This window comes from Colossoma macropomum, unplaced genomic scaffold (genome assembly GCF_904425465.1).
Source record: "Colossoma macropomum unplaced genomic scaffold, Colossoma_macropomum, whole genome shotgun sequence".
NCBI lineage: Eukaryota > Metazoa > Chordata > Actinopteri > Characiformes > Serrasalmidae > Colossoma > Colossoma macropomum.
Window position 1 is genome coordinate 19335712 of NW_023494807.1, and position 72089 is coordinate 19407800.

A 72089-nucleotide genomic window follows, 5' to 3' on the forward strand; every position below is an offset into this window, starting at 1 on the left:
ATGGGTTTTCAATGCTGAGATATGTTCAGTTCAGTGACGTCAATACTGACTGAGGTCTATACAGCATTCCAATTTTTCTGTGAACCTTAAAAATAAAGGTGCCAAAAAAGGTTCTTTGGAGTGATGCCAAATTGCAGAGGTATTGAACTGGGTTCCTTTTGGGCCACAGCACTGCTGACTTTAGTGTTCCAGCTAATTAGCAACACCTTTGTGAGTTGAATTCAGTGTTAAAGTGGGAAAAAGCTAATCTCTGCTGAGCTGTTGCCTGGAAGGAACCCAGTTTGACACCCCCGCCAGAGTAGAGCTTCATATTCATTCATCGTTCATTGTTGTCCAAATATTTGTCATTCTTTAGTCAGGTTCAACTTTCACATTCGGGTTCTTGTAGCCCATCTCCCACTTTTTAGTTTTAGATTTGGGGTTTGACCCTGAATTTCCCCCTGCTTTCATTTTTCTCCTTTTTTATTCTTCACTTCGTACTGTCATTATTTCAAAACCGTTTATAACCTGACATGCTGGAGTCCGTTGACAGAATTTAACACTGAGGTTTGACCAACACTGAGGTCCACTGAGCCCTGCGCCAATGAGAAACATGGGTAATGAACAGTTAATTGATGCAGGAGAGTATAGTTTAGTGCAGCCAAAAGGCCGTTTGTTTGGCCAAAAGCATTTTTATGTAAAGAAGTTGATTTCTATGTAAAGAAATACAGCTTTAGGAATAGACAGGTGAAGGCTAACATATCGCTATCTGTTCACTTCACATTGTGAGAACAGCACAGTAAGGAAAAATCGTTAAAGCGAGAGTTAACTTAATTTTGGACAGCTGATTGTTTTCCTATAGCATATTATTTTGTATTTTTTATTTGATATTTATTTGTGATATAATAAAGCTACTATTGCCTCTACACAGCAAGTGGTGCTGTCCTGTAAGGTTTTTATGGGCACTTAAGGTGATGATGGACCTGTTTGGGACAGTTTCACACAGAATTTCATTGTACTCGGGTCAGTTTCTGACTCAAAACTTGTGGCTCTAGTCAGGTTGTGTTTGGGCAAAATGTTTTCACACTTGGGTTGGGTTAGGACTCAAAACACAATGCTGTGTGACAGCATGGATTTTTCTGCCTGTATTTGGGTTTGGAATATAAGAATGGAATAAAAATTTGTAAATTCTGGATGTTGAATCCAGCTCTGGAATTTGTAATCACTGTTAGCTAATTTAGCTTTTAACACAACTGATTGGTCAACGAGTGTCATACCTACCAATAATTACAAAAATCCAGGAACAGCTTCCAGATTCATGGTGTGGAATTGAACACCTCAGTTCTGGCATCACTCCAAAGAGCCCTTTGTTTTTAAGATTTTTCCTTCGAATATCCGATAATCTCGACACATTTGACTTGACTTAAGTGGCTTTTCTCAAAAATGATTTGGATAAACAGTATCACACCGATAGATCCCTCAGGAAGCCTTTTGCCAGTGTGCTCAGTACTCAGTGATATGCACAACCCACAAGCTTACTCTCTCTTCTGCCCTGTTTACTCTCTTTATAGAACATTTGATAGAAAAACTTCTTCAGCTCTGATAAATGAAATGACATTGATAAATACAGTAATTATTTAAATGAAAAAAAAATAAATAACATTAAAGTACAAAAAGGAAACTGACTATCTGACTTCTTGTTCAGACACTTGAAACATTTCTTTTACCAGCTCCTCCCAAGATTGATATCGGAGTCAACTCGATATCATACAAACAAGGACACTTGAAAAATGAGATGAAGAGTATTAATCAAAGGGAGCATTAAAGTCGACTCCCTTGATCAAAAGTGCAGTTTTCTTTTCCTTCCTCCTCATTTTCAATGTACGCTATTGACATTTAGATGAGGCAGCTCTTCACAAGCGTGACATGCTGTGTTAACATCAACAAAGCGAAAGCGATGGTTGACAAGGGGCTTTAGCAGTGGTCTATTAGCTCAAAAATTAGACTCATAAAACATCGAGCTAAGTGTCAAATGGGGAATTATGTCATGGGTGGATTGCTTCAATCTTAGACATGGATGAGAAAAGAGGATTATGATTTTTCTTTTTTTTTTCAGCACTGTTCCCGGAAACTCACTGATAGAACGGGAGTGTTGAGACCAAATTGGAGTAGAGTTCCCAAAATAGCATAGAGTGGATCTGGAGACTCATTAAATCATAATTAATTTACTGAGAGACTACTTCTTTTGGGAGAAGTATCACTTATACCCCACTTTTTATTTTGAGAGGGAACCAAGGTTCTGTCCTGATTCCTTACCATTCATAGCAATAACTGAAGGCGCAGCATGATTTCTGTGATTATTTCTCACTGCAGAATTACTCGTTGAATTGCCCCGTAGTCATATGTTTCCCAAAGCACCCTACTTTACCTTGTTTCACAGTGCAATTTGCAAGAAGTGATACCATTGACCTCTTCAAGAAAACAATTATTTTGTCACCTTTCCAACGTGGTTGTCTGTAGATACTGTACTTTTTTACTACGTTTTCTGACCTTTCGCCAGTTTGAGGTTGCTGCACACACAATGACCCCTGCATAAGGGACCAGAGCGGCCATCAATACAACACACATGCATTATTTATCTGAGGACGGCTGAGATTATGGTAGAGTCAAATAAGCTTGCCTTTACACGTCAAGCGTACAAGCTTGTGGAATTTATCTCTCCCATACTCTGAGATGTCCTGCTGATGTAGACCATCTATTCCTGTCCCTTCTCGGTCGGAGTGCCGCTGTTGTTCATGCTGTTAGTCCTGGAGGTCTGGGGAGGTGCGGGTCACAGCCACCATGCACTCCTGGCTGGCCTGAGTCCTCCTTAGGCTGGTGTACAGCCGCTCATCCAGGTTGCTCACCAGTTTATCTGACGGGCTGTCCACTACACTGTGCATGTAGCCTTTGTCCATAGGGTCCTGGTCCATGTGATGTACGTTTTTCTGAATGCGGATGACTGTGTCCGTATGTGTATGTTGTTTCCCGTTACTCGTTTTTGATGGACTGGTGTCTGTGACTGCCATCTGTGACCATCTGTGTGTCTCCGCAGGATGCCTAGCACTCCCGCGGTCCTCTAGTATCCCAGAATCTTCCACAGAGCTGTCCTGCGAGGGGCTGGAAAAGAACAAAGTTGGACGACCCTCTGTTGCTGACTTTATTAAAGGACTACTGTTGTTACTGCTGTTGTTGGCATTGTCTTCAGGTGCTGGGCCACCGCCATGGGCCTTGGGTGATTCGGTGGTACTGCCAGTACCTTCGCTGGCCGCTCCCTCGCTGGTCCCTCCTTCGCTAGCCTCCTCATCTGCAGCACTAGCGATACGTGGCAGAGTGCTGTGGTACCGCGTATCCAGTGGGTAGTTGGCACTGTCGCCCCTCCGCAGGGCATAGCTACGCTGTCTCTCCAGGGACGGCGAATAGCGTGCTCCTCCTGGGTCGCTGTACTGCTTGGCACGCTGCCACTGCTTGCGCAAGTGGATCCTTGAGCGGTGCCGATGCCGGAGCGAAGGTGACCCCTGCTGGTCGAACTGAGGATCGTGACGTAGGAATTCGTTAAACAGTGCCTCCGTCTTTTCGTCAATGCTGTAGTCTCGGCGACGGAAACGTGGCCTGGGCTTGGTTTGTGACTGTTCAGGTGTGTCTCTGGGCGAAACACTGGGTCTGCTCTGGGGTTCGGTAACAAGACCATCTGACTCTATACTAACGCTGCTTTCTGAAGCCTCATCTTCCAGCTCCTCTTTGAACAGCCGGGTCTCAAAGCTCTCACACACAGTTCCCTTCCGGCCAGCGTTAGTGAAGAAGCGCCGCCGCTCTGATGCCGTCTTGCCAGATGCACTTCCAAACAGTCGCAGCTCTTCCGGTGCTTTGCATGGAGCCTCGATGGAGGCATAGCCGCTGTCCATCTGCAGAAGCTTCCGGCTCCCTGCCTCGCTGTCGCTACCTCTCTCAGAATCTACACTGTCCCTGCCATTCCTCCTTCCACCCACTTCCCTCCCAATGTCATCATATGGCAGCTCGCTATCCCCGTCAATCTCGTCATCGATATCCTGAGATTGGTAAGTGGGCACACCAGTTCTGGAAGCCCCAGCTCCCCCTAGTGAACAGACACTGTCGGCATCACTGCGTGTGGAGTCTCTGTCATTGCTGCTCAAGTCAGAGGAGGCATATTGTTCTAGAGATGCACGTAGGCTCCAGATATCCCGGTACAGGTTGGGCTGCTCCAGGCTCTCCTGCCTGCTCCCCAAGCCAAACTCGGCATGTCCTTCAGTACTAGTGCCCTCTCCTCCTGTTGCTCCTAATATGAGCTCTCCATCCCCATCCTCTTCTTCCCCATGAAGCCCAACGGATTCTGTGAATTTGTTTGGGGTTTGAGTCCTACTTTCCTCGGCACCTTGACTCACCTCCAAAACAGCTTTAACCTCTAACCTATAGGAGATCAAAGTTAGAGTGAATGATTGCTACAGTGGGAGTTGATTCACAACACAGTCATCTATGATGAGGCATCTATATTAAGGCATTAGTCAGCCGCAGCACCAGTGGCCTTTTAAACTGGACAATGAAAGGGGACGCAATAACTATCGATTGATTTCAGGAATGCATTCTGCTCAGACCTTTCGGTGCATTATTGTTGTGAGTAACTTTTCACTTGATCAATGGAAGATGAATGGAATTGCACCCAAAAATAACTTGCAGGAACCAAACCAATTAATTGCTGAGTTCACACAAGGACAGGAAAAGCATTCCAGTATTCAATCTTCAACATATGGTGGGAATCTGGTGATGTGATTAAGGCTGTATGGTATTTGTCCTTGTGTGAACTCAAAAAACAATTAAAGAAAATAGTTTTTTTTACTGCCATGACTTCTACTGAAGTAAAGGATGCACTGGGGTTCAAGGCACTGAGAACTGTCAGAGTGGATAAAGGATTCGGAGTAGGGCTGTACCTGCTGAGGGGGACTGGTGGTGGAGGCGGACAGCCTGCAGTGGACGGCTCCAAGGAGCCAGCAGACAGTCGCCTAGGGGGGTCAGACTGTGACTGAGAGGGAAGAGCACACAACAGGAAGTCACTGCCCCCACTTGCTCCAGGTTGCTGGGAGTCCTCCTCCCCCTGATCCAGAGTTTCACTCGCTGCTCTCTGCCTCTGAAACGTCCGCCTTCGTGGAGAACCTACAAGACAGAGCAGAAGAGAATGTTAAGAGACAGAAAGTTTATTGACATTGATTGCTTGTTACTTACTTTATTGACACTGTTTCAAGTGAAATGGGCTTTAGAGGGAAAGAAAGACGAACTGAAACAAAGAAACAGGAGTATGTATACAAGGAATCGAAAAAACGCAGAGAGGTCACTGCGTCCGGGCTGCGGGTTGTCCAGTGCTCCCGTGCTGCAGTAATAACAGGATGTAATGGGATCTAGGGCTCATTAGGAGGAAATGAACATGCCACACTCGCTGACCTTTCACGTCAGGTGAAGGATAATGCAATTATTACATCATTAATTTAGCAGGCAGGATCTCTCCATCTTCCCCTCTCTGTCTGCAGCCCCTTCTGAGTCATTCCCAGCTCACAGTCAGCTTTCACTCACTGTTATCGGCAGAGCTACTCTACCGACGCTCTTATTGATCCAGTATTGATTGGTCTCCAAAGGCCTGTTCATTGAGCCCTACACAGTGCTTAAGGCCGGCTTTCCTGTGGATGTCATGTGTCGCTCTAAAGTAATCACTGGTGAGCAGCATTTTCCAAAATAGATCAAAAATGGCTCTTAAGACAAATATACTTAAAGTATGTCACAATCAAATATAACTGTTTCAAAGATGATCCTGAAGTACTGCTTGTTTTAACATGCTTTAAAAAGGCTGTGTTTTACCCAAAAAGCGTTTATTGTGTGCCTAGCAAATTATATTACATCAGGGATAACACTTACTGTGCAGTGCAATAGTACTACAGACACAAATACAAAAAACTGAGAGAACAAAACAAACCACACAGGCTCATCTTGTCAAAGAATGATTTGATTACCATGGAATGTAACCAAAAAATGATAGCATCTGTTTGAGGAATTACATGATACCCATCAAACACAATCAAAAATACTGAAACTTATTATTGGTAATAAAATTAAGAAAAAGCTGCTTTGTGAGAAACTACGCTCCATTGCTTCATATGCCAAGCCTGAAGTACAAAATCATTTTTATCCTGCTTTTACGCAGTCGCCCAAGTAGCTTTTTATCATTTGAGAATTTTTGCTGAAGCTTTTCTATCTCAGAGCAATGCAGAGAAACTTCTCCATGCATTTGTTGCAAGCAGAGTTGATTACTGCAGTGATCTTTCGCCTGGAATTCCTAAGAAAACAATATATCCTCTACAATTTGTACAAAATATAGTAGCACAGATCCTGACAAACGAGAGTCTTAGAAGAACTTTAGCGACTGCCTGTATGTTAGGATACATTTTAGGATACATTTGAAGGTTCTTTAACTAGTTTTTAAAGCTCTAAATGGCTTTAAAGCTTTTGGGTACCTCACTGAATGTCTGTCTGTTTTCAACATGTGATCTTGGATCTGCAAGTACTGGCCTTCTGCAAATATCTTCTGTAAAATACAAAAATCATGGAGAGGCCTCTTTCTGTTATTAAACTTCTAAACTATGGAACTCAACTGCACTTTTTATTAGGCAGTCAACTCACCACCCACTTTTACGAAACATCTGAATCTCTTTCATTTTGCTTTTAATTACATTTCTACCACGTATTTTATATTTTCATTTTATGTTCATCTGTCAAGTTAATGCTCATAATTTTCATTTATTGAACTGTTTTCCTTATATTGCTGTTACAGTAACTATAATAATCAAATAAAATCAAACTTCATAACCTTTCTGTAAAGCACTTTAAGCTGCCACTGGTTAAAAAGTGCTCTATAAATAAACGTCTTATCTCTATTATCTCTATTATTCTTATAAAATTTCTTGCACTTTTTAAAGAATGGTTTGATCTCCATTAAAAATAACCAAAAATGCTTTCTGTTTGAAGAATTATGTCTCTTTACCTCTCATATCCAGACTGGCTGCTCTGTGGCTGCTGTCGAACTTCCATTTTTTGATGGTGAAATAGGGGCTGGCTCCCTCCAGGCTGGCATGGCGTCTGAGCCGGGACAGGAAGTGAAGCATGGTGCCCTGTCCTGAGAGTGAGCCTCCACCTCCTCCTCCAGCTGCTCCACCTACTCCTATTGCTGGCGAGGAACCAGGGTCACCTTCTATCCTCATACCAGCTCCTCCTATCACCTCCATCTGGGAGAAAGAGAGGGAGCAAGATGAGAAATTGCATGAAGATCTCACAACTGAAAGTCCATGAAAAGAAAAACTCCAAGGTACTGGCCGACGGGCCACTTATAACACCCTTAAACAGAAGCCACGGGCCACATTTAGCCCTCAGACCCGACTTTGGACACCAGTGATACAGACCGTTAATTCTTTTTTGAAATCGGAAGAAAGTAGTTTGATTGTAGCATAGCTAGCTAGATAATTTGTTTGTTGACAACATTTGAAAAACCAACAAAAAAATCTATGATGATAATTCCAATATTTGGGGAATATAAACATTATGCCATTAAAACGAGGCCCCATCCGCATGTATCCGGATATTTTGGAAAACGTATGTGTTTTGGCTTCCCATCCACACATAAGACAACTCATATGCAAGGTTACAGTTAGAACACAGTACAGAGTATAAAATCTTGCTTGTTGTATGTTCTAAAAATTCTTTATCTCATATCCACGCCTGGAGTCTCTCTCAGACTGGACTGGAAAGACACAGATGGAAATGACAGTCGAAAATCTGTGCTACTGCTTTATTGTGTTGACAGGTTGACAGGGAGTGGTGACGTGGGCCCTGAGGCAGTGATGGCCTATGGATAGTGTAGTTTGTGTGTGTTCTGAGTTTGGTCTTAAGAGGTTCCTGACTACCCTTTATTTGCGCAGATATTCAGCACCACTTTGTGAACACATCAATATATTCAAGCATAGCAGAGCTGATGATTCAGAGCTGTACCCACAACTGTGGAACACTGTGTTCTACTACTGCAGGACATCATGGTGCTCTCCCCTATCTTACCTGACATGTCGGCAGCGATACGTTCAGAGGCTTTGGTTTTGTCCCCGTTACCTCTTTAAAAACGGCCGCAAGAGCAGTAGCTGTGCCTGCATGTCCACGCTGGTCGCAGTAAAGTGGATCAGCATGTATAACTGGAGGTTTTCACGTGTTGATTTGTTTTCTATCACTGTATAAAAGTAGCACGATGTTGGCTTTTGTTGAATGCACTGTGATAGTTTCTGAGGTCAGAGTTTTAGACCGCTAAGGTCTTATAATTGATTTTTCACAGTAATGGCAAAGTCAACATAAAACTAGGTGAGCAAAGCCACCTGCTGTATAGGTTAACATTAAAACACAAAAACAATCATTAACAGGATTAATAGTGTCATATTTTTTTCTGCTATATATTCAATATAGAGATTCTGTTTAATGCCTGTTACAATGGCAGTTTTTTCTTCTTTCCAGTGTGTCACTGAAATTCTTGCATGTTGCTATATGCAGCTGCAGCCCTGTTCAAATTAAAGTTTATTGATTTTTATAAATTATGGTGCATTTTATATTTTATTTGTTCCAATATGTCAAGCTCAGCATACAAACAGAAATTGTGCACTAAAATTTACAGAAAAATTCCATATTTAGCTTTGTTCCCTGTTTACAAGCCCCCCCCTCTGTCCCACACTGATTTGCACCAGTAGTGAAAAGTAGATAAAAGACAGAAAAGACAGACACTTTTCTACCTTGGCATTAAAGGTTTAAAGACATTTTGCTAAGATACAGCATGTATCACCATATTTAGCTTTCACACTCTCACACTGACCAGCAATGTTCAGATATTCTCTTCTTCAGATGTGTGTGTGTGTGTGTGTGTGTGTGTGTGTAACTCACAGTCCTGGATCGAGGTGGTTCGGAGCTGTGCTCAGCACTGCTGGGAGTGAAGCTGCTGTCCAATATGGAGTTGAATGTGTCTCCAGGGAGGGCACAGCTGGGGCTCTGGCTGCTCCAGGACACTGGTGAATCAGGCAGGCCGCTCTCACTGGGCTACACACACATGAAAGAGAGAGAGAGTATGACTGATCACATGCCTGACTGTTATACATCCATAACAGACTTGTGTATTAGCACTGTGGCTATATGGAGAGGAATTTGTGCCAAATTGAAAAGCAATCACTATGGTGAAAAAACATGAAATGCATTGACATTACTTTTCCATAGTGACATGCAGAGTATGCCAAAATGAAAAACGAAACCTCTATTAGATTGTTTTCACCTTTCACGCTTGACATCTTTACTGAAAAACAATACATGAGGATTTGCATTTTAAAAATGAATTAGTGTCAGAATTGAATACTATCCATTTTAAACTGTAATAAAGGCACAACTATATTTCTTTCCACTGTTCAGCACTTAAATCAATGTTAAATCAATGTAATATAGATCTTTTTCTTTTCATTTTGGCATATTTTCCACATATTACTGGTTAAACGTCATTGCATTGTACTGTTTTGGGTGCATATAATTAAAGCACAAAAAAGAGGTCAAGCGATGTGAAAACAATGTTATAGAGGTTTTGCTTTTCATTTTGGCATGTATTCTGCATGTTACCTGTGGAAAAGTACTGTTGTGTGCATTGTATTTCACTGTTTTCACTGTTATGCTTGCATTTCAATCAGGAAAATCCGTTCAAAGTATTGCATGGTGGAAAGCAATATAGCCGTGCCTTCCTTACACTTTGAAGTCTTCAATTCTGATACAAATTACGCATTTAATTTTTTACATGCAAATCCTCATATGTTGTTTTTCAGTAAGGATGTCAAGCCACACAAAGACAATTTAATAGAGGTTTTGTTTTTCATTTTGGCATATCCTGCATCTTGTTATGGAAAAGTAAGGACATGTGTGCACTGCATTTCACGTTTTTCCACTGTGGTGATTGCAATTTGGCATGAATTCCTCTCCATACGGTTTTCACTAGTCATTCATTCATTCATTATCTAACCTGCTTATCCTCCTGGGTCACAGGGTGTCACTGTTATATTATTTAAAAAAAAAAGCCAAATAATAAAAACAGACTGAACCAAACAATAAAAAACAATGCATATCTTTTCACAGATCCCACAAACTTTCAGTCTTATGCAAAAGTTCCCCTGGTTAAAACTCCCCTGGTTAAATGACATGTTAAAACACATCCTCTACAGAGAGCACACCTAAATATTGCATTTGTCTGCTATGTAGCATAGCATGTAAACTGATTGGGGTGCCCAAACTTGTGCATATGACTATAAGTAAAAAAAAGGCAAAAAAGAAAAATTGAATTAAAAATATAAAAATATAATTGTGTGTGTTCATGAGCCTCTGTTTCTTACTAAAAGAGCAGAATTTAAAATATGTATTATCGTCATACGAACAGCTGATTTACTGAGAAGTCTAGATACTACAGTTACATAGCCACAATAGAACTGGCTTTCTGGCATAACATTAGCTATCTGCCTTCCTTCTGCCTTCATCAGCTGACAAAATTATATAAATAAACAGGTAAAATCAGCCCGCCCCCCAAAAATCCACCACAAAGCAGTTGTAGTTTTTCAAAAGTTCCTCCCACTTTCAAGATGCATCATCAGAACGGGGGTTTCCTAGCTTTTAAACCATAAATCCCCATCCTAGAGATCGCAGCACTGCTGTAAGATGTGAGTAAGCATGTTTACAACAGACGCAGCGATGGCTACATTTCTCATTTTGGCCATAGTGTGCCTTTAAGTAAAAAGTCCAGCTAAATTAATTCTCAATACTCAGTGAACCTTACAGGCTTGGCTGATGGCTAATTAGAATCACATGGACAGAGCTAGTTTAACATTAGCAGGCCTAATTCCACAGCGCAAAACAAACATAAAACATCTGTAACAGAATCAAAGTCTTGAGCCAAATCTGTCTGCTCTAGTCGGTTATGAGGTCTCACACTGGTCACTACTGACCCGGTACAATGTAGTAATCTACCTTTATCAAACATAAAACAGGGCTGCATAATATGGATAAAGTAAGATGTTGTGGTTATATTGTATTATAAAACGAACAATTCCGGTGTTAAAATCTGATTGGCTGAGTCATATTTGAAGGCACTGTAAAATCCATGATATTCGCACACCTATGACCGCCTCACAACAACTGAATTATATATTACTATGCCACTGCAGGAAAAAACACTTTTGCTGTTAATGGAATAATCTTTTTCATTTTTTGTTCAAACTGAAGGGGCTGGCAACTTACGATCTTAACTAGAACTAGGCTGGTCAGCTAGCTAACAGGCTAAAAGATAGCCAACAGTCTAAACTGCTCCATCATTAATATCACAGACTTGAGTTGAAGCACTTATGTATGACTGTATGACTGACTGTAAAACAGCAGTAAAATGTCATGGCTTACACGCTTCAAATGTTCGTGTTTCAGTCAGAAGTAGCATCAAACCCAGGCTGAAGCCCAAACGTCTCTGTACACCCTAAATAGTGTGCTAGCTATGAAGGTTTGAAATTCTTGCCTCTACAGCCAAATAGTGCATCATTTATTGAGTGTGGATGTGGCTGAATCCCAAATGGCTATTTTTTGTAGATATTTTGCACCGTTGGGGTGCAGGATACAGTATTTAAATTTCTACGTAGTGCACTATGTAGGGAACAGGGAGCCATTTGAGATTCAGCCCCAGCATAAGAAGAGGGGCACCACTGGATTGGTGCTAAATAAGACTCATGGTGGTAATTTGGTGGCCAAAAAGAACTTATAAAGTGAACATTTTTGTATAAAACAGTGCTACGTTATCATATGTTGATTGCTATATGACAAAAAGTAAAAAAAAATTCTTGAAATAACTGCAAAATTCAGAGACGAGCGACCGAAAGCTCTCTTCATTCAACAGTCCATGGTTGCTTGGCAACGATACCATACTCTAAAGGAACTACATTTCTTGGTGGAGTACTTGTTCATGTCAATTATTTATTACATAGTGATATGCTATGCAATATATCAAAACACACTGGTGAAGCCTTGATGTGATATGATTAAAAACTGATTTTGAACAACGTGTGTTGGATTATGTGAACACCTTGATTCATCCACACACTAAAGGAAACTCATCAGGAATACGTGAGGTTTTTGGTCAGGACACAAAAAATTTGTTAGATGAGTGTGTTATCACTATAGCAATGGCCAATATCACAATAGTGATGAACAAATGCACTACTGTGTAGCCCTAATTGTCACTGCAATAACTTGTATCTCCAAAATAGTAACTTTACGAGAGAAGGAAAAAAACTTGTAACAAGTAGTTTTGGACCATTTCTATTGGTCCATTTATCATACAATGTTTACAAAATGACAACTGCTTTTTTAAATGGAGTAAAATGTAAAAAAAGAAGACTTACAATGAAATGTCTTATAATAGCTACTGATCACTGTGCATTTCAACACTTCAAGACTACCAGATGGTCCACCACACTAATGCCATGCTATTTTAGGAGTGGTATATTAGCCAGCTTTACTTTGGCCGTACTCTAACATGGCTTTGGAAAAGATGTACTGGTGTTACCTGAAATATAGACAGGGATGGTTTGTGCTGCGTCTGTTCTCTCAGGGTGATGCTGTTCTCAGGTGAGTCACACTCCATAATGGTCAGGATGTTCATAGCTGGAGGGGCGATGTGCAGGTGGGTCAGACGAGCCTTCTTCAGGTGGTGGAAGTCGCCCTCCGTAAGAGTGTACCTGAGAGACAAACAGAGAGAGAATGACTGATCCAGTGGATGACATCTGATTTGACAGTGAGAGACGACTGTCTACTTGAATCATAGTTCCACTATTCATTCTTGTCTAGTTTTGTTAATTTAAGCAGAGGCCATCTGAACTTTACGTGAACTCAGCTCAGCTCTTGTTCTAAACTTGGGTTTTAGCGTAAGATGCCAATTAAAAAATCATCAAAAACTATTTAATCTTTCCGTTCTGCAGTCCCTTATTTGCCATTCTACCCGTGGGATATATTAATATAATCAAATAAAATCTTTCTCAGAGTAAGTCAGATAAACTGGACACTGTTGGCTCTTTTTGTGTGACACGTTGTGACTGTGTTGAGCTGCGATTGAGCAATAAGGGATAAAGGGGAGAGGTGAGAACCCCTTGATGTGAAAACAACTCACACCTCTCCACAAAGACGGTCATGCTGAGATAAAACAGACAGCACAACTGCAGTTTCTAGACAACAAACAGTTGTGTAATACTGCTAATATAATAACAAGCATTTAAACACAATAAATCACTTTTGTAAAAGTTGGCTTGCTTGCTCAATAACGAACAACTCCTAGGTTTATTATTCAGTTACTAAGGTTAAGGCTTATTATCCAATAACTATGAATTATGCAGTAAGTACCATGAAACTAATATGCTTCAGCATCTGCCCATTTGATTAAATTATGAGTGTCAGCACTTAATAATCCGATCATAATCAGATTTTTGCAGTTACTCGATTATTCAAATGGTCATGTGAACACCATTCTCTGATCTAGAAATCCGATTAAGAAATCCAATAAAGAGAGCTGGATTTTAGCTCAGTAATCAGATTTCTCTGTGCATGTAAACTCTTACTCGGATTTCTTTCGGATTTCTCAGTCTGCGCATGTGCGGAACAGACTACCGGAAATAAGCAAGCAGCGTTGCTGCGAAATGGCAGCAAAACACTTTTGGAGCGATGCTGAAACCAACTACATTTTCAATAAAATAAAGGATTTAAATATTCTTCATTATGTTTAGATTTTTTAGGTAAAGTGGCAATGTTTTTCAAAAAAGCTTAAGTATGAAGTTTGAGTTTTACATAACCTTTACGTAACGTCACCTTCTGTGAGTTTATTGGCTGGTTGCAAAGCAGAAATGTGATTACTGCCTGAATCATTTAGACCCAGAGTTTTCCCATTATCTGATTACTCAAGTGCATATAAACGTGTTGATCGGATTACTGACAAAATCTGATCCCTGTACTATTGGATGTGAGTGCATGTAAACGCACTCACTATGTATTATGTTCTTTTACTAAGTACAGGGAATCAACTGTACATGCAGCAGATATTAGATATTAGTCTCTTTTGATATAATTGGAGAAAGCTGGGCAAGTTAGCATAATTACCCTATAAACAGTAACAGATAACCAGAAGCAACCCTTTAAAAGAGGTAAACATGACGAGTAATGAGTCATGGCTTATTCACACATGGCGATGATGTCTTTGGTGTGGAGAATCCTTGACAGTTTCTTATTCACACCATGGCCCATCTCCATTTTAGTGTATTGGAAAACGATCAGCCAAGATTTAACACATATATTTAACACAGACTGTAATCCACAATATTTATGTGACCTGCAATACTGGCAAATACTGACAACAGTCTAGTTCTTGGAGTAGCAGTAAGCTAGTGGCCCTGTGTTGTTACTGTCTCTTTTTCTTTTCAAACCAAATCAAAGCCCTTAAAATCACTGGACTCCTCCATCATGACCTTTCCAACAAGCGTTTTTCACTGGAATTTCCAAATAGGAAGAAAAGCTTTGCTAGACTAGATTTGTGGAAATGGCACAGGTCAGCCATGAGGTTTCTGACAATAAATCCTATTTTTAGAGTGATTACAGTACACTGCCTTTGGGACACTTTCTGGGTCTTTGACTTTTGCTCAGCTTTCAAAAAAAGGCCAAAAATCTAATTTATACAATTATGGCCACTGATTAGTACTGTGCAAACTGCAGGCTTAAATCATTAAACTGTATTAACATGGTAAGCAATCTTAATTTGACTTGCTTATGTGGTTTCTGACACTGTATGACCAAAAACGGACAAAAGTACAGCCAAAATTCAGGTTTCGTGATGACTACTGCTTCTGTCGTTTTTAGTTCTGCAAAGTATTTGTCCAATTTTATAGATAACAGTATGTCATACAGAACATATGTTAAACACAAGGCCTGCAGGTCAGATCAGGATCACAGCGTAATCCTCTCCACCCCATGGAATGATTTCAATTTTATTATTAGCCCATTTCACAATGGGCTGCACTACAATCCCCAGGATGCACTGCAGCGTAATGTGCACTCCTACCCTCCTAACCCCGTTATAATCAATGGGACAGTGATTACAGCAGAGATGTTATAAATGATATATGGACTTTGATTACACCACAATCCTAGCACACCCGTCAAAGTTTCATCTGTAGGTCAACCAACTTTATATTAATGAACTTGCAGCAAAGAAAAGATGTAAGGTGAGTAGTTTGAGGTTTTTTTTTATTAAATATTTCAAGTATTCATGTAATATTTGCACGTGTACTACAAGTGCTTATATTTTGCTGTAGACATTCTGCCATATTTTGAATAAAGAGTGGCCAGTTCAGGTCATAGCAAAATGTTAATTAAAAATGAAATAAAAACATATGTGTTCTCGGACCCGCATATTTATCGAGATTTATTAATATTGCCTTTTAATAGTTTACTTTGACACCCCTGTCATACAGTGTCAGAAACCACATAAGCCAGCCTATTTGAGATTACTTAACAACTCAACACAGTTTGAGGCAAGCACGTGATGATTCAGGTATTCAGTTTGCACAGTGCTAATTGATGGGGTATAAGCATCCGTTACTAGCTACACTGGCCATGTGCAAAGGCGCCAGTGCAAAACTAAAGAACTTCAGACACTAACAGGGCCAGTGAGTCCATACAGGCGAAGGGTAGCACAATACTATGACTAGTTGAGACTGACTTAAGACTTATGAAAGCAAGATAATGTCAAGACCGAAACCCAAAAAAAACAGGCTTTAAGGTCTTTAAATGAAAAACCAAATTTCCCTTCTTCCCTCCTTTGGAGTAAGAGAAAAATAGCATAAATCACATTTTTGGCCAAACCATGGCTTTAACAGAGCTCAGGCAGCCACAACCAGTCAACCCCGTTCATCACATTCTCTCACCTTCGTCCTTTCTCCTGGCTCTTCTTGCTCTGCTCGTAGATGGCTGTCTCATTGAAGGAGACGCGCCGGCCTGTGTACGCAGAGGACTGGAAGCGTTCCGTGTCCACGTCGCCGTGGCAGCTGGAGGTGGACAGTGTGTCTGTGCTCTCCAGCCTGATGGTGATATCTGTCAGAGCAACAGGAATGAGCCTTCAGGAAAGTGGATCAAAGCACCTTTCAGCAGTGGACACAAGGCTTTTGTGGGCTACACACCTTCCTGTGCTGTATGTATGAAGTAATAAGAACAGTGCTCTAGAAACAGTTCTTTAGCTGTGATATATAACAGTTATCATATAGCTATAATAATCATACTCAGGAGTATGTGAAAAGCTTAAAGGTTCTGGACTAGCACTGAGGCTGATGGACTCAAGAGCCAGCTTAAAGTGATCAAATTTACTCAATATTCCTCTTAACCCAAATGTAGTTGATCAGCCAAGACATGTTTGGTGTTTAAAATTAGCTTCTCTAGTTTTGCACTGCAGCTGTGAGGCTAAGTAATCTCAAATGGACTTTCTTATGTGGTTTCTAACACTTTTTATGTTGTTTATAAAAATAGACAAAAATATGGATTTTGGCCTTCTAAGCAGCTCCTACAGCTGCTCTGCAACATATTTCTGTCCATTTGTACAGATTACAGTTTGTCATGCAGTGTCAGAAACCACATAAGCAAGTCTGTTTAAGATTACTTCACACTTCAACATGGTTTGCGGCAAGTGTGTGATGATTTAGGCATGCAGCTGGCATTATGCTAATTGGTGAGGTATGACCTTCCATTACTTGTTAGCTACATTAGCTTCATAGCTCTAGTGCAAAAGTAAAGGAGCAAACTTCAGACACCAATGTGTCTGGGCTGACTGAGTACATTTGGGGTAAGAGATCACTATTACTAAAGCTTTTAAGTCTAGATGTTACCTTGTGTAGGTTGGCTCTCTTCCACATATGTGGTGTTGGTTTTCTCCAGGTCATCGCTGGCCCTAAGTAATTACACCCAACAGTTAAAATGAACCTCTGGGAATTGGAATCCATTTGCAAGTCAAAGACTCAAAAGAAGTGGAGAAACATGCTCTACAGCCACAAGAAGACTGGTTTAATAACAGAATGCTAAACGTGCTGCTGAAGTAGAGCCAGCATGATACCACTTTCCAATACTGATAGCGAAACCTTGAGAATTGGCTCATACCGATTTTCCACGATTTTTTTCCTTTAAAAACTACTAAGCTTTAAAATGAGCCATTTTTAACTGAAGCACTTGACTTTAGATGATCAGGCTCAAACTACTCAAACACTCTACTACCCCACAGGAGGAAATACACATCACATCATGCAGTGGCCCTTAATCAAGTTACATAACAGAAGACTGCCTTTAATGACGTACAAACTACTCTGCTTCTAATTTATGAATGCACTGCTCCCCCACTGACCAAATGGTATAGAGTTAAAATGCCGAATAAAACGTGAAATAAATAAAACGTCTTGGTTTTTTTAAGATGCTAGAATAATGTGATTGTGTGGCGTGATTATTTTCCTGTAATAACATATTTAAACACTGTATTATTGCAGTGTATGAGATGATTCTGCAATAGCTGTGTTTTATATTGTTTATTTTTTGGGTGGTGTCAGTAGTACAAAACAAAAGCACAGTGTAATATGTCTTTAAATGGAAGATGGAATAGTTGCAGCATTTGTTTATGTCAATGTGCATGTAAAATAAGTGCATCCACTTTTGTACTGGATTGCCATGTGCACAAATTATTAGTATGATTGTTATTTTCAATTATTATTATTATTATTATTATTATTGTTGTTATTATAGATGATATTGATCATTGTTTTGGATAGTTTAAGTATTTTTGTCAGGTTGCTAATTCACACACACTCCAGACATGAGTTTAATCATGCTGATACACCAAAGATGAATAGGGTGAATAACAAAACTATTGGTGAAATTTGCATGCGCTTATTTTCCAAACAGATCTGACAAGACTTTGATGAATCGGGCGACTGTGAGTGTGTACTATTTTTCCCTTCAATATCCAATCCAGGATTTTCTGCTCATATCAGCCCCATACTGATTCCAATGATCAGATTCATGCCTCTATATTGCATTAGTGTTTTTAGTTTTAATTTTTTAGTTTAAATTAGTGGTATACTTGTAGCTGATTTTTGGCACATCTTCTTTCACAACCAAAAAAATAGCCTTTTAGTTACATTCATTCCTATTTGGGTCTGTAGCCTCTTTCTGCAAGTCCCCTTGTGGCTGTTTGCTGGTGAAATGGAAGACTCAGATATTTTTTTAATTATACAAGCTAAAAATTCCCCATAACTCTGTTATGAGCTTAACGAGGACACTGTTAACTCTTTGTGTGTGAAGTGTTGTGTGTTGAGCTGCTAGCGAGCAATGAGCGGTGAAAACAATTCACACCTCTCCACAAAGACGGCTGTGCCGAGACAAAACGGACAGCACAACTGTAGCGTTCTTTATAATAAAACATTCTGTACAATCACCACTAAAAAAATTAACCTTTTAAAAGGCCCAAAAGTTTTATAACACACTTCTATAACCTTGAAGTCCCCTGAAGTGCATTGAAGTCCCTGTAGCTACTGAATAATAAGCCTTAGTATGTAAACAGTCTGGGACCTTACAGGGTTAAACATGATAAAAATAGGTTTTTGTAAATTCTAGACTTGCTTGCTCTTCTACAAAGACAAAAACCAAGATTTCAGTTTTGTAAGTCATCTGCATTTCCATCAAAAACATTCCAGCAACATTACTGAAGATGGAATAGTGCAAAAAGTGAGGCACCACCACAAAACAGGTACTCAGGCTACGTTTACACAGCAGGTAAAAGTGGCCCAAATGCTATCTTTTTCTCCGTATGTGACACAGGCGTGTCATCTGTGTGGCAGTGTGAACAGCAAAAAACGCACTGAATCTGACATTTTCAATTCCGATTGCGGCAAAGCGACTCTGTCTGAACAGCCAGATCGGAATTCATGCGACTTTTACGTCAATCCGACTCGACATTCGTCATAATTTGCGCTGCTGAGACTCATAAACATTTAGTCTGATGTTTCTGTACAAAAACATTAGAAGAGACTCATCAAACCGCTCCGTCATCAAACGGCCCGAAGCTGCAGCGTCAGAGAACAGTTTAAAGAATCCGAGGACTCGAACCAAAGAAGTGGCCGAATAACGAGCCCTTTTACGGCGAACTTAAACACACTGTGGGTGATGAGTCCAGCTGTCAAGCACTGGACCTTCATAATCGCTCCTGTGATGCTGGCGAAGGCGAACCTGAAGCTCCGGTAGCGACTGGCGTTGGCTGGCCGTCATGACTGTTTACCCTTGGACGAGCCGCCACGTGAAGCATTGTTCTTTTGCGCATGCGGGTCGGTTTAGGAGCTCATCTGTTCAGACTGATGTCGCATACAGATCACATTTAAAAGATAATGTGAACAGCCAAATAAAAAAATCGGATTTAGTGAGAAAATCAGATTGGGGCCACTTTTACCTGCTGTGTAAACGTAGCCTTAGTGTTCATATTTCATAGTATTTCTGTAGATGTAAATGAACTGCAATGGAGGATGCAGCCTGCACACATATTCTAAATCTCTTTTTTATTATTTCATAGAGAACAATCCACATGATCATAATGACTTTGACATGAGTGTGATAATCCTTCAGCTTAAAATATCTGCCATTTCTGCTCTCTGGGTCAGGGAGGCTGTCCTTGGCTCAGAAAAACCGTGTCACGTTGGGTTCACCCGTATAAGAGCCAAAAATCAGACTGATTTTCCAATGCATGTAGAACAATGAAGGCACACAGGGCCACTAACCTGTGACTCAATTGAGCTAATGACTTCTTTTAGCTAGGCTTTGATTTTTTCCCTTGGTATGCAAGTTAGCTTTATTTTCACCATGTGGGCTGGACGGGTCTTTTCTGAACATCAAAAGAGCTTTACAAGGTTAGCATATTAACACGCCTACTTGGGGACACCTACATGCGTAGGTTCTGCTGCATGGGAAGTTACGGAGGCTATTTGCAGATCTCGCATAATCAGTTTCCGTGTTCTGCGAGATGGAAAAAAAGCTCACTTTGTTACGAAATTAACTGACAAATTTCTCTGCTTAGAGTTTAAGACCATAAAACATGTTTTCTGAGAATTTTTGGCTGAAATGCATAAAAAGGTTTCCAAAATGGCTCTTGGACATACAGTTCTAACAAAAAGGTTTTGATATAGAACCTTAACATTATTGGAAGTTCTTTAAATTTCAAAAAGTGTTCTGTAAAGAACAATGCAATGAATGGCATTGCTCTGAAGAACAACTTATTTTTGAGGACAGTGGCCGTTTAACTTTTGTAGGACCCTCATAAATTACACGCCTATATACGCTTCTTCTTACATTCTGTTTAATTATATCTCACTCGTAACTCATTAAAACAAGAGGAGAAAAACTGTTAAATGTGCAGATTCTAAAGTCAATACTACATTTTTATTTAGAGTTAGAGGAGGAGATAGTTTATTAAGTTGCTTACTGTTCTTTGTTTTATTATTCTACATTTTTTTGTAGCGTTTTCAAAAGTTGAGGTTTTTGAAGCTAAACCACGAATCTTTGCAGGATTGTAGAACCTATACAGAAAAAAATGCGCTTGTGCTTTTGGGACTGATTGCATGTACAGTTTTCTTACAGCATTTGCTCAAATATGATTTTTTCCCCATAGGAAATGAATGGTGGAATGTTGAGAAAATTCCAGTTAACTGCCTGAAATGAAGTCACAAAGGATGTCTCTCACACTGCCCCTCATAGACCCCGTTTACACCCAGTCACTTCATGTGACAAGTATCTGAACTGTATCCTGATAAGATTTTAGCCACATGCATTTACAGCCTCTTCGTCTGCAGTTTGTTTTGCACTGTAGTGTCTGTCCATATTGCTATTAAGCATTTTGTTTCATCTGGTCCCCAACCATGTGCGTCCTCCATGATTATCTTTCTTTTAGACACGGATCATGTCCCCAGTGACGTACTGCATGGGGAGGAGTCTCAGTTGTACTGGGAGGGGTTTTGGTTGACAAATGTGTTTTTGAGAGATGGTTTGTTTACATTCTATAAAATGTGTTTCAAACTTGGCTCAGACCACCTCCTGAAGTGGTTGGCATGAAAATGCGACACCTTAGCAATCACCTGGGATACCACAGAAACAGCTTAGTAACACCTTAGCAACCACCTGGGATATCATAGCAACAAACCTAGCAACAACTTAATAACCGATTATATAGCAGTGGCCCAGCAACATCTTAGCAACCACCTGGGATTTCATAGCAACGGCCCTGTCAAGAAAAATTAAAGCTAGTTCATGAACTTTCCCATTCAACTTGATTTGAATTTCATGTAAAGGTTCTGTTGTGTTCTTTTCATTGTTTGAAACTGCAGCAGTTGGAGGTTCAGATTTGAACCTTTTAGTACAGAATAGGAATCAAATATCGCCTAACGTTAAAAATTATGGAATGTTAATGGAACGTATAGCAATAAAAAGGTCTAGACTTGTTACAGTAAATATCGAGAGCAGGGCACGTGAGGTCACCTGGAATAGCGGCGTCCACTCTGACAGCAGCGATGGCAAAAGATGAGCAGAACGGAGAGCAGGACCAGCGTTCCTCCAGCAAACACACACAGCATCACCAGCAGCAGCACATAGTTCTCCTGCCTTCCCGACGCCACCGGCACATCCTGCACACACACACAGGAAAACACAATCTGCACTGTAAAAATAATATTTTTACTTAAAAAATTCATTGACTTCTTAGTGAATGTGAGTTCACTGATCTTCTAATAATAAGTTAACAGAACAATAATCTGGGTTTTACATTCTGTTAACTTATTATTTTAAGTTCAAAACAGTCCTATAGGAAACAAATGACAATATATGCTCTCCATATATTGTTGCTGATGCTGACATAATAAAACTGAGAACTTATGTAACAAGATTTGATTCCCAGCAATTTTCATCTGAAGCAAGAATGGAGCTTGATTTTCTCTTCTCTCTCAAAGATGATGGGGACAGTTTTGATGGTCTACCAGGTCTTGCATGGTTGTTAGGAGTCCCACTTTCTCCAGTTTTGGAAACTGCTTTTTTCCCAACTTTTCCTGTGTTTTCTCTTTCCTCATGCAAGTGGATTATCTTATCTAATCCCTTCAGAAATATCCTAAAAAATGAATAACCTGTATATAATGGCTATTTTGATTGAAATTAATATAAATGGAAAGTAGGAACACCCTGGTCTAATGACATGTGTTGTTGGTTTTATAAGTGAAAATAGGTTTTTTGTGCACTTTTTGGTGCACAATTTCTATTCATTTTAAAATAAAAAAGCTACACTATGTATGTTTTGGGGATTTGGAGACCTCTCTGGTGGAAATGTGGAACTGCACACAATGTGCAGAAGAACATTTTGTAACTTCAGCTGTGCTTCAGGCCCCTTTCCCAAGTGGATGAATCTGATGATTGCCAGCACATTGAAAGAGAACTCAAAGAGAATTTAGTCAAAAAGAAGGATATGTCATCTGAGGATGTAAGTGAATAATCCACTATTGTTGTTATATCTTCAGTATAATGTTGAATTTGAAATAGAGTATTAAACATCGAGCTGGACCTTCTTTTTGAACCCGTGTGTGTGATGTAATACATAAAGACGTATGATATGGTCTGAAAAACTCCCACGAAATCTGACACAACACCTCTGACTATTAAAAGATTATTTCAGGCTTTACAGGGGGAATCACAGCTGAGCACGGACACCATATTTTAGTGGGTTGTTCTTTCAACTTCTTTCTATTGTAACCCAAAAAAATTCATATATCCAATATGTTCAAACTATGTAAGAAATATATAGATATATATATTTCTTTTTTTGACATGGTGCATCATTTTGGATTTGATTTAATTAATATGATGAGTTTTATGAGTTTTAAAATGTATAATGTATATGTAATGCAGCATTAAGTTGAAATCACAGGATAAAGATGATACAAACACACTGAGGATTAAATGTTCACACAGTTTCCTCTGTTGTCCTCGATCTGGAAGAACAGAAGATCATGCAGTGCCAGTCTATCAGTATGTTTACCCAACTCTTATCCTGTGACTGCACATACCAGGCTGTGTGTGGAAACACATTCCAGGTTCAGACTGTGTATGTGTGTGTGTGTGTGTGAGTTGGGGGGGCGGTGGGGTGTTAAGAGGATGAGAGAAGCTGGGGGGGGAAACACATGCATCTGTGTGGTGTAAAGGTGGCAGCCCACATGTGGACCTGGCAGCAGCAGCAGTGTTAGCGGCAGCATCAGCGCAGATTGAGGCTGGAGGGGGAAGCAGGCATGAGCCCAAGACCACAAAGCTGCAGCCTGCACACACTACAGTCAGACCTGCTGCTTACAGTCAGTCACTGTAAGAAACTAGTGGTGTGAATCTTTTGGCTGACAGAGCATCAGATTCACAATTCATTAGTTATCAATTCAATTCAAAAATTAAAAATGATTCAATTAGATACACTAAACAGCAATTGCTTCAAGAACGTTTACTACCTAGAACTATTATAATTACTTGAAAAAAAGAAATTTTCATTGAAAAATTTTAAGCAGTGATGTTTAATAATGTAGTTGCTTTTGATGACTGATAATGTCAATCCAAACTCTGACCCGGACCTGAATTGCCTGCTGACCCCTCTGGAATTTTGTACTAAGATAGGTCATGGTTTTGTACATTTGAATGTCTTTAGTTTAGTGCCAAACTTAGTAAATCTGGGCAAAGACAACCAAGGCAGCCATCTTGGTTTTTTCTGAGACCTGGCTTAAAACATCAATTTCAGATATGATATTTCAATCTATGGATATAATGTATGTCATACAGATTGAAAAAAAAGGTGGCATAGCAATTTACATAAGTCAAAATTTCACACGGCTGTTATAAAATCATTGTCTATTTCCAAACAATTTGAGTTTTTAGCTATTAACTTAGAATATGGATTGCCCTTTTAATCTTGTTGGTTGCTGCACACCACCCACAGCTGGTAAAGAGGCTCTGTTGCCTCCTAAAGAGCTCATTTTGATGCATGACCTTAATTGGGACTGGATGACTCCAGTTTCAAGTAAATTCAAAACATTCTGTGATTTGGTGAAATTGTCAATGCTCCTACATGGCCAAATTTTAAAAAACGAAGTAAATCTACTTTGATCTTATTTTAACAAATGAGCCTCATGCATTTACAAACGTAGGAATTTTTCCAGATGGCGTCAGCGACCATTGTGCGGTAACAGCTGTCAGGAATTGTAAAGTAACAAAATCAAAACCTTGGATTATTAGAAAGAGAAGTTTTCCAAAATTTGATACCCAGGGGTTTTTGCATGGTCTGAAAAAAAACTACATGAAATTCCTATTTTCAAACTATATTTTTGAAAAACTTACAAAATATGAGGAAGTCTGCAGGGCCTGATGAGCTTGAACCCATATTTTTGAAACTTGCTGCAGTTATTGTTGACCCACTTACTTATATTTTAAATTTGTCACTGGAGGAGAATATTGTACATGAGGTCTAGAAATCTGCTCTCGTTCTCTGTGTGATTTGGACAATTATCGGCCAATTTCTAAGCAGTCAGAACCGGCTAAAATTCTGGAATCTCTGATTAGTGATCAGTTAAAGCAGTTTTTAAAAGTAATAATATTTTTTCAGTCTGGTTTTTGAAAAAAAAATGTATATACTCTTGATAGTAGAAAATCATGCACTGCATTATTCATAGATCTATAAAAAACTTGGCGTGCCCCTGGATTCAATTTTGGGGCCCCTGTTGTTTACAATATACATGAATGACCTCGGCAATAATTTTAAATGCTCATATGCACTTTTATGCAGATGATACCATTATCTATTGTTCCACTCCATCACCAGCACAGGCTCTCTCAAATTTACAGGAAGTATTTGTGACTGTTCAGCACAATCTTTGATGATCAAAACACAAAATATATTATTCTCTAAAAACTTGATACAGAGATCATCTTTGCCACAAATTCACACACTGCTGGGCATATCAATAGAATTAGTTTCATCCTATAAATATTTTGATTTTATGTTAGATAATGACCTAATTAAATTAAAAATGCATGTTGAAAAAGGTAACTTCAACTATTTTTTGTGCCTGTTGAGTAAAGCAACCCTTTCACCTATTTTAGATTATGGTGATATTTTTATAGGCACCTCAAAGAAAACATTGCACAATTTATAATGTGCTAGATATTCAACTCATTGTGAACTTTATAAATATGTGATCTTTATTATAACAATAATACATTCACTTAATTCTAATAAAATAACAACCTATCAAACCTAAGAGACACAAGAAAACACAGCAAAGTCACCCAACTGCATTGAACAGCGCTGTACCTACTGGTCACTGTTAAACGTCCACTTCTAACCACTCCTGAGTTACTGAGGACTGAAAATCACTCTCACAAGCAGAACTGAAATGTTCTACAGTACATTTTCAAGTATCATTTCCTTATTAAAATCACTGTTAAACACTGTACAGAGTGCTCTCTTAAGCAGTCTATTAAACACAATTATAAAATAGATTTCCATTTTGGATGGTTACTTTGAATTCTATTTTCATTCAACTGACCTCAAAATGACAGTGCTCATTTTGGGACTAAATAATTTTAGAGCCAAAATGTAACTGTCCTCCACTTTGACCTCATCACAAAAATCAGCATCTGAAGTATGCAAAACTACATTAAAATAAGCCACAGATACCACCAAAGGTGTGTTTGGAGAAAAAAAGGAGCAGCATTTGATGAAAAGAACACCATGCTGACTGTTAAGCATGGAAGTAGATCTGATGCTTTGGGGTTGTGTAGCAGCCATTGACACAGGAAATACTGCACAGGTAGATGGAAGAATGGATTCTACTGAATATCAGCAAATTCTGGAAGCAAATCTGAGGCTGTCAGTCAAAACACTAAAGCTGAAAAGAGGCTGGCTTCTAGAACAGGATGGTGATCCAAAGCGTACCTCAAAATCCACAATGAACTTTAAAAGCTGAAGCTTTTGGAATGGCCCACACAGTCTACTGACCTGAATATCACTGAAAATTAGCCCAAGAAAATTGCAAAACTAGAAGCATTCTGCAAGGAAAAGTGGGTGAAACCTCCTAAAACAAGAATACAAAGACTCCTAGCATTTGCCAGCTGTGATATCTACCAAAAAGAGTGTTACTAAGCACTGACTTAGTAGAGTGCATATCAGACAAAGATCACTATTCCAGTATTCCGTCAACTCCATAATATTTCAGTTTTCTGAGTGCCAAGTTCAGATGAATGAGAAACAAAACCAAAACAGCACTTTTTACCACTGTGAGAAAAATCTCAGAGAAAAAAAAACAACTACTGACCTAATTCCCTAACGTCTTTACTCTTAACTCTTATATGAACACACAATTAATGAGTTTGAGGTCCAACAAATCCTGACAGCACTAAAAAGTACAATTAAGTTTGCATGAGACGATTGATTAATAAGTTCTGGGTGGTAAGTCTGAGCCTCTGGTCCATAATCAAAACGGCAATGAGATACTTAATTCAATTTTCGGAGCTCATTTGAATGGAAAACGAGGGCAGCGCCTACTAAAATTAGCTGCGAAATAAGGGGCTTTCATTTGGAAGATGCTGTCACCAGCAGTGCCAAGGAGCCAAGCCAGAAACGTCAGCACTCAATGCTCCTTTTCATCTTCTCAAGGGTGTGTGTGTAAATATATGTGTCTGTGTGAGTGTGTGTGTGTGTGTGTGTGTGTGCATGCTCTGCTGCCTTTTTGTGGAGAGAATAGCCTCGATTTACCGTCACTTTCACAGCAACACGCTTGGTGTTATATTGTCCATAGTCGAGGGGTAGAAATGCATCGCTGTATAGTGATGAATCGATCTGACAGCAGCGATTGACCTGCAGCAATTTTGGAATTTCAGGATTATTATCTATTGTAACAATATTCAACAAATTAAGCGCTTGTTCTTGCCCAAAATACAATTTTGTCTTCAAAAGGTAAGGTAAAATTGAAATAACTACTAAAATAAAAATATTTATTTTATTATTGAATCAAATTAAATGTGATAAGACTGTACCTTTCCCTTGCCATTCCCTCTTGGGGTACTCCCTGACGCCATCTTAAAGGCCATTCCATGTGAAGTATGATAAATGACCCTTAGCGTGGCAAAAGGATCAAGTAAACATAAACGTAGACTGCAGGAACAAAGCTTGACCAGAAATCATAGCAATTTGACACAATTTCCTTTTAACAATGCTGTTCAGAGGCGTAACCTGAGCAATAAAGTGCTTCAAAACTATAACAACTGATTAAATAAAGTTAAACTGAGCTTTATGTAGCAAACTACACCACCTAATTGCTGAAGTAATTGTGTCTCTTTTCTCTGTTAGCTAACTAGTAAGCTAAAGGCTACACAGTTAGCAGTAACTAAACAAGAAACCTAAGCCAGACAAAAAAGGACAAAATTACACTTCGAATTCTCACAAAAACGCATTGCATTGCAAAGTTTACTTAACTAACGAACTGGCTACCCTCAAGCTGAGGGCTAGTGAGTTCCTATAGTGTCATTTTGTAGTCAGCTCTACGCCCATGTCAGGAAACATTTTGTCCTACGTACATTTTTCCCACAAAAGTCACAGGACCTTCTCAATTATGAGGTCTTTTGTCAAAATATGGATATTGCTACATTCATGCTACAAGAAGCTAACTGGGAATGTAAGTCTAGTACTGTAATTTAACACCGTTATATTACAACACCAGCTACTCAAACTGCAGCCTACTGCTGCTAAAGCAGCTTAGCTACCACATTTGTTTTGGTGAGGTTTGCTAGTCCCATGAAGCTAGTTCAATGTGTAGGAATGATAGGCTGGCTTTACATGGTGAAACTTTCATGTAACTAATTGCAGGTTGTAAGTTGCATGCAACATAATTTCTGTGTAACTTTACAGTTACACAAACCAATTCAAAAACAAAAGTTGCACGCAACACATTTAGTTACTTTACTAGTTAGCCAAATTAGCAGCTTGTATTTTTTGATACACCATATTGATCTCGCTATGAAGTCACACCTGAGGTGTATTTTACACATTTGCAGCACTTTTATTATTTTTTATATTTTTTCAGCTGTCATTCTTTTTCCCATATCTATCAATCTTTTATCTATTTATAGGGTTCTTTGCTATATATTTGAGTTTTATCTGTTGTGAGTGTGTTAAACCTTTGAAAATGAATGTGTAAGGAGCCGTTGCAGTTATAGCCTACTTGATGCATCACTCATCCATTCCTAGAAGCACTACAAGTTCATCAAGAAGCACATCTCCGTCTCCACTTCTGTAATTATTTTCATCATTTGGATCCCAAATGAATCCAAGCTGTGTGTAAAATTAGGGGGTGTCAAGAGAGCAGAAAATGAATCTAGCTACGTAATTCATGATAACAGCAGGCTAAAGAAGCATAAACGGTGGCACAAACAGCTGTTAGCATGAGCTGGCTAGTTAACGCAGCTGGTTACAAAAACATTTGCTTTGAGAAATTCATGTTTGTTTTTGTGGCTCAGGAAGAAAATGAAAAACTGCCAACCTTGAGTCAGTCAAGGGCGTCTGATTTTTGACCACCCAAAAAAGCCATCTTTTTAAATTTTCTTGTCCCCTAATCTGGTGAAATCTGTGGTTTGAAAGTAGGACATTCAATGTGATCATGTCATGCATTAGTGGTGTTTTGACTGGCTGTTTCGCAAAACTTGTTTTACAAAGTTGAGGCGCTTGCAACTGTTGCGGCCGAGTTTCAAATGAGTTGCAGGATGCTTTACAACCCAAATGCAATTCAGCTCCATGTAGGTTCCAAGCAACTAAAGTTGCATTAAAGTTTCACTATGTAAACCCAACCTAGTCTGCATCTAGCAGCATTACGCTGCTGTCGGACCAAAACCTTGTATCTCCCTTTTTTGTCCTTTTTCAGTTTTTGACATAATTCAAAAACAGCTGTCCTTTATATTGTGTGTAAATTCAAGATGAATGGACCAAAAGAAATGGTCCAAAATAAAAAGTCTGGTTCCATTGACTTACATTAAAAGTAAAGTATGTTTTTTCCTTCTCCTGTAAAGTTACCATTTTGGAGATTTGGAGATTTGGAGAGGTTTTGGTCTGAGAGCAGGGATTAGTATTTATGATCCTGTAGTTTAGAGGATCCAGTGACATTCAATGGAAAATCTACACAGGACAAAACAGGTTTGCAACACTTTAGTTTATTTCAGATAGTGAAGAACACTTCTAAGAACATAATTTTTTCCTGCAGAGAAAAACTGCTTGCACCTGGAGTTCCTAAAATGGGCATGACACTAACTACAAAATGACAGCTTTAAAGGTCAGTTGCAAAATCTCCCCCCTTTATTCTGCGTGTGGCATTCATACATTTTACATAAATCTACCCATCTATTCACGTTTTTATTGACTATTACAAACTAATGTGTATGTGATACTCAAAGGCAGATGGAGAAGTTGCTGACAGTCACACACTATGCTAGTTCTATGCATCATACATTACAGCAATTATTTCCTTTCCATCCAACAGAAGCAGGTCAAGGACCTTCTACTCCACCCACAGAAGATATGATTAGAATGTGAAGCAGTGTGAATGGACTAATCTACAGCAGAAAGACTTATTCCTGATCTGAGGTGAAAGTACTCCACTCTCTTGCAGTCTTAAACACATGGGACAGTCTCCAGGCAACGGCCATTCCCTCGAGACCCCTAGCCCTTTGTGCACGTGCACAAACAGCGTACAGCCCAGCTAACACACACAGTCTATACAGAGCATGCAATATAGATAACCACAGCTGTGCAAACCTACAAATATATCATATTAAAAGTCCATTTTTTTTAGTTTTATTACTTTTTTAACACCATTTGAAAACTCCAGTTGGCCTTTATGTTGTATATATGTTTCAGGATGAATGGACCAATTGGAATTGTCCAAAATTACTTGAAATAAAAAGTCACAACATTAACATTCATTAAAATTCAATTTCCTTCTGCTGTATAGTAGATGTTTTGGAGATACAAGGTTTTGTTATGACAGCAATGATGTATGGCTGTGTGAAAAAGTTTGGGTGACGCGTTTTGTTGATTTTCTAAATGAAAATAAGTCAACACATACAGAGAATGCAGTTTTGGACATTTTATATATTTTCATTTAGAAAATATACATTTTGGGCTGCATGTTTTGTTTGTCCAGTATGTAAAAATGAGCAAAAAATAGAACTTGTGGAATAAAATTTGCAGAAAAATGTTTTTTGTTCACTGTAGAGGATGTTAACTTATTTTGACTTAGAAAATCAACAAAACATGTAATTTGACCAGAGCTATCCAAACTTTCCATACAACTGTATTTCCAATAATAATAATAAAGAAGTAGTAAGAATAATCATACACTTTATTTGAAAAAGAATCAGAAATAAGCTACAATAAATATGTAAACACATAGGTCACCATCTCTTCCTGGCTCAGTATAGCTGTGGAAGACTCTGTCAGTTGAGCTCGACCACAAATAATAGCATGATCAATCCTATCAGTCCTGTTATAAACTGAACTATGGGGGTGGGTAATACTTCCTAAAAAAATATTTTGTAATGTGTGCATGAGAAGAGCCAAGAGAGGCCAGAATGTCTGCTCAAAACATGCTCTTTTATTTTGAACACGGCAGAAAAGCCACTTGCCTAAAACCCGAAATAGCAGAAAAGGTCACCTATAGCCATAAAATTCCACTCTACTGTAAACACTTAACTAGGCTAACTAAACCCACCACCCAGCACATAAACACACAGTAAACACATAAACACATCTCAAACTGACAAACATCAAGAAGCATCTCTTTTACTGTGGGTCCTATGACCTTCTGCTTATGGCCCTTTTCGCATGTACACTTGTAAGCTCCAGTGACAGCGCAGCCTGTGTTTTAAACTACTGTTGATAATAATACGAATTACCATGTCTGATCTTAAAGCAACAGCAGAAAAAACATATTTCCCCTTATCCTAAATGTAGTCAAGCTGTCTGAGGTTTGCTTTTTTGGACTTGCCCGAGATCCACAATGTTAAGGTAGCTAACAATTAATGAAACCTGGCACCCCACCATTTAGCATTGTGCAAAATGCTAGCATAAATCATCACATTTATCTCAAACTTTGTTAAGTTGTTCATTAATCTTAAATAGATTATGTGGTTTCTACACTGTGTGACATACTGTTGTTTATAAAATTGGACAAAATCCTGAATTCCTACTAAAGTAAGATTTGAGAAACAAAATCCTACTTTAGTCTATGTGAGATTATTTAACAACTCCATTGTTTGAGGCAAATGTGTGCAGGGTTGGGATGTAATGGGATACAAGTATTGTGAATATGTATTGCGTTTCACTTTAAGTGGTGCAGCAGTTGCACCCTGGTGCCTCCAAAAAATTCAGATAAGAAGCTGGAGAATAAGAAACATCAGCTTTGTATACCTTGGATGGTTAATTACCAAAGATTTTGAAATGGTGAGTGGAGAGATCAAGCTTGAGCTGGAAGAGGCAAAGCCATCTTTGCATTCATACACCTCCTGTTTGGAAACACTATGGTTTTCCAGTCCAATAATGATAGGCAAAGAGTGGTAGATCAAACAGGGACTGTGTGCTGACACTGCAAATCAATTACTCATGTTAATACTCAAATATGCTAGCTCATATCTCAGTTACCAGAGCGAGGACAAAACATTGTCAAAACGAGTTAAATAACTCATTTGAAGGCTTCTGATTTGTACCTCTACTCGGTTGTAGGGAGTCTTGGATTCTGCTAAGAGTGATTAAGCCAGGTTAGATAATTCCCTTTCACACTCATTTCAGCCAGAAGGTAAGAGCCACACTTTTTATAGAAACACAAGTTCTGACTATAAATGACCTTTTTAAGATCATTTCTTTTCATTACGAGATTTATAATAATTTATAATTTATAGCTTTATAATTTACAATTTTTTTGTTCACGTTTATTATCATGGGCCATAATAACGGGTTTGCCAAAAACACACGTACAGCATGTAATACATCTCTTTTGGGGGAAAAAAACATTTTGGGATGTACCAAAATCAATCAATCACTCAATCAATCAATCAATCAATCAATCAAAAAAAAAAAATCAATCAATCATTCAATGTTAGCATTTTTGACTGACTCTGTATCAACAATGTATCATGTCATGATGCAAAAATGGCAATATGCATTGTACATATATACCAGGTATACTAGGTATTAGCAGCACTCTACAGCTTCCTGATGACCTGCTGGGGGTGGGTTGTAGCAGAAGTAGAATACAAATGTGCACTGGCCCTCCGGAAATGGATTGTGATAATCTGCAGTAACGGATTTGAGACGACAAATCTATTGTTATGCAAGGACAAGAATTACTATTATTTAAGCTCTACCACAATGCTCCATACTATGACATTCAAAATCCAAGGCAATCTACATTTCATATCTCCAAAATGATACCATCATATCTACCAGCCCTTATCAGCTGCAGCGAATGCATAACTGAAGGATAACACTCCTTGAATTCAGCAGCGTTCGTGACTGACGTAGATAATGGTACCGACAGGCGCCCTTGGGCGAGCGGAATGAAAGAACAACAAAGAAAATGGAGGCATATGGAGGGCAAGGAATTCTTCCAGGCCATTTTCTAGCGCTTTCAGCCGCGCTGCCTTGGAGTGATGCGGCTCCGTGTAGCATCAAAAGACTCTGAAAGCAGGGAATGGGGCAGAATAGAGAGGGGTTGGGGAGGGGGCTTTTCTCAAGACAAAAATGCTTAGTATGGACTTTCCTTTAAGGCTGCAATAGCTGTTGCTCCTGTTTACGTAAGGCAGGTTCAGTATGCACAGCAAGTACAGACTTCGAAAGTAGGCTGGATATTCGGGGGTACATATACACTGTATGTCCAAAAGTATCTCATCTAAATAGTGATTAATCCAGATTCTTTAAGGTGGACCCACTGCTGACACAGGTGTTCAATTGCGCACACATAGTTAGATAAGCAGTTGACCTAAGTTCCAATGACACCCTGTCCAATGCAAGGTGTCAGCTAGAGGGGAATACGGCCCCCAGCATTGGGCTGTTGAGCAGTGGGACTGTTCTCTGGAGAGATGGAGCACCATCAAATACTATTAGGACAAGTTGGAGTGGCACTGGAGTGATCCAGTCATCCAACATCAGTACCTGACCTCTTGTGGCTGAATACACTCAAATCCTCACAGCAATGTTCTAACATCTAGTAGAGACTTCTCAGAAATGTGGATTCTTTTACAGCAGCAGGACTGTGTGAACAAAGGACAAAATCCTGTGGAGGGATTTACCCTGAAAGGACAATATCACATCCATGACCCATGAGTCATGAACGACAACAAGACAACAAAAATGTTCTGGAATGACGTGTATACATATATATATATATATATATATATATATATATATATATATATATATATATGCAAGACAATTTATCACTGCGGTAGCAATGCAGTTCAAGTTAAGTCTGTCCCAGATGGTCCCAAATGGCCCTCTAAGCCCTGCAGTACTTCTCCAAGTCAGCACTTTGGTGACGTCAACAGCAAGCAGACCTTTGGGGCTAAGGGCCTCAAGGACACTGGGTTCAAAAGCCTGGATTTAGGACAGAGTCAGTCTTCTCTTTTTGGTCACTGTTGTTGTTCAGGCAGCTGTAAACAGCCCTTCCACTCTGATTGGTCATAGCCAGTGCTGCTAAGGAATTTGGGGTAAGAGACTGCTGAAGATGAATTCTTGTTCTGGTTGCATAGCCTCCTAGATCTAGGAGCACATATGAAGGTGGCTGATTAGAAAAAAAATAGTTCTTGTGTTCACACAGGTCTGAATAAATCAAATTGTGAGCATAGTTATAAAAACGGACAATTTCTAGTGAAAGGTCAGCTTCTAGAGATCTATCAGCGTTTTGGTTCTAGCCTCAACCTAATATATCTAATCCAGCTAATGAAGGTCTTGAGGAGCTACTGAATATTAGAAACAGGTGTGTTAGGTTCAGGTAACAATTGAAGAGTTCAGTACAAAAAAAACGATAAACATCATCCTTTAAAAAATGAGCTGATGGTCATGAGTTATTCTTAACACACAGAGCATTCTGAACCATAAATGTGTTTTGTCACAAAAGCTGTTGTTGTCCATTGTCAAGGCATTACAAGTTCACATTTTACACCAGAAACAGTCAAACGCCAGCGCTGTTCTCAAGCAGAACCCGATAAATCCTTAAAATAATGCATACTGTATCTAAACAGCCATGTGTGCACAACTCCATACTGGACATAAAGTGCAATATTTGGGTGTTAAAGCCAAAAATTCATAACACACATAGTGCACTATACAGGAAGCAGTGAGCCATTTGAGATTCAGGATTTTCCAAGATATGATCTTATACATGTTTAATATAACCCATTAACGGGCTGTGTTTATTGCAATTTTCAGTACTTTACCTGCTTGTTTTTTTAAGTTAAAGTATGTTAAATACTGCACTTAAAATAACACGTATCCATTAAATGGCTTTGCTTAAGTCTGAAACATGAAATGACCATTGGAGTGCGCTGCTTTTGCCAAAAAACAAAAATTAAATTAAAAACATTTTCCAAGGTTTCATTTTGGAAGATACCTGTGTTTTGTTGAGTTATTTCTACTTAATCAAAACAACCCAAATGCAGTTTGATTGATATTACCTGGGATGCACAAAAAACAGGATTTATGAAAATTCATTAAAATGGAGATATCTGTTCTTACAAATGAATTTTTCAGGTGAACTCTGCATAAGGGCAAATGTCCGGGAGAAGGGTTTCTACAGGGTTCTAGCTCCCTAGGCCAGTGGTTCCCCACCCTGGAATACCTCCCCCATCTAATGTGTTATTAGGTTACACATTTGGCATGAGTGTATGGTTCTAGAGAAAACTTTTGATTGGTACAGAACTTTTTCATGACTTAAAAGATTCTTCACACTCGTACATCTTGTTTATATAAATGGTTCTTTAAAGACTCATCCACTGGAAGAACCAGAAGTGATTCTTCTATGGCATAGCCCCAGAGAACCCTTTATGAAACCTTAATTATGATTGTATGCTTAAAAAATAAAGATTCCTCAATGGTTCTTGGCTTGGATGTATGGTTCTAGGACAAACCTTTAATTAGTATAGAACCTTTACATTATGTGGAGGATCTTTAAAATTGAGGAGAATCTTTAAAGGTTCTCCTTTATAAATGTTTAAAGAACCATGCGCTTTAGGGAACCAGATGTGTGCTGGAGCGGGAAAAACACTGGAGGGGATACTCCAAGGCCAGGGTTGAGAACCACATCTCCAGAGGTTCTGTTATTTGAATCTTTTCTCACGAGCGGTGTGAATGTAAGGGTACTCACGGTGGCGTTCTCCGTGAGGCTGGTCAGCAGAGGCGGCTCATCGCTCATGGTCCTGGCGGGGGTGTGCGCTTTCTGCACTGCGAGAGAGACACAAATATGACAGGCAATCAGATAGACGGCTACTTTTCATTCATCAAACCCCCCCGCCCGCTTCGCTGACTCGGCTAAAGTGCAGCCAGCTGCATCACAGCCATTTGGCTCAGATCTTTGCTTCCTCCTCTCCTCTCTCGTTCCCCCCAGCTGTTGGCTTTGTCTCACGGACACAGACACCAAGAGGTGGCAAAACATCCAAACTATGGGTGAAGTGCTATGTGGGGGACAAGTTTTCTCTTTGCTCAAACAGGACAGCAAACCAAAGACCTTGGAGGGTCTTTCTTAAAAACACAGTGCAGAATAAGCAGGGATATCAAGCTTAAGAGAAAAGATAATGGTGACGACAGGAAAGGAAGAAGAGATTAGAAATGGTTGGGAAAAAAATCTAATTTGCACAATTTTCCACTCCAGGCCACAAATTTCCATACAAATTCTGCCTTCTTTAGTTTAGTGCTGGAGCTACGAGGGTAATGTCACTGACGAACACTAGAAATCAATAGTCACCCAAATCTTTCAAGTAAATACATCCCCAAACCTTCTCTCAACCCCTCAAACTGCTTCCAGGTCTTCGTTAGGGTGGCACCAAAGAACTAAAGAAGCAAAATTTGGACACCAAACATGTCTTGGTTGATCGACTACATCTGGTGTAAGTGAAAAACTGAGTAAATTTGACTTTTCGTAAGGAGAAAGGCTTAGTAAGCAAGAGCAGGAAGGAAGACACAACAGTCCTTGAAAAGATCCAGCTAGTCCTTAAGGGTCCAATCACTTTCTTCTCTTCTTATCATTCATTTTCTCACAGTACTGGATGACAATTACAAAAGCTGTTTGGTGTTTTATTGTCTTTATGAGGACAAAATGTCCCCATAATGTAGGGATCCTACTTTTCTGTCCTGATACAGATACCCAAACTCAGCCGATACTGAGTACTCATCTGATACCAGCCATATTTTTTCTTCCTCAGTTTTAAATCTGTTAAATTAACATTAAACTATACTCAGAGGTCAATATGCTTCTATATTAATGCAAACAATATTAACTGAATATAAAAACAATCATTTTAAGAAAATATAATTAATCTGTCCTTGAGGTTTTTTTCCACGCCATAACACAAACCTATCTAGCTATAGAAATAAAGTACTGTATGTGATGTAATGGAAAGTCATAGCATTTTGATAAGAGTAATACATTATGACGTTGTGGAATGACTCAGAAGAGGAAAAGTAGCGTATAACCAAGTAGATTATTGGATAATTGTCTATCTACCAATTTTATAACGACTGTGACTCAAAAACAGAACTGAGAGTGGATTAGTCATGTCTGACCAACGGCCGATTCATTTGATAACATCCATATCAGTGCCAATACCAATCCTGTATATCAGATCATCAGATCAGTGAGTCACTGCAGCAAAATATGAAATTTTGCAGGGACATTTTGTGTGTTGCCATGACACAAAGTTTTTTTTTCACACAAACAGAAGTTCTCCTATTAAACACTGACAGAAAATAAAGATGCCTATTTGATTACTGAGGGTAAAGTTTGTGTGTGTGTGGTAAGTTTGTATGACGCTGTGAATTCTAGGAGATTTTCTATATCTCAATAGCACTCTCTGTGTGCATATGTGTGTATCCTCTACTTGACTGTCTTCACAGGAACCAAATGTCCCCACAATGGAAGAAAAACATGACATGCTGCTGCTTCCCATTAATAAGTGTGTGTTTATGTGTGTAACACAAACAGCAGCTTTCATTTTAAGTGGTCCATGCATGAAAAAGTATGTGGACACCTGATTATCAGACCTTTACAAACTTGTTGTACATCCCATTCCAAAATCATATGCATTAATATGAAGTCAGCCCCTCCTTTGCAGCTATAACAGCCTCCATTCTTCTGGGAACACTTTTCACAAGATTGTGGAGTGTGTCTGTGGGAATTTGTGCCAATTCAGTCAGAAGAGCATTTGTGAGGTCAGGCACTGATGTTGGGCCTGACTCACGCTCAACGTTCCAGTTCATCCCAAATGTGTTCAGTTGGGTTGAGGTCAGGGCTCTGTGCAGGCCACTGGAGTTCCTTCACATCAAACTCACCCAACCATGTCTTTATGGACCTTGCTTTGTGCACAGGGACACAGTCATACTGGAAAAGGAAAGGGCCTTCCTCAAAAAAGCATATAATTGACCAAAACACCTTTGTATGCTGTAGCATTAACATTACTCTTCACTGGAATTAAGGGGCCAAGCGCAAACCCTGAAAAACAGCCCCGGACCATTATCCCTCCTCCACCAAACTGTACCGTTGGCACTATGTGTTCCGGTAGATAGCGTTCTCCTGGCATCCACCAAACCCAGGTTCATCTGTCAGACTGTCAGACAGTGAAGTGTGGTTAATCTCTTGAGAGAACTGTAGAGTCCAAATTAGTTCAAACTGTAGTCCCACAGTAAAAAGTCCAGGTATTAATAGAGATAATAATAAGGTCTGGACTCTGGGGTGGTCAGTCTATTATTTTGATTTGCACATTTTTTTGGTCTATTTTCTTTCCTCAGTAAAGGTTTCTTGACAGCTACACATCCTTTCAGACGCATAGTGCTGATTCCCTCCTCTCTCTCAAAGATGAAAGTTTTTAGTACTGTTTATCTGATGGTGATAGTTTGGTGGTCTACCATGTCTACAGTTGTTAGGAGTCCCCTTTCTCTATATATTTTAATCGTTTTAACGTATTTTCCTTTGACCCTCTCCTTTGTCTCTGACTTTTGCACAGTGTCTTCGATATATCTAATAAATAAGATTGTTGTAAAACAATTATAAGAGTGATTAATTTACTTCTAGATGTTTTTACTTGTTACTTTATCTAGTAAAATCATTGGATTCTATATAAAGATAAACTTGTTTGTTTCAAGCTTCATTTGTTCAAAGAAACAAAATAGGTTTAATAATTTCATAATATTCTTGCAACAATCTAATAATGAGAAATCTTAGATATATTGAACAGATCTAAGATGATTTAATTTCCAAGATATTATTTTTTAGAGTGCAGATTGATTGAGGTGTAGTATATAAGATGCAGGACGAGGTTCATTCTGGGAGAAAGAACAGATTCTCCCCATCTCTCATTAGTACTGTCTGTGTGTGTGTATGTGGGTGTGTGTGTGTGTGTGTGTGTGTGTGTGTGTGTGGGGCACTCGCTCTGGAGTCGTGTGCTGTGCACTGGACCGTGACCCTGCTGTAAGCAGCTGCATCTGTGACGGCATAGAGCGTGACACTTCAACACACACACACACACACTGCACACACAATACACACATGCACCATATACACACACACACACACACACACACTTATGCATAAACACACCTACACTCAAACCACACACAAACATGTGCATACACACACAAAAACACACACACACAAACACACCACACACACACCCATATACACACACACTTACAGACACACAAACATACTTAAACACACACCGCACACATCAAATGGAAGAAAACAAAGCGTGATGCTAAAAAGCACTTCACAGCTCACCTGTGCTGATTACACTCATCTTTCATTTTCTCATCTCTAACAAAAACATGAATGCACTCGCTCACCCTGTCTCTCTCTCTCTCTCTCTCTCTCTGTTGGCATCTGTCTCCACCATCCTTTCTGTTCTATCTCTTTCTTTTCCTCTTTCTACTCTCAATCTTTCCATTTGCCTCCCACTCTGTTCCTGTTTCTCTCTCTCTCTTCTCTTCTCCCTCTTCCTCCCTCCCTCAGTGGAGATGCTAACTGCACTCCTCTGAAATCTCTAATGATAACACTGTCACTGGTTGGCTTTCAGCCTTTAATACAAAACTCTTCACTGAGTAACTCCTAAACGAACAAATGTGCCAAAGCTTTTTTTTCGGTTGTAATTCTATGACATCACGTAATGTTTTTGAGTATCTACACTCTTAAATAGATTCTTGAAGGGATCTTTAGTAAAGACAGTGGGTCTATATTGAACCATAAACAAATCATTTGCGTGCTTAAAGAGTTCTTCGCATGATGAAATCTTTGTTTTTTGTAACAAAAGAGTACAATGCAAACTAGGGCTGACCCAGATAACATTTTACTGGATTTTAATACTGTTTGATATTTGCAAACAAGCACTCGAACACTCTTTCTTTCATTTTCAAATGTGTTTCAGTCATCCATCTGATGGAACAGATATGGTTCCATTTTAATCAACATGTTATTCCATAATGGCTGTGCTAGGTGCACATCTTACATCCATCAAAACATGAACTGTTGCATTTTTTTCATCTGGTGAGTGAAGCATAAACTCTACAGAGATCCAGTGAAACACACACACACACACACACACACACACACATTTTCTAAGCCGCTTATCCTTCTGGGTCGCGGGGGGAGCTGGAGCCTATCCCAGTAGTCATTAGGTGGGAGGCAGGATACACCCTAGACAGGTCGCCAGTCCAACGCAGGGCACTTTCTATCCAAACTATGTTTAAATTAATCATTTTTAATGATGATGTTGGTGTGGTAGTTGCAGAGCAGCTCCTGTGCTGTACTAAGAGTGTGGAAGCTACACTTTTCTGATCTCACTGCAAAAAACAGATCAGCTGTTTGTGCTGTAAATAAAAAAGCTAAAAAGCTTGTTTTGCAGAAGAAAGGGAGAAAAATGAGTTAATATTCAGGTCTGAAGTTGTTGTGTGATGGAGTTGAGTCAGTATGCAGTGTAGACTGGACACATGCTAGTACTCACATAAGGATCACTGTACTCACATATTTGAGATGATTCATCAAACTTGTTACCTCCATGGTATACCATCCTTGTAATGCACATATTTCACTGAGCATTTTTCTTAACGCCTGGTAATTTAACGCATTCCCACATATGTGATTTTCTTCTGAGGCATCTTTGCTCTTTTAGCTTCAACGGCCATGTGGAAAGTGCTGCATTTTGTCACACTCTGAGGTAAGGAGGAGGACACCTGGCATGAATAAATGATGCATTCAACTAAACAAGCTAAACACGTGTTTCTTTATTAAATTTCCATATATAAAAAATAAGCATTCTATCTAAAGGCCATTGCTGATAACATTCATTTTAGGCTTCGATTCAAAGAAGAAACTTTCGAATATGAAACAGAGAACTGAATGCCAACGTAATGAATGAGTACTCATATTACTCAGGCGCATGCTCATGTAAACACTGTTAAAGTCTCAAAATGTACCATTCATTCACCAGTCCGTATATAGAAACTAAACCACACAAACCCACTTTGAATTCACCTTGGTTGTGATTTTACCACAATGAATGTATTTACATATAGCCACCAACGCCTATCATATGTTAGCCCCACCCATTCACACTGAGGTAATGGAGAGTGTTGTTAGCTAGTTTGTTGCAGAATTATTGGAGTGGGAAAGGTAGAGGGGATGATTAAATGTTGTGCAGTTCCTGGCTGTCAGGAAGCAAATGTATCACTGTAGCCTTTCAAAGCATCCACAAATATCAGGAAGGAGTGGAAAGAGGACTGTTTTTTTAATGAAGTGCAATACAGGGCAGCCAATCACAACCAAGACCATTTACATTTATCATTTTTAAAGGTACAGTAACAAAACACAGCTCATTTAGTTCTAATGGATAAACAGAGGTTTGAAAATGGCCATGTGAAAATGAATTATGATTGTTTTTGTTATAATGAAACATACAAGGTCTATGACTGGACTTAAAAGAAAAAATACAAGAAAATACAAGAAAAATACAGTATGTCACTGCTGTTGGAACAAAACCTCATTTCTCCAAAATGATAACTTTACAAGAGAAGAAAAAACATACTTTACATTCAATGTTAGTCAATGAAACCAGACTTTTTTCCAAGTAATTTTGAGCCAGTTCTTTTGGTCCGTTCATCATGAAATCTACACACAATGTAAAGGGAAACGGACATTTTCAAATTTGGTAAAAAACTAAAAAACGAAGATGCAAGGTTTTGTTCTGACAGGAGCGATATGGCTTCTTTAAGTGGAGATGTAATATATAATACTTCAATCTTTCAGTCTTTAGTGGAGAAAGCAACAGTATGAGACATTTAGATTTCCTCAGCTGCAAGATGACAGCACCAAGCAATGTTAAGCTCCAACGGGTCATCTAAAACCACTGCAGATTAGCTCTGTGGTCAAGACCGTAGGCTGTGGTTTATCCTTTTTTGCGGTTAACAAATATGATTCGTCAGATCTCAGAACATCTTTCATTCATTCCAGTGGGTTTTGACTGGGCTTCAGTATCAGTGGAGCGTTATGTAATACACACAGGTCCCTTTACACCAGTGTGTAGAGTGAGAAAGCTTTCAAACTGGAGGCTGTTTCTCCAGCTGTGGTAAAAGTCTACATACAGATTTTGGCAAACGATTTGGTTGACGGTGTTAAAGCAGTGCAATGTTTTCAGCATGTGTGTGTGCGTGTGTTTGACTTTGGCCTTGGCATGCCATAAAGAAAAAAAAAAGTCTTCTTTCTTTCAGACATCCTTGGGAACAGCTTGAGTCACGAACAAGCTATGCAGTTCACTATCTGACTCCAGTAGGGCTGCACGATATGGAGAAAATATAAGTATTGTGATTATATTGCTACATATTGCACTTGCGATACACTTTGTATACATTAAAAATGTATTCATGAATCATCTGTAAATATCTGTACATATCTGCCCATACTGATACATAAAAAAATTTATAAAATGTAGAAATTTGGACCGGATCCGCCTGGATTAGCATGGCAGAGAAATAACATTTCTGTTGGGTTACAAATGCAGTAAAATGAATGAAATGCAGACATTTTAGCACAGCCCAGCGTCCCCTAAACATTCTGCTCTTCTGGAGAACAATATACCTACACCATCAAATATTGGTTTGAAATATCAATCAAATCTAAACATCTGTCTGATGCATAATCATTTTTTGAGCAGTTATCTTCTAATACCAGTGTGATTCCGATATTATTATGAATCCCTAATTGTGCCTTTTTCAAACACTGGCCTAAATTGATTTGACCAAAATAATTTACCTCTGGTTAGATACTTCCAGCACACAGCAAAAACATTTTTACTGACTATAGTGCTTATATGCACATTGCAGCCTTCTAACACATTCAGTATTGCCAAGGCCAATGCTAAAAATATGGTATACTGTGCAGCTCTAGACTTCAGTAAAATCTCACACGTCACACACTAGTCATAATAACAACGCTTTAACCTTCACAGACCTGCCGGCAGATCCAGAGGTTCATTCCTCAAATCCATAACTAATAATAACTCATAATTCAATCATTTTGCATCATTATTCCATGAAGTTACTGGATAATTAGACCAAGTGCTAACTTCCAAAAAAGTACTCATCTCAGACACAGCAACTTCAAATAAAACATTCCCAAAAGCAAAAAAGGAATCTGTGCCTACCGATCCTTTCCTTTAAGCCTTTCTTTTCCACTAGCACTAATCTCATGTCTCGTAAAACTCATCTAGATGCAATTTAACCTCACAAATGTGCAAACATGGATCAACAAGTTACGATAGCCAAAGTTAACAAACAACAAAAGCCCTTCGCTCCAAAAATAATCGCTGCCTTGATTGAAGCTTCTTCGCCAGCTTCTTGTTCAAATATTTCTGTTCCACCATAAATGGTGTGGCAGTTACATTCTGGCACCTAAGCCTATTCACCAGCTTGAGCCTGAGGTGCCAGAATGTAACTGCTGCACTATTTAAGGGGAAACAGGAAAATTCAAACAAGACGGTGGCAAATCGGAAGCCCACTTCAGCCTCGTCTGCTTTGATAACCCACCTGCAAACGGACCACAGAGTATGAATGCAAGTACTCGAATGTTGAACTTGCTTAAAATGCCCATCCCTACTAGTAGCTGTGATAAATTAGTCACGGTTAGCTAAATTAGCCATTCTTCTTAAATTTCTTCTAGGCTCTAAACTGTCTCCGTCTTTCAAATGCATCCCAAATATTTACTTACATTATATACTCACTAATGTTAATATTACTAATATTTACTCACATTTCACTACTGTTATGAAGGCAGGATGCAGATAGAAGGATGCAGTTTTTTTTCAGGTCAGCATCCAGTTTGTTTGCCTCCTTCCACAGCTGCAGCCTGTTTTGTTTGCCTGCCAATTTGTTTCATATCTGGCAACCTAGGGTGTCGAAATGGTACTGGTAAATGGACAGTGGGTGGAATCGCAGACCAAAACACCAGCAGAATTTCCACAGAAATTTCAAAGGGGAACATACTAGCTGTAGCACTGTTGTTGGAGAAGCGAGTTCTTTAACTTAGCATGTTTCCTTAATCTCTGATGACATATCATCAGAGATTAAGTCAATTTATGATTTAGTATGCTAAATATATTACATATTGTTCTTTTAACTGTTCCCTGAACCACTGTGTTACTTCCAAAACCACATCCCATCGATGAGAGCCCACAATCATCTGATTTTTGCTTCACCCCAGCAAAGAAAATAGCAAAGCAAAAGTGTGGTATCACTGCTATGTTAGCATGTCCCTTCCTTCTAAAAAAATACCAAATGGAAAAGCTGCTAATTGTAACAGTTTAAGGTAACAGACTCATTTTGATATTCAAGTAGCTACAAGAGTTACTGAATGGTATCCTGTGAACTGCAGGGGGGGCAAAAATGGCCAAAATAAAAGGTACCTAAGCCAAAAATAATGTAAGACTGGATCTAGAGGCTTGCGCTTTTATTTGATAGCATTGGTGTTAAGAGTCTACAAAATCAGTAGCACAATAATTTAGAAGCTAGCAGAGGTATACAATTCAAAACATGTTGTATTATCCAAAAATAGCATCTGAATGTTGGATGAGTAATGGAGGCTACCTCTTCAGATGTGAGCTAAAACTACAGCTAACTAGTACAACACTGGAGGCTGATGAGGACTTGACGTCTTACACTTGGTACATTCTTCTCACTGGACGACATGCTAACATGCTAGTTTGCAGAGAAATATTTCCACTGGACCTAGCTAACCTCAGCTGAGGTAGCTAGCCTAGTTAGCAAAAAAGCCACTGCCTTACAATGCGTCGTTTACAACACGCTCACTTGTGTTTCAGAGCGGCAAAGTGTAATACACTTATAAATACGAGCGCAACTGTAACATTTTACTGTGTGGATCCTCTGAATTATGAGGTCACTAAAAAGATTCACACTGGACTGCTACATCCATGCTACAAGCTAACATTCCTGCGCACTGAAATGCCATTGAATGAAAGTAATTAACACTAGTCTGTAACAACATCAGCTACTCAAACTTTAGGCTATTACTTCTAAAGCAGCTCAGCCATCACATTTAACCAAGCTCACTGGTTTATGAAGAGAAATTTTGGTGAGGTTGTTAATTCAGTGTGCTGCAGAGTTAGCTTGCATGTAGCAGTATTCGGCTCCTTAACAACCTCGTAATTCAAAGGATCCAGTGACTTTCAGAGGGAAATGTACATAGAACAAAATGTATTGAGTTTAAAACATTTTCCATCAGTCTGATGTAACTGCTACTTTAGGATGTGGACATCTGTGAAGTTAAAGAGGTTGAGAACCTCTCCACTTGGAATTTACTTCACACATCCAGGTCATTTACAGCCCGGCTCATTAACAGGCATTAACATGTCCCTGTACTCGCCCCCATGCATACTATCTCCATTAAGCCCTGCCGTAATGGCTCCCGAGCATGTGCAATATACAGCCGGCTCTGCACTGAGCCGGGCCTGTTCCTGGCCATTGTGTATTCATGAGGAAGAAAAAAAAACTCAACAGCTCAGAAAAGCACCTCCATACATACACACACACACACACACACATGCGCACACACTCTCTAACACACACCGTCTTTTGCTGTTTTTCAAGAAGGCCTGAGGTACAGTGCGTTTGAAGCAGAAAACAGGAGGTGTGTATTATCCTGCGTGGAGATGGGTTTTTGGCCTTGGCAGCAGGTGGGAGGAGTATGGATGGTTAAGGCTGGTGGGAGTGTGTTTATGTAACCATGCTTCAGGACCGGAGGAGAGTTAGCTAGGTACTTTACCTCTCTTCATCTCCGCTAAATGAACTTGGTGCTCTCAATGATCTCAGTGCCGGCACTCCATTTTGAAAACAGATGCTAGACTAAGGATCACACATCCACCAATCAGGGAGGTATCTGTAGCATCTGATCAGTTAACATATACAGTCATTTAAACTGTTCCCCTGTTCTCAGCACTCATTTATTCAAAACATATATATAGTAGACGCCAGAGGAAACATGCTGAAACACCTTCCCACTGGCTTCTATAAAAAGCGCACTTTCAGCATCTTCCCATTGGCTTTTGTTATAGGTTTGTTTTTTAGTGAATGGATTTTATGTTCTGGGGAAATTATAGTCTTTGGTAAATGACTATATGCTATAACGTAGATAAACATTCCTTTAAACAGTAATTGCTCTCTAAAGCCTGTCAGAATGTCAAAATTACATCATTACTGTTCAGCCTCTGCAGCGTCCCCTCTGGTGTAACTCTGCTCAGGTGACGTAAATTAGTCCTGGAGAACCCATGTATGTCCCAATATGCAAATCAGCCTTTTAATGTTATGAGCTCTAATGGCCACGCCCACCTGGCTCTGTGTTGAACAAGATTAGTTGTGTGAGATGCTGTAAAACACACAAACTCAATAAGCTAATATAATCTTTTTTTCATCTTTCAAACTGGGGGTGCTGTTACTCCACAAGTCACATATGCTGGGTTCAGTTAATACAGGATAGTGTGTTGCACATAAGAGAAGCCAATGGGAAGATGCTGATGCACACTTACAATAGAAGCCAATGGGAAGGCGTTCCCATATGTCCTAATACACTGTCTTATAGTACCAAAACACTGTCCCATAATACCCAACACACTATTCACATATGCTGGATTCAGTTAATACAGGATAGTGTGTTGGGTATTATGGGACAGTGTTTTGGTACTATAAGACAGTGTATTAGGAACTGTGGGAACGCCTTCCCATTGGCTACTATTATAAGTGTGCATCAGCATCTTCCCATTGGCTTCTATTATAAGTTTGCTTTACGTCAATTGGTTTTCTGTTCTCTTTTCTGTATGGGAAAATGATTGTCTTTGGTAACTGACTGTATGCTACAGATGTGGTACATAGAGACTAGGTTATCGTGGGAGTACAGCTTTAAGGCTCACACTACCCACATATAGTGGATTCAGGTAACACGGTACAGTGGGTTAGGTAACACCTGACAATGTTTTAGGTAATACAGGCCTTAAATCAGAGACCATCAAATACTTTTTGGGTCTTACAGGCCATCAAATACTTTTTGGGTCAGCCCCAAACACTTTATCAGACACTCGCCCTACATATTCTAAACTCTTAGCACTCTCATCCAACTGCATACTCATTTACATCATAACAAATGACAATGAGGCTGCTCTCAACAGATTCCCAGTTGTCTAAAGTAGAGTTGCTACTGGTATTAAGCCCAATGGAAGAGCAATTATAAACCGCAGTTAGCTTGGTGCTATCATAACATTGCAAATCCCAAAGAAGCACCAGCGGTAATTGGCATTATCTTTGCGAAGGTCACAATGAGGAAAGGTAATTAGATGCTGATATTCAGTAGAGAATGGACTAAAAATATCTTTATTATGTCATTTGCCTGTATGATCTTCAACAAAACAGCTGCTATTTAAAAAAGGACACAGTCGCTATCAAGCATGGTTCATGTATTCCTGCTGTCTCATGAAAAAAGAACATTCATGCTACAATATCCCATAAACACCAATCAGCCATAACGTTAAACCACCACCTTGTTTCTACGCTCATTGTCCATTATATCAGCTCCACTTACTATATAGGTGCATATTATAGCTCTTCAGTCAGAGACGGTAGTACATCTGTTTCTCTGCATACTTTGTTGACCCCTTTTCACTCTGTTCTTAAATGGTCAGGACCCCCACAGAGCAGGTATTATTTGGGTGGTGGATCATTCTCAGCACTGCAGTGACACTGACGTGGTGGTGGCGTGTTGTGTTAGTGTGTGCTGGTATGAGTGGATCAGACACATGATGGTGTGACAAAATGGACAGTGAGTGTAGAAACAAGGATGTGGTTTTAATGTTATCGCTGATCGATGTATGTGCTTATACAGGGGCCGGAGAGAACTTCCTCACGGGTCAGATCAGATCACTAATTCATGGTCCTGGCTCTCAGTGATAAAGCCACTGTTTTACACGATTCACTACTAAGAACAACTTTTCTAATTGCAGTACTTCCAATCATTCACCTGCACTTTATCAAGCTTTGCTTTGGCATGGACGGCATTTGCATCTATAAAATAGCCTTAAGAGCTCAGAAAAAAGTGCTTTACTGATCTTACAGACTCACACAAGCCTCTTTTGTTCTACTCTTTCTAATCACCTTCTCTCCTGCTTCACTCGCAGCCAGCTGGAACTATCCTTCAACATCTGGCAACCCTGCAGCATTTGTGCTGTAAAGAAACGCACCGAAATGTCAGCACACACGCGCCGTCCTGGAGGCGGCTGTATTTGGGATGAGATTTAACCCAAACCCCGCCATCACGGTCCGGGGGCGAAGCGTTTTGCAACGAGAGGGATGCACGACGAGCACACACACACACACACACCGCCATGGCAGTCTAGATCCTGCCGCCCTGCACGATCACCAACAGCAGCATGGACACCGTCGGCAGCTGCTTTAGCGCGATTATTACAGTCGTTATTATGAGTATTATAGACTGCGGGTGCGTTTTTCAGCATCATGTGCAGCATCACTGAGCTTCACGAGCGTGTTGGGGGTCTTTAACGCTGCACAGGCGAAACGCAAACATGCCTTTTTGCTATTTCAGCTTCAGTGCAGCTTTCATTAGCAAACCCGCGCAGAGGATTTCAGCAGCTTTTATACACACACAGATAAAGGCTGAGTTAAAAAGCCGCGCTGGAAAAAAAATAAAAATGCTCTGAAAGATTAAATGTAAAACAAAAATAAATTCCTGAAATAAAAAATTAAAATAGAAATGGGTCAAAAAAAAGAGACAAAATTTAAAAAAAAAACAAAAGATTTAAAGAATGGGCTAAAGCGCGAGACTCTGAGGGGAGGGTCACTCACCCAGTTCCGCTTCACGCGCTCCGTCCCGCTCTCGCGCCGCGCCGTTTCATTTCCAGCCCCGAAAACCGGAGAAACGGAGTTATGAATGAAACTCGGCGACCGAGAACACACCCACCCGCTGGGGGCGGGGCGAGCGGGGCGGTCACGTGAGGCTTTGAGGGGCGGGGCCAGCGGGAGTCCTCGCGACGTGCGTCAGCGGGGCTCGGTCACGTGACAGCGCCGCGCGGCGCAGCTCCTCATTCAGGCTGACGGAGGAAAAGATGAACGGAGCGGGCGCGTGCAGCTCACCTAAATATAGATTCACACAAACTGCGGCGTTTTTAAGGTCAAATCACTCCTGATAATCGGACACAGTCTGATGTACACAGCGGGGTTACCGTGTTCACAGAGCGCTTTTAGCTAATATATTAAATACACATCCTACGTGTCCTGTATGTCTGTATCATTTTAATTTAACATTTATTTATGACTATTTTTCCATTGTATTTGTATTTTTAACGTCGTTTATTATTTTATTTTTAATCACATTTTAAAAAGGTGTTATACAAATAAAGCTTATTACGTCATTACAGATTATTATTGTTTACAGTCGTTTTTGAGGCATCAGTGTGGCGTATAGAGAACGTGCTTAATTTGTTAAATATTGATGTTATTTTTGAGAATTGCAGCAATAAAAAACAAAAATAATAATAATAATAATTATTATTATTATTATTATTATTATTATTATTATTATGTTGATTCTAAGGTTTATTCGACTCGTGTGGCAGTCTCACCTGTGTCTCAGTGATAATAATAGAGTATTTTGTCTGCAGCTACAGTGAGAAAAGCCTCCAGTCAGTCAGTCAGTCTCTCATTATTCACACAGTGCGTCACTTTGTACGCAAGAGGAGCCAGAACCTGAAAACCCCGAGAGACACAAAGAGCTCTCTCTCTCTCTCTCTCTCTCTCTCTCTCTCTCTCTCTCTCTCTCTCTCTCTCTCTCTCTCTCTCTCTCTCTCTCTCTCTCTCTCTCTCTCTCTCTCTCTCTCTCTCTCTCTCTGACACATACAAACACTCTGAGAAACCAGCAGAGCGCCAGAGCGGAGCAGCGTAGAAGCGCAGGAGAATAAATTACATCCAGAGAAATTAATAAACACGTAACATAGTTATGTCTTTTCTTCCCGTCTTCTCGGTCATGCAAAAAGGAGTATACATTACATAAGAGGAGAAATCACCGTACCACCCCCCTCTATCTCTTTTCCTCTCTCTCTCGCTCTCTCTCAAGGTTGCAATGCGCCCTCGTCTGGTCGGTTACTGGTTACTCCAGTGGTCACCAACCCTGCTCCTGAAGATCTACCTTCCCGCAGACTTGAGCTCCAACCCTAATAGACCCCACCTGATCCATCTAATTACTGCTTGCAGATGCCTCTTTGGTCAGCTGAAGAAGGTGTGTTTGCTGTGGCTTGAAAGTGAAACCTCCAGGAGGAAGATGACAGTTGGTGACCACTGGGTTAAACAATGTGTCCTGAAGCCTGAAAGCACTGCTGGATGTTCAGGACAGCTTGCCCAAAAACACTCATTTTAAACTTGTGTATAAATATATACTGCATATATATGATTATAACAGGTGAGATCAGGAGTTGTTACACAGGGCAAACTGGAACACCTCCCATTCCGCCAATCAGGAGTAAGCTAAATGCCCACTGCCCTCTGAGCTGAAACTCTGATGTACATACGTGATGAGGTTTAAACGGATAAGCACGCCCATTAATGCAGGTTAAATGCACTAGCTGATACGGCCCAAATCTGCAGCTACTTCAGTTTAGTTAGATGTGTAAAACGTAGACCAGCTTCAAACATACTTGCTAAAAGACTGGCAATGTCTTGACTGACCCAGATGGAGTGTGTTGTATCACTGCTTCTCTGTTCAGTAGAAATGGAGAATAGGGCTGACGGAGACTAGAGAACACACTGCATTTCTGCCTTTCGCAAAAACAACAAGTTCAAAACAGGCTGAGAATAGTCCACCAACTAAAATATCCAGCCAACAGCGTCCTGTGAACCAATACAAACTGCAACAACAGATGAGCTACTGTCTGTGACTTCACATGACTTTGTTAAATTCAGCAAATAAACAATAACTGTGCATTACAATATGCAGAAGTGTGGTCTCTGTGGAGGACGTGTACTTATTTTCACAAGTCAACAGAACATGTCATTTGGCTAGAGCGCCCAAACTTTTGCATACAATGATATATTAGATATATTTCAGATATGTAATAGATATATTATTATTCTTTTATATTATACACAGTGACTGTCTTTTCATATTTAAAAAATCAAAAACATTTAAGGAAAACTTGAAGAAAAATAACATTAATACAGGACAGATTATTTCTACAGGATTCCTACAGTTCTATAGTTTCTACAGAATATAATAGTAAATTGGGACAATCACAATAGTTGACTAAAGGATACTGCACAAATATTATACAGAGGTGAAAATATTATAGATTATTACAGAAGTATACAACACTGACTCTAATAGTTTCCTATTGTATTATTACAGGTCTTTTAGAGTGGAAATACAGTGACTCAGTAAATATTCCTGCAGTACATTTGTGAATTTGATGATTATGAAAGCTTCATGATTGTGAGTTTATTTTAGTATCAATTTATCATATCCTTAACACTATATGCTTACATTAATAACAACAGCAATACTTATATGTAAAGGGGAATTCCAAGTTTTTTTAAAAAAAAATGCATATTTAAATGGTTAAGATGTAAATAAAGTCATTCAGAGTGGTTTGCTGTGAAATGCTCCATTGGAAACCAGACGGGCTTAATTCCTATAAAAACAACATCAAAGTATGTAATTACATGACGTACACTACCTGATGCCTGAGACGTTGTTTTATGACAGTTTTAGAAGATCTTTGTCTAAAACATATTTGGTAGTTGGTAGTCATAGCAGAGAGGTAGAAGCAGGACTAATGCATAACTAATGCATAATTTTACCTTCATCAACACTACATATAAAAACTCATGAGTCACATATGGGTTTACTGGACTTTGGATTTTGGATGGTAAATAAATTGGCTAGATTTGTTTTGTAGACATTGCAAGCCCTGGTTCCTATCACCACCACTGTACAACAATCTGAGTTGGTAGGTTTACAGCTCACATCAAGCCACTTTATTTACATCTGAACTGCTGAATTATGAAGAAATTTGGAAAAATCGGTACAATTCCCTGCTAGAAAAAACAGCAAAACCAGCATATGTTGTGAGTTGATGCTGGTATGCTGGTCAACCAGCATGACCATGCTGGGTGACTGGCTAAACCAGGACCAGACCAGCACTAGACCAGCATCATTATTGTTTTTTCAGCACGTTTCCCCTCTAAGGTTGGCATTTATGCAATCAATCAAATGAATTACCCTGAAATTGTAGCCTGAGGAACTACACCCAAACTAGATCTCTACATGAGATGGACCAAATATATGTAAGGATCAAACAGCCTCATAAATAAGATGAACCAGGACGCTTGAGCTTTGAAGGCCTTTTGCATTTCAAACTGATCTTCTGTAATTGCTAAACTCACCAGAAGGGGTCAGTGTTGTTATTCTGTTTGATGACCCTGCTTTTCACAATGAGCTAACAAACCATTTTACAAGAAAACTTAGGTTAAGCCTAGACATTGTTAATTTGTGAACTAAGATATGTCTTGTGGATAATTGTTTGAAGTCAAATTCATTCAATAAATCATATTTGTTCACCTTCTCTTGTGCAATAAAAAAGCATCAGTCCTCACATTCCAGTTTGAAGTGTGCTCTGGAGCTGAAGTAGCTTTATTTTTAAGGTTTAACTGCATTTCAAACTGAACTTCTGTAATTGCTGAACTCACCAGAAGGGGTCAGTGTTGTTGTGTTGTTTGAAGACCCTGCTTTTATAAAGAGCTAACAAACCGTCTTACTAGAAAACTGGAGTTAAATCTAGATGGTGTTAATTTGTGCACTGAGACATGCTCTGCAGATAACTGTTTCAAGTCAAATACATTAGTATTTGATCACATTCATCATATTCGATGAATTCTCTTGTAGGCCTACAACTACAACCCCATTTCCAAAAAAGTTGGGACGCTGTGCAAAATGTAAATAAAACAAAATGCAATGATGTGTAGATCATTTAAACCCTATGTTTCTTTGAAAATAGTACGAAGACAACAAATCAAATGTTGAAACTGTGAAATTTTATTGTTTTATGAAAAATATATGCCCATTTTGAATTTGATGCCAATAGCACGTTCCAAAAAAGTTGGGACGGGGGCAACAAAAGGCTGGTAAAGTTGTGTAATGCTAAAAAAAACACCTGGTGGTTGATTGGCAACAGGTCAGTAACATGACTGAGTATAAAAAGAGCATCTTTGGGCCCTCAGGCGGCACTGCATTAAATGCAGACACGATTCTCTAGTGGAAATCACTGCATGAGCTCAGAAACACTTCTGAAAACCACTGTCTGTGAAAACAGTTCATCGCTGCATCCACAAATGCAAGTTAAAACTCTAAAATGCAAAGAAGAAACCATATACAGGGAGATTGACTTGAAAGAGGCCCCAAATATTCTGTAATAACTCTCGCTATGACGAAACAATCTGAACAAAACAATGTGCAATGTGCTCCTCAGTATATGGAGTTTCGAACAAGCTGGGATGCCCCTGCGTCAGAGCGATGAGGTAGGCACCGGACAGCCGTCGCAACGTTTAACCTTCATTTGCAACTTCTGAGTGCATACCCCCGTACCTCTTTATGTGTCTGGCAAAAAACGGAGAACACTTCCAGTATCGCAGGTATGTAGCCCATTTTCGGTTTAGATTGCTTCTTCCTAACGGGAGTTACAATAGAATATTCGGGGCCTCTTTTAAGTGAATCTCCCTGTATCAACAGGATCCAGAAATGCCGTTGCCTTCTCTGGGCCCGAGCTCATTTAAAATGAACTGAGTGGAAGTGGAAAAGTGTCCTGTGGTCCGACAAATCAAAATTTGAAATTCTTTTTGGAAATCATGGACACTGTGTCCTCTGGGCTAAAGATCACTCAGCTTGTTATCAGTGCACAGTCCAAAAGCCAGTATTCATGATGGTATAGGGGTGCATTAGTGCACATGGCATGGGTGACGTGCACATCTATGAATCGTCTTTTTCAGGGAAGGCCTTGCTTATTTCAGCAAGACAATATCAAACCAAATTCTGCATGTAATATCAAACCAAATTCTGCTTGGTTGATCAGTTTCAACATTTGATATGTTGTCTTTGTAGTATTTTCCTTTAAAGTATGGTTTACTTGATTTGCATGTCATTGCATTCTGTTTTTATTCATATTTTGCACAGCGTCCCAACTTTTTTAGGCCTGACATTCCAATTTTGAAGCTGAAGTAGTTTTATTTATAGGGTTTAATATCAACAGCTGGTTTCCACGTAGCAGCAGCTACTGATTGCAGAAAATATACACAGAGCAGGCATTTCTCTGCTCTGTAGCTCTGTAGCCTAATAGGCTTTCCTTAATTTTATATCACAGGCCTAAAAGCAGTTCAGCACTTACAGTTTGTTATGATTTTTTACACACTAAAATCAGAAAAAACACACAGTTAGTGAAACCTGACACTGAAGGAGCAAAACCTCAGCCCAGATCTGCATCACTATAAGCTCATTCTCAGCCTCACACTTACAGCAAAACACAACACACAGTGTTCTGCAAACCAGTAAACACACTTCTCTATACTACACACAGAAATCTAACATGATGTCACTCCTTTACCATTTAAAAAGCACCACCTTTCAAAATACCACAACTGATCAAACATGACTGTCAGGTGAAGAGACACTTAGGTGCTTAATTGTAAGCTCACCAATCAGGCATAAGCACTATAAAAAGGTAACAAATGAGACAAAACTGGGTTTTTATAAATGACCGTGTAGTTCTGAATGCAGTGTTTTGTTTTGCAAAAGATCTGAGGTGTTCTGTCGCTGTGTGAATTGTGTGTAGTGTTTGGACAAAATGAGCCCTGTTTTCAAAATTGTGCTCAAGCAATCGTAAAAAACTGTAAATCTGTCAGACGTTCCCACATAAAGAGGAGAACGTCTGATTTAAGTTCTCATGTAGGTTTGGTATATGGAAGATTCATTGTGGCACTGGCTCTTTTTTCTGAGCCGTTTTTGGTTGTTTTGTCTTTGCATCTCGAGTTGCAGACCACTCCTTTTTTCCTGGGCCCACATACTGTAACCCTTCTGAAGATGATGCCAAGCAGACTCATCCATCTGTGCTGTGCTGATCAGTCAGACACACAATGATTCCAGGAAGTTGCCCTGTCTGCTGGATTAAGCTGTTTCCTGTGGCCTTGCTGGGCCAATGAAATCACTGAGAAAAATATAGCACACAAAAAAAAAATTCAAAGAAGTTTTTAATTTGCCAATTCAGTTCAAGGTTTATTTATATAGCATTTTGTCACAAACAAGCTTTAAAGAAAATCCAGGTCCAAGCCTCAAGTGACCAAGCCGAGGGCCACGGTAGCACAGAAAAACTTTCTAAGAGCAAGAGGAAGAAACCGTGAGAGGAACCAAGCCTCTAAAGGGGAACCCATCCTCCTCTGGTCGACACCGGATAGCAAAGCAATAACACAACAAAAGCAAAATGAATCAAAAATGAGATTTAACAAATTTAACAATGGTGAAAATTTAAAAAGGAAAAAGAGAAATGAGCCCCTATTGGACAGAAGTATTTAGATTACCAATGATAAAATTACTTCTCTTGAAGTCCTGAGTTAAACAATGAAGAAGAAGATTAATGATACACAGTCAGTGTTACTGACCAGTAACAGTGTTACAGTGTTACAGTTACAGTCACTATTACTGTCACTGACTTCTGTTAGAGGCCTATCAGAGTACCAACAGAGAAATATATTTATGAAACAAAGTCACTGTTACTGACTAGTAACAGTGTTACAGTTACAGTCACTATTACTGCTACTGTTACTGACTTCTGTTTAGAGGCCTATTAGAGTTAAAAATGAGAAATATGTTTATGAAACACAGTCGCTGTTACTGACCAGTAACAGTGTTACAGGGTTATAGTTGCAGTCACTATTACTATTACTGATACTGACTTCTGTTAAAGACCTATCAGAGTAACAAAAAAGAGAAATAGATTTAAGAAACACAGTCACTGTTTTTGACCTGTAACAGTGTTACAGTTACAGTAATTATTAATGTTAATGACTTCTATTAAAGGCCTATCAGTTACAAATGAGAAATAGATTTATGAAACACAGTCACTGTTACTGACCAGTAACAGTGTTACATTGTTACACTTACAGTCACTATTACTGTTACCATCACTGACTTCTCTCAGAGGCCTAACAAATGAGAAACAGATCTATGAAAACCAGTGACTACTGTTCAAAGCATATCACATGGAAAATGACAATTAAACACCAATGACTACTTAGAAGCCTATCATGACTCATGTATGGACATGTGAAGATCTCTCTCTGTCCTTTTCGTCTTTTAGGGAATGTTCTGTCTGGTAACATACAGGCTTGTGATTCTCTCTCTCTTGCATTCACACCCACGCACACACACACACACACACATACACACACACACACACACACACTTGCACAAAGAACAGATGGTTGGGGAGGAAAAAATAAATCTGACTGCAGACACCCAAAAACAGCAACGTTTTTTTTTCCCCCTTCCCTTGGTGAACGCCAAGTTATCCTGGTTTAGAGCGGTTCTGACATCTGCTGGACCTTCATCTCATTTCACCCGCAATTCAGGCCCTCCGGGAACTGAGAGACATCGGCAGTTTTCATAGGCATGAAAGAGGTTGTGAAAGTTGTTTTTTTGGCTTTAAGGGAACATATAAAGCAGGTGGCCTGAAGCAAAGCTAGCAGGCCCTACAGGAATATGAAGCCTCATATCAGCCTTGGTCACACCTTTACTAGATTGGCAAGAAATACACAGTAGAAACTTAATAATGAGCTAGCTTAAATAATATTGTGCAATTTTACATACAACATATGCCCTTCAAAATAAAGCTACCAAAAGTATCAGTCACCACATACTCATTTGTACTCGCACTGGAGCTGAAGTACAGTTTTTGATTGTGTGTTACAGAACCTTTATATTGTGTGAAGGTTTTTGTAAACTTTAACATGACTCTTCACTCTCATGAACAACAACCAAAGGTGTTTCTTCTATGGCAGAAAAGCCCTTTTTGGCACCTTTATTTTTTAGAGTGTACAGTAAATATCTCTGGAATGTCCAAATATAAGACTATATTACATTAAGATGGCAGTAAAATTGAGTTGCTGGGTTTATTTTGCTAATTTACAAAACTTTAAATTTTTTATTTTGTCAAATTTGGCAAGACATTTGGCGTCCAAATTTTGCCTCTTAAGTTTAGCGGTGGGGCTACAAGGCCAACGTTGCTAACAAACACTAGAAGACAATAGTCACCCAAATCTTTTCCGTAAATGTGCCCTCAAAACCTCAGTAAAACTGCACAAACCACATCCAGGTCTTCATTAAGGTCAAACTGACTTGTCATTGTGGTTTAGGAGCAAGTATGACTTACTGTGAACTATACAAATGAGTAAAACTTCGCTGTGTAGCTGGCAGACATTTTAGAGAACACCCGTGTGAAGACTTGGATGCAGTTGGAGAAGTTTTGGGGATGTATTCACAGAAATCATTTGGGTGTCCAATAACTTCTATGGTTTGTTAGCAACGTTAGCCATGTAGCTCCACCACTAATCTAAAGGAGCAAAATTTGGACACTGAATATGACTTGGTTGATCAAATTCATCTGGGGTGAGTGGACAATTGTGTGAATTAGATGTTTTCATCAAACCATTTCTTAAAATCAATTTAGTTGTAAACCTTTACTAAGTGAGGGCTTAACCTGTGTATGTGTCATCGTTACCTTGTGTTACACAACTTCATAGAGTTGGCCGACTCAGAGGAACAGTAGTAGTGACGTTTCCTCACCTCAAATGTCTTCTGATTTTTGATTACATTACTGTGTACCAGCACATTATTAGCCAATAATACCATGTTTTGCCACCCAGTCACCTGCACTTATGTCAGAAAATGCTCAGTTAGCTGAGAGACCCATGCCATGTGTCTCTCAGAAATATGTCGCATCACGGAAGGAAAATGTATTATGTATTCCATTTCATGCTGAATTAATAATAAATAAGTGAGACAGCTGGCTTAGGCCAGTGTTTCCCAACCCCGGCCCCCAGAGGCCCAGAGTCCTGCACATTTTAGTACTTTTCCTGTTTTTTTCTGTTATGCTGTTTTCAAGTCGTGCCAGAATAACATATTTACAAGATGTGCGCAAACAAACGCCAGTGCAATGTTGTAATTACCAGTGGGTAGGGCAAGGAGTCGATCCCAGAAAGAACCAATGCTTTGATTCCAGAGTTTGCCTGCGTACGGAGTGTGAGATATGATGCTGTCACTGTTCAGACAGACTGTCTGAAAAATGCATCCCACAACTCACACATCTATGGTCCGGCTGTTTTTACCTTAGAGAAGAAGTGGAAAACAAAGTAAAATTTTTGACAAACTGGCTTATAATCAAACAACAGTGCCAAAACATCTACCCACCTGAAGGAGTTGACAGTCAAGAATCAGTTACAACTTAGCCAGCCCCCATAAGTCAGCTAGCGTAAGCTTGGTAAGGTCAAACTGAATTAAAGCAGCACTATGTAAGATTTGGTGATTTGGATCTGGATCTGGTGGAACTGTGGAACTGCACGCAATATGCGGAGGAATGTTTTGTATCATCAGTACTTCAGACTCCCACAAGTGAATAAATCTGATGATGGTAAGCGACTTCAAAGAGTACTCAAAGAGGAACACTGGTGCAGGATGTGTCTACTGAGGATGTAAATTATCTTCTACTGCTATCATAACTTTATCAGTATAATGTTGATCTTGCATTTAACACCTAAACATCGAGCTGGACCTTCTTTCTAAATCTGTGCGTGTGATATGAAAAGACATATGATGTGGTCCAAAATACTCCGCAAAATCCGTCCCCACATCCTTGTCTTTTAAATTATTTCAGGCTTCACGCTGCAAAAAATGGTATCTTGTCAAGTGAATGAACTTAAATCTAGTCAATATATCTAATATTTTCCATTTTTAAATGGTTGTGCACTTATTACAAGAACATCTAGCTTATTTCTAGGCATTATTTGCTTGTTTTAGGTCATTTTATTAAGTAAAATTCTCTCATTATACTGGCAGATATTTTTTTCTGGTTTCAAACACATTTCCTAAAACAAGCTAAATAATCTGCCAACATAGTAAGATAAATTTACTTAATAAAATCACCTAAAACAAGTAGAAAAAAGAATAAGTTAAATAATCTTCAATTAAGCTTACAATAATCTCAACAGGAGAAATATTAGATTTCTTGACAACATTTAAGATAATTTTACTTGACAAGATACCATTTTATGCAGTGTAAGCAGTGCAGGCACACTATATTTTAATGATTCAGTAACATACATAGTGCTGCTTTTATATATATATATATATATATATATATATATATATATATATATGTGTTTGTGTGTGTGTGTGTGTGTGTGTGTATACATTGTACTCTCTATTTTTGCCAGATGTCCCATAGTGCTGCTTTTATATATATATATATATATATATATATATATATATATATAATATATATATATATATATATGTGTGTGTGTGTGTGTGTGTGTGTGTGTGTGTGTGTGTGTGTGTGTATGTATGTATATACATTGTACTCTCTATTTTTGCCAGATGTCCTTGTCTATGTTTTGCTTTGTGGAATCGGGATTATTGTGTGGAATGAACTCTTGGAATTGACTCCAAAATTTCTGGAGTTGAGCAGCCCTACTAGTGGAAAACAGATTTTTTATGAATGTCAACAAAAGAGCAAATGCTCATCCACATGTGAAAAAATGGATCTGAGCCCACTGTCGCTGTCCAAAAAAAGACTTAAATTTTAAAAACTTTTCTACATCATTTAAACTCAGCAGCTGCCCTTTATTGTCAGACAATTACACAACAAGGGGTGCAATAGAAATGCTACAAAATGACTTGGAATAAAATCTCCTAACAGTAACTTACAACTTTACAAAAGAGATGTGAGAAAAGCGGCTATAGCTGAGCTAAAGCTTAAAGCAAAGCAAGTCTGCGTTTTCATTTGTATTAAATTTATTAGCCTCTACTAGCACATTAGCACATACTGAGACATATTTACAGCCAAGATAGTTGCTCCCAAGGTGGTTTGACTTTCGTTGAAAGGACAAAACGGGTCTTCTTAACATTTGGGTTGTGACCCCTGAGCTATGCAATGCTTCTAACCATTTCTCTTCTAATGCACATCCTCTGCTCTTTATTTTCTTGAAGTAATGCAAAATAAACCTACTCTCTTCGAGGACAGACAAAACAAAAGTAAACAGAAAGGCATTATTTCCAGCGCATCCATCTTGCTTCTGACCAAAACCACTTGAACACATATCAGGTTGCACTTTTGACCTCTGAAGTTTTAAGTAGGAGCCTCCAAGGAGGAGTTAAAGGCAGCATTAGTGAGCTGATTAGTTGGATCTGGTATGTCGGGAGCAGGAAGAACACTGTAATGTGCAGGGCAGGGCCTCCAAGGCCCGGGATTGGGAAACTTCCTCAGATCACCGAAGCGAAAGCTAGTATTGGTTTCATAACAAAGTGTTCAGTCTGATTTCACGGAGGGAATGTCGGGAAATCGTGCTTGGAATATCCTCTCAGCGCAGGACTGTGTTGTAAATGCTCAGTTGCTCAACTGCATAGTTTCCATAAGAAAAGGCATGACTCAGAGACTGGAAGTTTCTGTAAGTGTACGGTCTGCCTCAGAACACACACACCAGCTTTGACCCTCTGAGGCATTAGAGGAACTCCATTGTCACACACACGTCCAGGAGGTGAAATATTGCTCAGACAACTGCTGCGGAGCAAAGGCAGTGCTTGTTTGGTCAGGTGGACAGAGAGCTGGCCTTTGTAAAAGCTTTTACAGCCCCTTCCTCTCCTTCTTTCCACACATGGCACAACCTCCACTCAGTTCCTACAGACATGACCAAAATTAGAGCTTTGCATTTGGGGTTTTGGCTGCAGCATTCATAACGGTTACACACTTATGGAACAGGAAGTCATTTCACTGACCAGATGGATATCTTAAGCCCAAAGTGAAGTAAGGAACGTTCCTTGGCACAAGTTTTGGCCTTAAAGAAATGTTCCAGTCTAATATCTATCTGCCACATCTGTACTGTGCTGTTGATTATTAAGGTCAATAGTATAGATGTTTTTCCTTTCACATAGTAAATAACAAAAAACTCACTGACTCAAAATAATAGAAACCTATTAAATGCATGACTGTACAATGCAAATTCTTAGGAAGAGAAAAATGAGAAAGTAGTCACCTCAGTAAAACCAGTAATATCTCTGAAGGATGCAATTATACAGATTTATAGCTCTTTTGTACAACACTTTAATGAATTCTTTGACTGAAGAATTCATAAAATTATGGAAGCCCATTTTCAAGTCAGATAAAGAAGAACAAACTTTTTTCTCCTTCCTTGATTATGACAACAATATATGCCAAAATCAGTCATTTTTTAACTTATTTTGATGTAGTACCTCAAAATCTTGAGAAAATAAATAATCATCTCAAGATATTAAGTCAATATTTTGAGAAAATAAGTAATTATATTGAGATATTAGGTCAATATTTGGGAAAATAAGCAATTATTTCAAGATACTAAGTTATTATTTTGAGAAAATAAGTAATTATTTTGAGATATTTAGTCAGTATTTTAAAAAAATTAGTAATACTTTTAAGGTAATAAGTTAGTATTTTGAGAAAATACATACTTATTTTGAGATATTAAGTCAATATTCTGAGAAAAGAAGCAATTATTTTGAGATATTAAGTCAGTATTTTGAGAAGTTATTGTTTTAACATTGTAACACTTTTATTTTCTCCAAATATTTACTATGTTGAAATGATGGTTTATATACTATGTCAAAAAAATGACTTATGTTAATATTATATATTATATAAAATATTGACTTATTATGTTGACAAAATAACTTATTTTCCAAAATACTTAGTATCTCGTAATAATGTCTTATTACACAGAAATAAATTGCTTACTTTCTTGAAATTTTATTACTCATTATTATATCGCTGTTGTCGGAAGAAAACTTTGTATCTCCAAAATGATAACCTACTTTACTTTTAATGTAAGTCAATGGAACCAGAGTCATTTTTGGTCATTTCTTTTAGTTCACTCATCATGAAATTTACAAACAATGTAAAGAGCAACAGGTATTTTCAAATTCTGTCAAAAACTGAAAAACGTCAAAAATAGAGATACAAGGTTTTCTTCCGACAGCAGCGATATGGTATCTCAAGATCTTATTTCAAAACACTAAGTCAAGATTTTGAGAAAAGAAGTCATTGTTTTGAGATATTATATCAAGATTTTGAGGAAATAAGTCATGATTTTAAGATATTAATTTTGTATATTGAAAAAATAAGTCATTATTTCAAAATTGTGAATCAATGTTCATGTATTTCAAAATACTAAGTCAAAACATTGACATACTGTTGGCAGAAACAGAGAGGGAGACTTTTTTCTCCTCTTCCTGTCTTGAACGCACTTCTACATGAAAGAGCTCTCTAAAAATACCTGTCTCGCATAAATGCCACCTTAAGAAATCAGCTGTGCATCGGCTTCTATTATAAGTCTGTTTTGAGCTGATGTCACTTCTCATCTTGTCTCTGTCTCCTGTGTTATGAAATCAGCTCCAGGTTTGCGGATGTACATTTTCATTCGGTTTTAAGAGCTCTCAGAAAAATTCTTTCGTCTTCACAGAAGAATGATAAGAATGTTTTCTCCTAATCTGATCACACCTCTCCTAAATGTTCTCTCCTGATATATTTAGACTTCTTGTAAATGTTCTCTCCTCTCATGCCAGGCCGATAGTGGGGGTGGACTGGCTTGACTGGCCACATGGCCACTATTTGGCCCCCAACGATTTGGCAACAACTGCAGTGTATGTTCATGCTATTATACCTGACCTATACCCTCCTGCCAGGTGGTCCTGTACTGTCTGCTTCGTCTGTGGGAGTCTGGTGTGTGTGTGTGTGTGTGTGTGTGTGTGTGTGTGTGTGTGTGTGAGAGAGAGAGAAAGAGAGAGAGAGAGAGAGAGAGATAGAGTGTTTATCTTGTGTGTTGTTTGTCTTGGCCTGTGATAGTAAAGCTCTGAATGGCCTGATGGTGTGTCAGACATGCCAGAGTGTGTGATTCCTCCGTGCCTCACTTGCTGGAGTTTCAAGTTGTAACAGTACAGGCGCTGGGAGAGTGAGTGTTTCGACGGTTCACGAAGTCTGAGTGTACACAACGTGTTAAAGTGCTGTCAGATTGAAATTATGCATGACACTCTGTTAAATCCAGTTCCATTTTCTATCATAACAATCACAGCTTAAAAACACTCCTAGCATTATAACATAGAAGTGCATATTGGATCTTTCTACTAAGTGCATTTAAGAGATACATTTCATTGAGGTCATATAGTACTGAGAAAAAGCCAGAGACCGCCTTTCATTTATCTCATTTCCAGTCAAAATGACCATTAAGTACAAGTTATTCATTTTCAGGAGATATTTCTGAGGAGATTAGATGTACTGTATAAAGGGGAGTCAAAATGAAAAAACAGGACTTTGCAAAACTGGAGTTTTAAAAAGAGACCCGGCAGACCATCAGATAAACAGCACTTCAAGCTTTCATCTTTGCTTCACAGCTGTTTCTGTCCATCCTTCCACTGTGAGAAAACAACTCAGCACTATGAGTCTGAAAGGATGTGTAGCTGTTAAGTAGCCCATACTGAGAAAAGGCAAACAGACAAAACAAAACATTTGCAAATAAAACAAAGAAGTTGTTGGTCTTCTCAGAACAATGGACTGACCACCCCAGAGTCCAGACCTCAACATCAATGAGTGTGTATAAACTCCTATAAACTGAGCATATAAACTCATAAAACTGAGCATAAACTGCAACCAACTTCTAAGACTGAATATATGAGTCATTCCATGGAAACGTCCCCATCATTTTAACAATTACACCTTATTAAGCCATTAATTTAGCAATATTGTTCTTTGAATCAATTATCTAGAATTCCAAGCACGACAGAAGTGCTCATCCTCACAGTCATGTGTAAAGGGTGAGGCCATATTTTGAGGTGAAAAAACATGTTTTTCTGCTATTTTAACTGCAATAATCTACACATGACTATGAAATATATGATTTAAATAACACAAAGGAAACAAATGCCCAATTATAATAATTAATGTTCTAAAATATATAATGAAAGTCATTGTCCCCATGAGTCATGTCACTGGTGTAACTGCACAACAAAAAATCTCTTATTCAGAATTAAAAATCACACTAATGACATCAATTGACTTCCCTTTTACCTATTTTCTGAAGGTATATGAAGAAAAGCACATGGTAAGTCCACTGTGTCTTTTCAGTTATCAGAAATTTTCTCATTTAGCTCATGGTTTCATATGAATCTTTTAGTTGAAGTCAGTGGTCTGACCTACTTTATTCTGTGGTAATTAGAATACAAATGGATTAAATTACATATTTTAGTGGATATTCCATGATTGACAACATTAGGTCTGATGCTCTGTAGCAGCCATTTTTCATTAAAAATGTCTCTGGTGTTACCTTTCTTATGTGTGACACCAATGACGATCAGTAACACCAGTGACTCCTATGGATAGATAAAAAAGTGGACGTTTCTGTAGATATTTATATGTATGTATTTCTGTTTTGACTGAAAATTTGACTGGAAGGGTGGTCTCTGACTTTTACGCTCTTATCCAGAGAGACAACTGTAATTTTCTTCTGCTTTTGAAAAAATTAATAGGTTGTACTTAATGGCTGTTTAGATTGAAATTAAATAAATGAATGGTGATCTCTAACTTTTGCACAGAACATTAACCTTTAAAAAAAAGCAGTTTGCTCTTAATGGCTTGCCTGCTTAAATTAAAGGTCCAGTTAAGAAATAAAAAAAAAAACTCATAAAGTTACCATTTCTTATGTAAAAGGTTTTCTTAGCACAGCAACAATATAGATTTTACTAAGCGCATACTTTTATTTCTAGGAGTTGATTAGTATTGATGGTTTTACGGTGGGCGTTCTTACTATTACCTTTTTTCTTATTGCATGTATTGGCTCTACTATATTAATGTGATGTCAACAAGACCTCATCACTGTGGCACTTTGCCTACACAAACATCTATGAAATGAAATTACATGGAAGCAGTTGACCTTCCTTTGTGACCTTCTCAGAATGTTCTACTAGCATTTTTCCACCTCACCTTCAAAAACATGACCTGCCCCAAACAGGAACCAACAGAACTTAAAGTTGTAGGTGTAGTTCATTTTCCACATGCTTGAGACAGAATTGGAACCATCATAATAAAAGTGATTAACAACTTAATTGCCTTTTTGATCATTTTATACCACTCTAAAGAGTTTAATTCAGCTAATTAGCTACATTATACAATTACTAAGAAATCAATATTTCTCTGTCAAGTGTGAAAATATGAGCAAAAGCACTTGCTTTGTGGATGCTTGCATAAATGCTATTAGCATTAGCTTCCTAACTAGCTTATGTGACCAAATAGCAATTGACACATAAACATAACATGTGAGTTTACATTGTGCTTGGTGACTTTATCTTCACCCGGAAGAATAAAGCTGCATATGTTACCAAAGACAGAGGAAAACACTCTGGAGCAAAAAATAACATTTTTTCCAGTACCGTGTGCAGTGGAAAAATGTTCTAATAGTCTCCTTCATGACCTAATCAGGTCACTCACTTTCATTCTATTGTTGCTTTACCTGGGTAGTGGAACTTATCTCTGAAAATGGAAACTTCCCTCTAAGAGATTTGGCCACTATGAACCACAAATGTAGTTTGCTGCTATACAGTAAAACACTGTCACTTCATTAGCTTCAGTAATGCTGAAATATTGATATTTCACTGTGTTTTCTAGAAAGACAATCAACCATGAATTCCAGTAAGAAAGCCAAGCAGTTCTCTCAGATAAGATCGTGGCTAATAAGGTGAGAGGCTCCACTATAGGGACTTAAAGGGGCATTTCTGCTTAAAACTAGAGCTTAATATGGTCTTGCTGCATTATATCCCTCAGCCTTGTTGATTTCACAGAATTCAAGATTTGATGTCGTTTTTATTTTTTCATTCATGAATCACTAAAATACTAAGCATGCATTGTGCAAATACATCATAGAGTCACTGGGAAATCCTGTGGTGTCAAGCAATTCTGACTGTTAGCCTAGCCATAGGCTATAGGCTAATAAATACAACCAAGCTAGCAACCAACTCTCACCTCTGTCACCTTTTTTCAAAAAAGCAGCAATTCTACCTTTAAGTCAGCACAAACAGAAGAACAGAACCAAACTGAGGGAAGACATCCTGGTTATCAATTAGAGACCACTAATATCCAGCAGATCCCACCAGAAAACCATTAAATGAATCTGGGATCGGTCCAGAACATCTGTTACACCATTACAATCCTTTACACCAAGCAAGTCAAACTGGACCTTCCGGGCCAAAGTACTGCAGAGATTAGAGTCATCTAACGCTCTGAATTCAGTTCATGAAGTCCTTGCTAATTAGCTGAAGTCTTCAGTGTTGTGGCCCACAAGGACTGGATCCTGACACATGTGCTTCACACTGTCATATCAACCCTTCAGGAAAACGCAAATTACCATTACTGACTATCGGACAGCACCACGAACCAACAGGAAGTATTCATGACTTTTGTGTTTTTCTTCAACAGGGTCTAGATAGCAGGTGACTTTAGCCCCGATTCTCAGTCTAGTCTGTGCTAGTTGGCTTTAGTTTGCAGATTTTTGGGTCAGTTGGAGTCAACAGTTGGAGAGAGAATCAAGTAGTGTGTGAAGGGCGCAGACTCAGATTTTTTGCCTCCCGATCGCGTTTCAGACCAGTCAGAGTTTATCAAACATGTTTGATTTTTTCAACATGTCTCTGAGCATAAACTAGTAATGTAAACTGACCAATGACCAATGAACAGATTCCTGCAACAGCCAATGAAAACTGAGGGCACGACAGAAGAAACTACAGCAGGTAAACAAATAAAAATGGCAAAAACTCATTCATGCGTGGAGCGAAGCATTGAGCTGAGTCTAAGGCATGAGCACAATCGAGTTTATGTACGTTTCACGTTATGTACATCACATTTTTAAATCTATGATCCTCACTTAAACATGTTTACCTGCTGCTTCTTTACTGCGTCAATGCAAACAGCAGAGAAAACAGCAACAGCAGCAAGCGGCTTCATGTTTGTTTATTTGGGTCTCCTAGTATCAGGAGAACGTGTGAGTTCACACAAGTTCAGTGCGTTCCATTTGGTTCAGCAGCAGCCTAAAAGTTGAGTAGTGTGTGACCCCTAATCATTTAGTGTGTGATCCCCAATATTTTAGCCGCCCAAATCTATCATCAAAAACCAGTCAGATAGTGTGAGACGTCCAGTCTTTTTATAATCTGTTAAGACCTTAAAAGTTGTGTTTTGTACTCAAGGCTTTATCCATTGTCTCTGTTGGAATGATGATTTTGACGACATTACTACAGTTATTTCGGCTGCAATAAGATATTCCGCTTCCTAGCAGCAATGTTAGCTGTCTGATTTCCGTCTGCATTCAACAGCTAGCAAACAAACAAAAATCATACAATAAAAAAAAATCTCACACTCAAAAATCCAGCTTAAAATACTTGTAGTTTTTCACAGGTTCCTCCCACCTTCAAGATACATCATCAGATTTGGATAAAGTCTTCAAACTGAAAGATCTTGCTGTAGACACAACTGTGGCACCACTGCAGGCTGCAAGTACACATTGTTTACAACAGAGGAAGTGTTGGTTAAACGTTTATTTTTAACCTGAGTGTGTCTTTAATTTCAGGGAAATAGAACATATTCCTAAAAACGGATGACAGTCTAGATTCCTGGATGACTAAATTGGCATCTATCTAAGAATTTTTTTGAGGGGGAGGGTGTAGATAATAGATGCTATCTGGCTAGTTCACTTCTACTTGAGACACGCCCACTGCGTCCTCCTGAAAAGATTCCATGGCGTGAGCAAAAACGAGCGTGCTCCCAGCATTCCACAGCGGTGAGGTGCATGGAAAGCTGAACAGGAGAGGCCCGGATGGAAGAGGGGGAGAAGAGGGGGAGGGGCGAAGTGAAAGAATGTGTGACTCGAGATGCAAATCTGGCTCGTCCCGGTCCTTCTGACGTCAAAGCCGTGAAGATTCCTCTTGAGCCTGAAAGGCTGGACACCCGCTTCCCTCCCAGAAAGCCACGCTGCTCTGACATAAGCTGGACGTGTGCTGTTTTAGCAATGAGGAGACATTTTTTTCTGGAGGACAAGCTAAGGTCGCTGCTAGCCATAAAACCAGTCTATAACGTGTTCTGCAGCCTGAGGAGTGATAGCCGACTGTTAGATAGGCTGTTGAAAAGCAATTAGAATTGACGCCTTGTTTCAAGATGCCGCTCTCCTAAGGTGAGCCAATTTAGGAATGATTCAGTGAGGCAAAACAGACTAAACAGGAACAGATTGACAATTCCTAGCTCAAAGCACACTCAGTTCATTCCAATACAAGCACAGTCTGTGCTATTTGACTAGCATCCATTGCTTTTAGCTGACTAATGTGGGTTCAAGGACTGCTGACAAATGCACAAGCAATGATTATATCCGGTTACATTGCTTGTGAATTGAATTCCTGCATAAATTCTTATGACTTGAGCATGACTAACATACATTATATATTCAAAAATATCCAGACACCTCATCTAATCAGTGAATTTAGCTACTTTAATGGGCACCTGATGCCGACACAGGTATTCGATTGTGCACACACAGCTTGTATAATCTCAAAAGAAAAGCAATGCTAATAAAATGAGATGCTCTGGAGCAGCTGCACATAAACTTAGTTCACCATACTAAATACCAAGAGTCAGCTAAAGGGGTATAAAGCCCCCCAGCAATGGGCTGTTGAGCAGTGGAACTGTGTACACTGGAGAGATGGATCTTCGTCTAGTAGATCCAGAGCTAATCACCCAACTTCACTACCTGACCTCACTAATGCTCTTGCGGCTGAACGCAATCAAATCTTCACAGCCATGTTCCAACATCTAGTGGGCCTTCCTGGAAGAGTGGAGGCTGTTACTGCAGCAAAGCAGGGACAAACTCCCTATTAATACCTTTGATTTCAGAAGAAACACTGCATGAGCAGGTGTCTTCAAACTTTTGGATATATAAAGTAGTCTGTGGTCAGAGACCACTCTCCCAGCCAACTTTTCATGGCCATTAAAACAAGTTCTGCCAATGTTAACTCAATAAAAGAAATATTTCCAGAATTTCTCAACCTAGTTTCTATCTGCTTAATCTGTAGCAAACAGTTGATGGGTAATAGTGGGTAAGCTGTACTGTGTAATACTGCTGCCCTCCACACAGGCAGGGTTTCGATTTCCCACCCAGGCAAGCATACAGTACCAATAAGGGTACATGGGCAAGACTCCTAACACTACATTTGCCTGCATCTATAACCTGATTCATTTGTAAGTCGCTCTGGTTAAGAGGGCAAAAGTTAGAGACCACCCTTCAAGTCAAAAAGACCATTAAGTACAGGTTATTTTTTCATTATTAGGGAAAAATTAGGGATAAATTGAGAAAATTTATATTTAATGGAAAATTACACACAAGCCACAATAATAAATACATCATAACATTTTTCAGTGTTTAGTGTGTTCACTGATTGCCTTTAATACAGCTTACATTCTTTTCAGGAGACTTGCATTCAGGTTTCCAAGAAATCTGCAGGGACATGTTTCCACATCTTCAAAGTTCATTCCTAGAAGTTGGTTTCACTTTCTGCATCCTTTCTCAAATAATCCCAAACACATTCAGTGATGTTGAGGTCTGGACTCTGGGGTGGTCAGCCCATTGTTCTGAGAACACCAACAGCTTCTTTGTTTGATTTGCAAATGTTCTTTTTTTTGCTCTATTTTCTTTTCTCAGTAAGGGCTTCTTGACAGCTACACATCCTTTCAGACCCATACTGTTGAATTGTCTTCTAACAGTGGGATGGACTGAAATACCTGTGGATTTTTTCCGGTCTGAAGTAATAGTGGAGCTTGATTTTCTCTCAACAATGAAAGCTTTAAGCACTGTTTATCTGATGGTGACGGTTTCAGTGGTCTACCAGGTCTTGCATGGTTGTTATGAGTCCCACTTTCAATATCAACTTCACTGCAGTTTTGGAAACTCCTGTTGTTTTCACACTCCTCTTTTATGCAAGCAGATTATTTTATATCTAATCTCCTGAAAATGAATCACTTGTACTTTTTTCCTAGAAAGTAAATAAAAGAAGGGTGGTCTCTGATTTTTGCACAGTATGGCAGTGTACCTCATATCTTAGATCACTGCTTCTAGGCTAGTTCCTGGTATTTTGTTATATTTTGCAGAGAGAGGATGCCAGAAGAATGGGAAATGGAGGGATATAAAAACAGCTGAGAAAGTGAGAGTGCACAGAGGGAGAGAGTAACAGGAAAATCAGTGTTAAAGGTACACCTACACAAGCAAAGTTACTGTATTTAGCTCTGTAGGAGTTTGTTGTAGGAGTTAATTAGCACTGGTGATTTTACTGTGGGGAAAGAGAGAGTAGCCTACACACACATACAAACTCAGACGTACACACAAAGAAGGACAGAGAGAGGAGAGAAGCGGAGAGAGAAAGGATGAGGGGGTGGGCAGTGAGTGCACTGACGCAGCCTTTGGAAGGAAGAGAGATAGAGAGGGGGGAGGCTATTTTAAGCCTGCAATAGGGAGTAGTGGATCGTTGCTGCTGCGTATCTGCTGTTTCCTACGTCATTGCTTTGGCTAACCCCTCTGAACATACACACACACACACACATTCACAGTCTACATGACTGATCATGACCTCTATCAATACGTACATTACCATATGTCTATAGGCAGAGGCAGGGACGCAGCAATATAGCATACACAGCCAAAGCTGTGCACAGCACTGTGAGAAAACATAAGTACACCTTATCCATGTACATTAAACTCATCATCTATATTGTAATATGATTATGATGGTTTATTGTATATTGGTATATTGGTACAGGACATTTTGTCCTTGGTATAGCCACTGCTGAACAGCATAAGAAGCCTCATTCACTGTCTTCAGACAATGAGACAGCAATTTATTCTCATGGTTAACTGATGGCCATATAAGCCTCAAGACCTATAAGCCTCATGTTCATGATATCCTAATTGCAACATAATGAGGCTACTATTAGGTAATTACACCATGTATTATAGTCTAATTAGATGTTCCTGTGAGTGTATCACCTCAGAATTGAATGTCCTGGCTGGTATGAATCATATTAGGTGGGAATGCTAGAAATTTTTGCTCTTCTGATTTGAGAGCTGAGCGCTATTTTGAGAAGGCTAGGCTGCCAGTGTTAACTCAATTAAAGGAATATGCTCAGAATTTTTCTACCTAATCTCTATCTGCTGCATCTGTAGCATACAGTCGATGGAAACTGCTTAGTAAGTTGCAGCAGATGTTTTGTAGTTACAGACGATTGGACCGATGTGGGAGTTGCCAAGCTCTCCATCTGCTTCTGATTGGTTGTTGTGTTTGGTGGGTGTGGTCCTGTAACAAATGGCGTTTGCAGCACGCATAGGACTGGAGTCTATATTTGAGGAGAACAAGGGATGGAGGAGATGAGTAGCTTTGTCTTTGCCTTCCTGGCGAATTCTTGTGCTTTTCTGTTTTTGTTCTCTTTAGTTTTTCCACCTCTGTTTTCTCTACATTTTGGTATAGCCTCAATGGTCACTTTCGGTTTTTTGCGCTGCATAGACATGGTGGCCTGTAGATGTCAACATTCAGATTTTTGTTTGTGTGCTGGCCCTACGACTGAATACTGGGGTTTGATTCCTTACCAGGGTGAACACACCATGCTATGCTCCTTGCTCCTTGGGC

At 39.2% G+C, this 72089-nt stretch overlaps 1 protein-coding gene across 1 annotated transcript; it reads right to left on the reverse strand.

Annotated features, from left to right (window-relative positions):
* Window positions 1-2143: 2143 nt before the first annotated feature.
* On the reverse strand, window positions 2144-48939 carry LOC118797310 (voltage-dependent calcium channel beta subunit-associated regulatory protein). Its single transcript, XM_036556633.1, has 10 exons — window positions 48902-48939; window positions 35649-35720; window positions 21706-21851; window positions 17031-17092; window positions 16080-16245; window positions 12680-12851; window positions 8992-9144; window positions 7064-7304; window positions 4965-5187; window positions 2144-4446 (listed from the first exon to the last, which is right to left on the reverse strand). The coding sequence occupies exons 2-10, from the start codon at window positions 35694-35696 to the stop codon at window positions 2781-2783; spliced, it is 2877 nt and encodes a 958-aa protein (XP_036412526.1). The 5' UTR covers window positions 35697-35720; window positions 48902-48939; the 3' UTR covers window positions 2144-2780.
* Between the last annotated feature and the right edge of the window lie 23150 nt (window positions 48940-72089).

Bases quoted from the DNA above. Each gene is read 5' to 3' on its own strand.
- LOC118797310 (XM_036556633.1), bottom strand. From the start codon at position 35,696: ATGAGCGATGAGCCGCCTCTGCTGACCAGCCTCACGGAGAACGCCACC. The intron at 16,246-17,030 runs GTAACATCTAGA...TTGCTCTGACAG, and splicing joins AGAGAGCCAACCTACACAAG to ATATCACCATCAGGCTGGAG. The intron at 7,305-8,991 runs GTGAGTTACACA...TCTTTCTCCCAG, and splicing joins AACCACCTCGATCCAGGACT to ATGGAGGTGATAGGAGGAGC.